Raw genomic sequence first — 60,948 nt, forward strand, 5'->3', positions numbered from 1 at the left:
AGGAACAAGTATCTCATGTCACACCCAAACACTTCTATGGAGTGGGCATTACTACCCTCCTTTCCTGAGGTGGAGTGATGAACCCCCCGTCTGATGGCGAGACTTCTGCTCTCCGCTCCCTCCGGGTTGCCCCATCTCCCCAAGTGTCAGCCCAAAGTGTGGTCGGGCCCACAAGGCCCCCGATGCCTCATTGCCCTTCCCACCCCCGAGGTGCCCTTGCCAAAGTCAAGATGCCCGGCAGATCCAAGAGACTGTGAACAGGCCCAGGGGCTGGCGGGAATGGCAGGGAACGTTCCTGTAGTGTCCCTGGCCGCCTGGCTGCCGCTGGGACAGAATGTCACTTGCTAGGGCAGTGACTGTTACAGCACTGGTGTGTGCTGGAGGAAACCGGCTGAGAGGGCCTGGGACATGCCCCTGGGAGTTTCCTCAGAACTGCCCCAGGGGCCAGGGGCAGGGGCAGAAGCCAGGTCCCAGAGACGCCCTGCTCTTCAGAGAGAGGTTCAACTTCCAGAGCCAGCGTCACTCAGCTCTGGCTTCCCCTCCTTGCTCCTGGGCAGGCCATCTGGCCGGCCGGCCCCTGCCCACTGCAATGCCCCCAAAACTCATCTGCAGCGGGCGCTCCTGCGCACCTGAACGTGGGGTTGGTAAAATGTGCTTCTTCCTGAAGTGGTTTCCTCTTTTATTTGCAGTTGAAAACCATGATCACGAAAGTGACTTCCACAGGCCACTGTAATAGGCACTTGCATAACGGCGTTGGGGACAGTGTTTTGGGGAGCAGGAGGGAGTGGCCGCGCCTCTCCACCAGTTGAGGGATGCACTTCGGTGGAAGTCGGACCATCTCTCCGGGTCCTCTCAGGCTCGAAGAGAAGACAGGATCTCCTGGGCGGGAGCCTGCCTCTTTATGAACCTGCCCTTGCTCGTTCACCCTGTGCTGCGGACCACGCGTCTCTTTCCCTCTGCCCAAGGGAGGGTTTTGACATCTTCAGATTCCTCTTCCTTTGCTTTGCAAGATGTCCTGTATTTGGCCAACTCACTGTCAAGGTGAAGCACGTGGACGCTGGCGTCAGACAGAGCGTTTGAATCCCAGTGGCAGCACGCTCTTTGACCTGCCTCGGTTTCCCCCCTTGAAAAACAGGGTTGCCATGAGGATTGGAACGGGTTAAGACACAGAAAGCTTTTGAAACCATGCCCAGCCCACCTCTCGGAAAGCCACGACTTTACGGGCAGGGGTGGGCTGTCCTTTTGAGAACCTCCAAACCTGCATGTGTGTTTGGCCAGCGCCGGAGAACACTGGGGAGCACCAGTGATTTGAATGATGTTAGGCAGCCAAAGCAATGGAAATATGTCAAAAGCACCTCGGTCCACGCAGCGAGCTAGTGTTAAATGAGAGAATAGGGGGCCAGGTTCTGTGCCCTGAGCATTTCACGCAAGTGAAGTAGCTGGAAAGGAGGGAACACCCCTGGTGCATGTCCCTGGGGTGCCCGTGGTGGCAGTGGCCAGCTGTGCCATCTGTCTACACCCGTGGGCCTGAGGACCTGGGACCCGGCGCCCCAGTCGCGGTGTGCCCCCTCCCAGGCCTGCACCGAGCTCCCTGCATACAGCACTTCACGTAGCCAGTGTCTGTACCCCCTGGACTCTGGCAATCGTATGAGCAGCATGACCCGTAAATGACCTCTGCAGTAGGAAGGTCATCCTGACAGGGGTGTGCAAAGCAGCAGAGTCGTGGCGACCCCTGTCCAGGCCCTGCAGACCTCCAGCAACTGTGCTGTCAAGCTCCTCCCAGCACAACTGTCACCCCAGGCCCCCGGTGCTGCAGGATCCCCGTGTCTCTTCCCTTGGGAGCTCAGGCACCTGAGGCTCGGCTAAGGAACTTGTCCGAGGGAAGACGAGAGGAAGTGGCCGAGCTGTAATTCAGACCCCAGCCCGTCTGAGGTCAGCGCTCATGCCTTTCTCCACCGTGACAGGAGTCTGCCTTGTCTTCTCTCACGGTGTGCAAAGTTCTGATGAGAACCGCACAGATTTCTCGGTGAACCTCGAGAAGGTGGCCGTTCTGGTTACATACTGGGAGGGTTGGCTCTACCACGGGAACGGGCATCTTATGCCTCAGGAGTCAGAACTCAGGGTTTCCTACAGCTCGACGCTGGGGTGCTTCTCTACGCCTGCGTGCTCCCCTCCCCGGAGAAGAAACATCCTTCATCCCCCAGAGCTACTGCTTTTCAACACCAGTTTTAATGTGAGGCACCCTCTCTCCGGGAGATTGCAAAAATTAAATCGTTTTTAAGCAACCAAACAACACTTCTGGGGTTTGTAATAAACTTGTGAAATTTGCGGAACTTGGCGGTTGAGGTTCCCTCACTCCTGCTTCCCTGGGGCCCCTAGGAGCTTCGAGTTGGCTCTCCACTGTCTCGGGTTTATGGTTGATCCTGTCAACTGGGGCCGGGCCATTGCATCTTGGACCAAGGAGGCAATGAGTCCTAAAACAATCAAGGGGCTCTAGGAGGCAACCTCTGGTCTGGGTTTCTGGCTCTGCCTTCCCTCTGTTGTTGTGGGAAGGTCATGCAGACAGAGGTGGGTGGGGGGTCCCCTCCGCAGAGGTCAGCCCTGCTCTCTCCGCCGGGCTCCACTGTTGAGGGGCACACAGATGAGCAGTCAGCTTCCCCTCGTGAGACTTCACGCTCTCCCCATCAACCAAACAAGCGCAGGATCCCTGGAGAGTGGCCCACACTTCATTTTAGGACATTGTGTTTCCTCTCCCATGCGGAGGCCCTCTCCATTCGTGGAAACCAGCAGCAAAGCGATTTCCATGCATCGGGTGTCCCTGGGTGTGTGTTATCATGGTGGAAGCAGAGTGCACAAGGCTGGGTGTGTTTCTCACTCCTCCGAACTCAGCTGGAAACGCAGTTCCGTGTGGTCAGGACTTGGACAGTGTCAAGGCCAGTAAGATGAACATGACTTGATAACATACTGTTCCTGGCTACGTAAGGGCCTTTGGCATAACAGAGGGAGCCCTCTCTCTCTGCCGGAGGATTTCCAGGGAGCAAGGAGCCAGGAAGGCAAAGCCCCTATATTTATCTATTCAGAGTAGAGAACTTGGACTCTGGGCCAGAGGGCTGGGTGCTGGCCCTATCTGAACCCTTTACCAGCCATGGACATTGTCTGTACTTTTTCGTCATTAGTATTGTGGGGAGAGTAACGGTACCTGCCTCATAGAACTGTCACGGAGATTAAAAACACATGATGTACTTTAAACAGTGTCTGGCACACAGTAAATGTGTGTTATTTGTATTATTACAAACGAGAAACGATCTCATGCTCCGTAAGAATCACAGATAAAGGATACCCTGGCTTCCCACAGAATAATGGCCCCGAGAGATGTCTGCATCCTTCCCTAGGACCTGGGAGTGGGTTCCGTTACATGGCAAAGGGGAAAGAAGGTTGCAGAAGGAATTCAGGCTGTGAATCAGCTGACTTTCAGAGCAGGAAATTATCTGGGATTCTCCACATGGACCCAATGTAATCACAAGGGTCCTTCCAAGGGGAGGAGCAGCAGGAGAGAAGAGTCAGAGGAGAAATAATAGAAGAAAGGTACAGAGGCATGAGGAGGCCACGAGCCACGGAATGTAGGTGGCCTCTAAACACTGGGAGGGGAGGACACTAGTTCTCCCTAGAGCTTTCAGGAGGAACCCAGCCCTGCCGTCCCTCATTTCTAGCCCGGTGAGCCCCGTGTCAGACCTCTATCCTACAGAACTTGCAAGGTGATAGGGTGCGTGTTGTTGAAGCCGCCAAATCTATGGTGACTTGTTTCAGCGGCAGGAGGGAGAAGATCCTTGTGTGGCCCACGTGCTGCCTCAGTGACTGAGCCCAGATGCTCAGAATGGCCCACGCTATGTGGGGACACCCCACGGTCGCGCACCCCACTGCTAGCCCGAGGAGTGTGCATTTGGCCATCAGCCCCTCCAGGAATACGTGATGCCCCCGGCTATCTCCTCCCTTCTGAAGCTGCTGATTAAGACTCCAGGAGTTTCTTCCATCAACAAAGGCTTGAGGTTCTCTTAAGATTGCACAGCTCCCAGGCCGTTCAGGGCACATCCCGCATTGCTGGACCACAAATGCTCCAGGCTGGCCTTCCGTTTCCCACACGATTCCTCCTTTTTCGGGAAACTGTCAATAACAATAAAAACATAAGCGCAAAATGGATTGTCCCACGAGTCCGCCGCCCTCCACGTCACCCGCCGGTGATATCAGAGGCCGGTGTTCTGGAAAGACTCCCCTCCACATGGGGGATGCTGAGGTCTCCCTCTGGGGGCTCGCCCTCTTCAGCAGCTCCTCCCTCCCTGGGCCTCCTTCCTTTCCCAAACAAGGTTAGGATTTATAACTTCGTTCATGGCAACATCTGGCATATTTCCATCCAGTTCTTGTTTCTTTCTTTCTTTCTTTCTTTCTTTCTTTCTTTCTTTCTTTCTTTCTTTCTTTCTTTCTTTCTTTCTTTCTTTCTTTCTTTCTTTCTTTCTTCTTTCTTTCTTTCTTTCTTTCTTTCTTTCTTTCTTTCTTTCTTTCTTTCTTTCTTTCTTTCTTTCTTTCTTCTTTCTTTCTTTCTTTCTTTCTTTCTTTCTTTCTTTCTTTCTTTTTTTTTTTTTAAAATCTCTCATCTAAAGTCGTTTCAGTTCGGTTCAGTTGTGTCTCCTTCCCCCTCCCTCTCCTCTCCCCTTTCTTGTTCTTCTGGCCTTTGGAGATAGTGAACAGAGGCGCGAGGACTCATTACCCACAGCTGACGAGTCGGGTTAGAAGCGAAAGCACCGCTTGGGACCCGACTTCTTTATTTCTTTTTGGCCACAGAGCCACAAGGCTGGGTCCCCAGCGAGCCGCCTGAGGACATCTTGTTGCACCATCTGCCCGCCCCCACCCGCCCCTACCAACCGCCAGGCTCTGATTGTTGTCATTGCTGATTTTTTTTTTTTTAAGTTTTTGTTGGTTTTAGAAATTCGCTAGCTCTGTACTTTTCAGAGCCGGCTTTCTAGCATAAAAGCAAAACCAGGGCAAGGAGAACAAAGGAAGAAAGGCTGGCAGAAGGCTGGGCCACGCTTAGCAAGGCCACTGCGTGCGCGCGCGGGAGGGGTGCCGGCCAAGCCTTAAGACGCATCTGAAAACTTCTCATGGCCTGAGGGTTTCAAATACCCACACTTCCTGCTCCTTGGAGAGGGTATGCACAGAATGTGAGTGACTCACCAGCGGTGGTTTTCAAATGTGTCTGTCATAAGGAGGTAGCATCAAAAGCTCATCCTGTTTCAGATGTTATTTTTTCCACCCTCGACTATGCAGACTATAAAAACCCAGTGCTGAAAACCAGTGTTTGTTTTGAGCGCAGAAAGCGAAGGGCAAATTAATTGTACTGCAGCAAGTAAAAACCCAACTCTTAAGCAAAAAAAAAAAAAAAAAAAAAAAGAAAGAAAGAAAAAAAAAAAAAGACCTGTAAACATTGCGGAGATGGAGTTTCAAAGCCCTTGTCTTCAAAAAGTTAATTATATTTCAACTAAAGTCAAACTGTCAAAACATGGGAGGGTGATCTGCCTGCTTTGAAAACGCATCAGCCTTCTTATGTAAAAGCCTATAATTGATATCCACGCTGAAACTAGAGATGAGCCCAGAGAGGGGATGGCCTCTTAGAACTGCCCAAACGGCACTTCCCTATCGACCACGTGCGACTCTTCAGAGCTCCGTTGGAGAAGTGGGAAATTGGAGAGGAGAACAAAGCCAAGCACTAAATGCTCCGTGAACAGAGAGGGTTTAAAATGTCAGGCCTGGTTTACACAATGTGTGGGCCCAGGGCATTGTTGCTTATCATTTACATAAGAGGAAACCCCCGGGGCGGGGGGTTGCCTGGGTGGTTCAGTGGGTTAAGCGTCTGACTCTTGATTTCGGCTCAGGTTATGATCTCAGGGTCGTGAGCTCAAGCCCCGCGTTGGGCTCTGTGCTGGGTGTGGAGGCTGCTCAAGGTTTTCTCTCCCTCTCTCTAAAAAAACCCCAAAGGAAATAACAACAAAACACACAGAGGAAACAAAGGAGAGCTCCTCACAGTCCAGATGGCAATGTCCTAGGTCAGAGCAGGCTGCACCTTCTTCCTCCTGAGAAGCAGGGCTGGCTCTGCGCTGCCAGGGCCGAGGGCTGGCCTGGGGCCTCTCCTCTCCATGCAGACCACTCCTGGGCCTGGCCGGGGCTGGTTTTCAGGACACTTCTCCTCTTCCAGACTCCACCTGGCCACTGTCCCTGGAAGGAGACCCTGGGTGGTTGAGGTTTTGCCCTCCTCATCTCAGCTCCCATTCCTGTCTCTCCTTTGGTGATCTTCTAGAACTTTCTGGTTGCCATGGCAGACATTCTTCTTCTTCTTCTTTTTTTTTGGCAGAAAATCTCAGCATTTTTTTTTTATTATTATTTAAACTTTTTTTTTTTTTTTTTTTTTTAAAGAACACAAACTTTAGGGGCAGCTCAGTCGGTCGAGCATCAAACTTCCAGTTTCAGCTCAGGTCATGATCTCAGGGTCGTGAGATTGGGCCCCACGTCGGGCTCTGCACTCAGCAGACATTCTTGATCTTACTCTTTTGATGTCTGAGAGTTGTCTATATTCAGAAACCATGCTCAAACAGAATCAAACTTGAGCTAAGGGAAAATTAACAATGTTAGCCATATGACACATATTTGGGGTTGGACTAGAGTAGGCATCAAAACAGACCATGACAGGAACAGCAGTAGGAGAAGGGCTGGGAATTACTGGACTCAGGCTTGGATTCTCATCGGTGGTCGCCATCTTCCTCCTCCTCCTCCTGGCAAGCAGACAAGGCCCACCCAGCAGGCTCCGCCTGGGACCATCTCTGTCATTTTCCCCTTGGATGCCGATAGTTTAAAACAAGCCTAGGTACCTATCATGTGGGTGCTTCTGTGATTAGAACCCTGTCTTCTTCCATCCTGGCGATACTCTCCTCTTTCTTCCTCCTGGTTTTGCTGATCTTCCCCAAGTATGATGCATCCCACGTAACCCACTGTTGGGTAGAGTGGACTTTTTGGTTTATGGTCCGGGACTCTCTGTTGGCCTCAGAGAAGAGTTGCCAGGTAAAATACAGGATGCCCAGTTAAATGTGAATTTCAGATCAACAATGAATCATTTTCAGTGCAAATATGTCCTAAATACTATGTTAAGAAAAGTATGTCCCATGAAATGTTTAGGACATATTTACGCTAAAAAATTATGTGTTGTTTGTCTGAATTTCACATTTAACTTGGGCACCCTGTATTTTTGTTTGCTGAATCTGGTAGCTCTCCCAGAACCCCTTGCATTCTGAGTGAATGTGGGCTCCATCAGCTGTGTGAGGCGGCAGGTTCTAATCCAGGTCAGAGCCTGGTGGGGCTGTGCTTTCCCCGCAAGGCCCTAGTGAAGACAACCCACTGGGCCCGATGTTCCCTTGGTGCTTCCTCCCTGGCCCTGCTCTGTGTCCAGGGGGACACTGTCTACATGTCTGTCATGGCACTAGTGTTATTAGTCAAGGTTCTAGACCGAAGAGCTTCTTCTCCTGGCTGAGGCCATGTTGGTTCATCTGCGGGCCTGGCACATAGCAGGTGCTCAATACAGGCAAACAGAGCTGGTGCTGGGAAGGAGAAGGTGGTACCAGGCTCCGTAGGCCATGCCTGGACAGTAGAGTCATCCTTTTGACCACCTCTGAATGACTGGGGAAGCCAACAGAAGCCACCATGCAGCACACATAATGATAGCTTTCTCCTTTCCTCTTCCAGACAGTTGGGATTCTTTAAAAAATTGCTTTTGGGAAGCAGCAGAGGGTGCGGGAAACTCAGAAAGCAGCCGCCAATGGAAAACAGAAAAGGAGCGCCTCTAATTAAAAGCAGCTCCCAGCTCCATCTGCAGCACTGGGAACCCAGCTGAGAAGGGGAGGCTGCTCCCCCTCCCCGACCAGCACTGGGGCAGGTGGCCTGGACAGACCCTGAGAAGGAGCACTTGGGGCCCCTCAAAGAGGAGAGTCTCCACACGGCGTCTTCACCCCCGGACCTCCCCCAGTTCCTTCCTTCCCCCCGCCCCTACCCAAAGCCGCTGCTGGGCTTCGAGCTGAGGCTCAGACACACAGAGTACACATGGCTTAGAACTGCTCAGAGCCACCCTCCGTTTCTTTCATCTTAGCTAGAAAAGTCCCCTTTCAAGTTCTCCAAGAAATGCTCTCAGCACGAGGCATTTACTGTTGAGCACCGTTGTTGGACTCTGTATTTCCAAGATATTCATGCAATATCATATGTAGTAGAACATGGCCATGCTGTGTGGCAGGTTGGCAGCATCATATTTATTTCATAGATCCAAGAGAAGGCCCAGAGATGGGGAACAGTTGGCCCATGGTCACCCAGCAAGTGGTTCATTCATATAATATATGAGTGGTAGGTACCATTGAAGCATTAGAGGAATAAAAATGAAAAAGATATCATTCCTGGTAAAATGGGCAGGAAGGCAGGCACATCTCGAGCCAACAGGAATACGGTGGGGAAAGGGGCAGGATGGCAGGGTGCCAGGGGGATGAATCACACCAAGAGGACAGAGGGAGCAACTGTGCTGGGCAGAGAGCCGTGAGGGAACGTGGACAGCCGTGGTGCTAAGCTTACGGGCCAGAGTCCGGGTGTCTGGTGCTGAGTTTGAGCCTCTGGGTAATGGGTCTGAGACATGAGGCCCGTCGTGGTGTCAGAGGGCCTGCAGCATGGACCGAGGAGCAGACAGGAGGCCCGAGCCTGGTGTTGCCTCTGACGTTAACGGAAATGGACAGGTCACCTCACCTCTCGGGGCCCTCACCTGGCTTTCTTCTCTGAAACCGATGAGGGGACTGGATTTGACCATTTTCTAAGATCTCTCTCTAAGAGCACTGCTGCTCCAGAATTCGCCGTGAAGCCCCAGACCACAGCCTTGACCCAACAGCTCCAGGCCCATGGAGATGATCGTGCAATGGCTCTGGTGATATTTACTGAGCACCGACTATGTGCCGGGCTGCAGTGGGGTCGGTCCATTGGCAGAGGCTGTGGAAAACCAGCGGCAGAATAGTGCTCCTTGGGGCTAAGTTCTTGCTGCCCCCTGCACACGCGTTCACCATCCCTTCTGCTCACCGGGGGCGGGGGGGGGAGGCACAAAGGGATTTCTGGGTAGTTGCAGACACAAAGCCTCAGCAAGTTCTAACTTTGATCTTAGCAAAGTTGCATTCAGCTGCTCTGGTGTGCTCGGCTCCTCCTCAGGGCGTGGGAACCAATTTTTAAACAGATCCGTGTAAGCAGTACCCTGCTGAAGAGATTTTTCCAAAGCCCATGGCCAAGGACTTAGGGCAACACCAGAAGGACAGGCTCCCCCACCAGACGGTCAATGAGTTGCTAGGGACTAGTGAGTGCTCGGAGCACCCAGAAGAGGCCCTTATGAAGGGAAGCGCCCAGGAAAACTAGTGGTGATGAGGAAAGAGTGGAGCAAACAGGCTTTCTTATGCTGACATGTGATGCAGGAGACCCAGGGGAGAACTTAGGCCTTTAGGGAAAAGGGCCGGATTAGACCCAGGCGCATAGGGCAGGAACAGGGGAGGCCGGGAGGCCAGTGACAATGGTGAGGCTGAACCCCGTAGGAGGGGCTGGGGACTCTCACTTCCTTATTTGGTGCATTAAAATGCTAGATCATGACTCAATTCTTCATGGTTAGAAGAAGACCTGTCTAGGGGACTGGCATCCCCTTGGCCTGGACAGCCCCCCCCCCCCACCATTATTCCAGCATAACTGTGAATAGCCCGCCTTCTCCTGGCAAAAGGGCCCTTGTTGGAACAATGCATCCTATGGTCACTGTTGTAGAGCTGAACCAAATGACCCGTTTGAAAACTCATGTGACCAGAATAGGGGAGATGAGTTTCTGGAAGAATTCCACCCCGGTTCCAGGACATGACCAAGAAGTGGGCCCCTTCAATGCAATCACTTCTTCCAAGACGCTCCAAGTGCTTCTCAGTGAGGACTGTTTGTCATCGGGCCATAGTGCTTCCCAATGCCAGGTTTACCCCAAAGTTCTGACCCTCAGAACAAAGATTTTTCAAACCCCAAACAGCCAGGTAGCACTTTGGAGGCTCTTTTTGATTCTGTCTCTCCAGACACCAACCCTCCGCCCCATCTTAAGCATCCATCCCCTCCATTCCATATCTTGAAAACTTAGCGCTGTGAATACATTGTATTAGGAGAGAGCTGTGAAGAGTTGTTCCAGAATAATCACACTCAAGGGGAGGTCCGGGGGCTCTTGGGAGGTGGCTGACCTGGCAGAGAAGACATGGACCCCAGCTGGATGACTGAATGCCTGCGTTTCTCATGAGTCAAATGGCTATAAGGTTTGTGAGAGAACTAAGCAAAGAAAAGAATTACTAATGGTGAAACTTAAGATAAGACAGTAGGTTAGTGAGTGATGAAGCTGTTTGTGGGCCTGAGGCCTTCCTAAAGCACTTAAAGTCACCCCCGCATGCACTCCCCACTCTGCCGAGAGGGCTGGCTCTGATCTCACAAGTTAAGAGTCCCTAGGCACAGAGCCCCGGAATCCTAAAAGCACTGACTGAATCTGCCCATGTGTCTCAGCAGTGGATTTCAGCACTTTCTCCTTTCCCTGTGTCCATGGATCTGAGCTGACCTGGAGGCAAACATGTGCCAGTGCACCTCACGATGGGAGGGCTTTGGTCCCACTGAGTTCCATGCCCAGCACTATTCCGTGTCCTGGGGCGACAGCAGCCATAAAAGCCCTCTCCGCCTTCATGGAGCTTACACTCTAGAAGGAGAGACAGACAACCAGGCAGTAAAGAGTCAGATACTGTGAGGTCACGTAGTACTGAGTGGGTGAGCAGAAGGGAAGATGAATCAGCGGACTGGGGCTGGGGCTGGAGCTTCTGTCAGACGGGGTTGTTGGGTAAGTCCTCTCAACAGGGTGGCATTTGGTGCGATGATTTGCGAGAAGCGCCTTGCCGGGTAAAGGTCCCAAGATAGGAGCCATGGATGTTTGAGGAAGAATCAAGGCCAGTGGGGCCAGATGTGCGGGTATGAGCTAGAGGAATAGAATGGGAGGCCACGGGATGGGTCGTCTCGTCATGGTCATGACTTTGTGGGGCTTTTTCTCTAATTATGATGAGAAGCCATTGGAAGTTTTGACTGGAGGAATGAAATCATCTGGCTGACATTTTGAATGAACGCCTTTAGCAACCGGGTGAAAACTACATGGTAGAAGGACCAAAAATGGAGACATTTTAGGAGGCTGTTGCAACAGTCAGGGTAATGGTGCACGGGGCGAGTGATTAGCAGTGGGGGTGGTGAGAAAGGATTTGATTCTGGCTATATTTCGAGGGTAGAGCTCATAGGATTTGCTGGTGTGTTCGAAGTGGGTAGTGAGAAAAAGTGGGAACCATTGGTGGTGCCAAAGGTTTTAGCCTTGGCCCTGTGGTGGGTCCGTCCAATGGAAGTGGAGAACATTGGGGGAAATCAAGACTTTGGTTTTGGGTATCTTGACTTTGAGAAGCTAACCAGACACCCAAGTGGAGATGCCGAGCAGCTGTTGTAATTATTTTATAACAGGTGTGGTATTAAAAATATTCAACTGTTCCTCAAAAAGTTAAACATAGAATTACCAAATGATCCAGCAACTCTACTTCTGGGCATGTACCCCAAAGGATTGGAAGCAAGGACTCAAACAGACGTTTGTACAGCCATGTTCATACAGATACTATTCACAACAGCCAAGGGGGTAGAAATAACCCAAGCGTCTGTCAATAGCTGACTGGACCAACAAAATGTAGTAAATATATATAATGGGATATTATTCCGTCTTAGGAAGGAAGGAAATTCTGACCCATGCTAAAACACGGCAGCATCTTGAAGACATGATGCTAAGTGAAATAAGCCAGTCACAAAAGGACAAATATTGTATGATTCCTCTTCCATGAGGGACCTAGAATAGGCAAATTCATAGAGACAGGAAGTAGGATCGTGGTTGCCAGGGGCCAGGGGAGGCGGGGTGGGGAGGTCGTGTTTCATGGATCCAGTTTCAGTTTGGGAAGATGAGAACATCCTAGAGAAACATGGTGGTGAGGGTCGAAGAGCAACGTGAGTATGCTTAATGGCACCAAAATGTACTGTTAAAAATGGCTAAAATGGTAAATTTTACGTTATGTTGTCATTTTCTACAATAAACAAGAATTCACCATGGACAGGGGTACCAGCCAGTCGGAATGGGCGTTGGCCATAAAGAATAGGTGCCCCCCTTGCCAACCCTGGTTAATGAGTATAGGGTTGAATGCAGAGCCCCAGGCCCCTGTGTAAACCTGGTGTTAAAACCAGGGCACTTGCCGGATCACCTGGGAAGAGAGTGTAGGTGGGGGTGGGGAAGGTAAAGGAGACCCTCCAACCTCTCCATTACCAAAGCTCAAGAATGCGACACTCTAAAACCGAGCTGCTGGGTGGCAAATCGGAGATGCCACCCTCCTCCGAAAGAACATGTCCACGATAAAGTGCATTGATTTCCACACCATGTGCTGTTCCTTCAGCTAAATGCACGTTCTTCCTCCCACGCACTTTGTTTCCCTCCACTTGGTTCCCTCCACGCTCTTCCCAAGGCCACTGCCCTCCATAGGCTCTTTACTTCTTGCCTGAAAGAAATTACAGCCTCCTCTTGCCTCCTGGCCTCAGAAGGCTGGCAGAAATGGCCCCACAGGCAAAGCTGGGGTGAGGACAGATCCCAGCAGCCAGGATTCAGACAGAAGAGCTAACGTCACATCTAATGGCGAACGAGGTCTGGGCAGGAAGGGCAGTCAGCACTGCCTCCGGGCTGGTGAGTCAGCGAGTGTGTGTTTCTGTCCAGCACCCTGCGGTTCCTGTCCTAAAGAATTCTAACATGCAGCCCAGAGCAGCCGCTGCTTCTGACCTGGCCTCCCTGCCTCCTGTCCACCCATCCCAAAGCTAGGCTCTGAGAGGGACAGCCCCTGCCTTGGGCCTTGGGCCTTGGGCCTTGGGCTTGCAAGTCTTCAAAACCTCTTGCTGTAGAGTTGACGAGAAGATGTCTTACACCCACATTTGCCACCTCTCTGCTTTGCACTTGGCCTGCCTTTCAGATCTACCTCCTCTGCCTCATAGTTTGACCACAAGACTTCTGCCCAACGAGCTTTTCCCTGCTCGACACACAGTCCCGAGCTTGCCACGTCTTTGCTCCAGCTCTGCCTTGCAGTGGGAATACTTGATTTCCTTCCTCCCTTGTATCAACATGGGCCCAGTCCTATTCACTGAGGTGGGTTTACCGTGAGGTTCATAAATTTGAAGCGTCAGGACCCCTAACGGGCACCATCCCTTCCGAGGGCTTGGAGATGCTCTAGCAATCAGGTCGCATGGGCGTGTGCTTTGCAAAATTGGCAAAAGCAAGGTAAGTAGGTTAAGCTGTTTGACTTTTTCCACCCTAACTTTGCCTCCACGTGCTTCACGAGTTTCTTACGGTGTTGAAGTGGCTTTGAGCATGTTGGGGCTCTGGCTAAGGGAAAACTGAGCTGGGGAGACGCGTAATTTGGCTTTAGTAAGATATGTATGCAGTTTGCCATCTCCTCAGCTACATTAAGGTATTACTCAGTGTCCTGGTATAGAAGTGGCCGCCGCGGATATCCCTCTGGCCCCTACGCTGGCTCATGGGGCATCGCCATGTGGAGGTGTAGGGCCTGGGTGCGTATCACAGCATATGCAGATCCCGTGGCATCCGTGTCCAGAACCAGATTGATAGGAAAGCAGAAGCGGAATTTGCAATGTGTGGAGAATGTGGAGTGCGGAGGGTTCTTTCCGTGATCAGATGTGTAAAACCATGCAGAGAAGATTCTGTTTTCACTGACACCTAGTCAAAAGGAAAGTTCTCTCCTGTCAAGAATATACCCAGGATTGCAGCAAATAACAAATACGAATGCACAGAGCTGACTTATGGAGGCAAGGAGGGCCTCAGGGAGTCTGTGGCTGATTGACACATGGGGGGCTGTGGAGCCCTTAGGGGATGGTGGTTGTGTGGGTGAGTGGGGGTCTCTGTTGGGTCCAATATATATATATATATCATATATATATATATAAAATAGATTTGGGTCCTATATATATATAATATCTAATATATATTATAGATTTTGTATATAGATACTGTGTATTTGTATGTGTGTGAGCTATATAATACATATACCTATATTTTCTATACGTATAGACAAGGAGACATATATGTATATATGTGTTACAAATTTTTTAAAAGATTTTATTTATTTATTTGACACAGAGAGAGAGGGAGCAGAGAAGGAGACTCCCCCCCAAGCAGGGAGCCCGATGCAGGACTTGATCCCAGGACCCTGGGATCATGACCCGAGCCGAAGGCAGACACTTCACTGACTGAGCCACCCAGGCCTCCGTGTGTTACAAATTTTCCTCCACAACAATGAAGAAGTCAGGGGAAACCCCACGGTTTGGTTGTCACAGGGGTTGCAGAATTGGGGATTCTCAGGTCAATCCATTGACAAGCAGGGCTTCCCATGTCCCTAATCCCCAGGCAGTTTCCAGGGACAGTTTGGTCTTTCCTAGGTGTCAGGAAGGGGCTTACAAGTGAGGGTAAGAGGGAGTCCCTGCCGTTGACTCTGCCCCAGGAAGGTCTGGTGAGCAGTGGGGGTGGAAGAACAGAATGGACTTTGCCTAGAGCTCTGTGAGTGGGGTCATGGGACCCCAGGCACGCTGAAAGGAGCAAGGAGCAGTGCCGACTCAAGCATACACAGTGACTCAAAGTCTGACCTGCTGACACATTCGGGGGCCCACCTGATGGCCTCCCATCCACCTGATGACATCCTACCCACCCGATGGCATCTCGCCCACCTGATGGCTGGCTGTGAGGGAGGAAGCCACGGGACACGATGGGGGGAGCACTCATGTGGGGACACAATTAGGCCAGAGCTTCAGAATCCCAAACCTCTCCAAGTAGGGAGAAGACCGGAATGATTTTAGCTTTTGAAAACTGTACATCTGCCCAAGTGTTGTCTGGCCAAAAGGTGGGAAAATTCTGTTAAAATTCAAATAAGAAGAAGAGCATTGGAGTCACAAGTCTAGTTTTTATTTAAATGATGCTCCCAGATCTCTGTGAGTCAATCCAAAACATAACTAATACTGTTTTGCTTTTCTTTGTTTTTACTACAGAGGATAAGTTTTGATTGTAAGGGTACAAGCACACATACGCGCATGCGCACGCACCTGTGATTGCGCACATAGTACAATATGTCCACATATATTTGCCATCCAGAAGTAATGGGAAAGATGAGAAATATCCCCAAGTGGGTGCTAACTGTCAGGTGAAGGCAGTGGGTGACTGCGTTCCAGCCTTGACACAGCGGTGCCCTGGCCTGGGGAATGTGCAGGGACCCCAGCCCGCCTCTCCTCTGCCTTACAAACCTGGCACGCCTCCTCTCTCCCATTAGAGTGTGCAGCCCTACAAAGCTCCAGCCCTACAATGTCATCCCGTCTCTCTCTCTCTCTCTCTCTCCTCCTCTCTCTCTCACCAGTCTGTCCAGACCCGTATCCCACCTTCCTGTTAGTTTTGACAAATGGGTACCCAGCATTTACATCTGCTTCTCGTTTGGAAGGATGCAGGGGAGAGAAGCCTATAGGAGGAGGGGTCATGGAATAGGAGCAGAGCTTTAGAAGAGTGACATGGATGAGGCAGAAAGAGAGAGGGCGTGTTGGGGGTCCCAGCGGCTGGGGTGTCATAATCCCTGGGAATCCTGGAGAGCTGTAGGGTCCGGGGAGTAGGAGGGAGTTTGCTTGTAGGGTGGTTGCCTTTCATGAACTTCTTAAGGGCAGTGATCTATCTATGCTGCTCTGTCCAGCCCTGGGCAAAGAGCGGGCCGTGACTGTGTTTCTGATTATGCTGATGCATGCAGCTCTGGACTGCACTTCGCGGAATCTCAGGAAGGGGGACCCTGGGACCTAATGACCCTGGAATACCATCTGGGGCTGTAGTGTCCTGGAGTTGTCTCTCCCTGGGTCTGGGATTCCTAATCTGAGCCTGGACAACCTTCTTCTCTTGGCTCTGGCTTTGTCCTGGGTGATATTTCTATGCCTCACCCCTGGGAAATCAGAACCAAAGGTGGGTCACCCCTGCTCCCACCACAGTCTGACTCCTCAGCCACCCAAGCAAGAGCCCAAGAGTGGCGATGGGGGAGCATCCTTGCAGGAGAGTGGGCACACTCTTAGAACACTGACTTGTGGTTAGATGTGCAGGGTTTTCCTCATGTCCCCCCAAGATCCATTTTCAGGGCTCATGAGGAGACCATCTGCAGCTAACATAGCAGGTCCTCAGCAGAGGTTCCTGTATGTTTGGCCCTTGCGCATTTTTTCTTAAGCTTTTAAAAATGAAAATCACAGCTTTCAGCTCTGATGGGCTGGGAAGGCAGCCTGTCTGAGTTGCATCAGCCCGGGGCGCTTCTCTGGGGCTGACTGTGAAGAGTCAGGAGAGCAAGGGTGCACCAGGTCACCTTCAAATTGAGGTCAGAGACCTTGGATATCATCCAGGCAAAAGCTTTCAAGCTTTTCCTGGTGGTAGAGCTCTTCCTAACATGAAATCCAATGGGGAATCCCAATACCTAAAGCAAATGAAAGAGGACCAGCAGTCCTTGGAGACCGGGGCGGGGGGCGGGGCGGTTCTCAGAGGTAGCTCTGCAGAACCCCAGGGCTCTGTGGAATGTGGTTTGCAGAAATGCTTGTACCCCTGCTGTTGGAGTGTCCCCAGAGCAGTTGTAATGCCAGAAAGCTCAGTGTATCACCAGAAAGAATCAACCTACGAGTCCAGAGGATGGTCTGAAAAAACATACAAAACCACCACCACCCCATATTCAGAGCTCTTCTCCCCAAGTCACCTTCCAGGAATCCTCCCAACCTGGGTGCCCGGAAGTCCCCACCTGGTCTACCTCCCAGAGTCTCAGCCTCCACTGGGCTTCTCACGGTTGACATGGCAAGTCCCCTTCTCCTGGGTCCACTCAGTCAAAAGCAGCCAAGCCCCAGGGTCACCATCTTTGTGATATAGAACATCCTACCACCCATGAGGAGGCTGCAAACTGTCAGGGGAAGAGGGGTTGAGAGCCCACCCATCTCCCAAGGATGTGGCGGGGATGAGAGAGGCGCTGTACCATGCAGCCCAGATGAGACCTTCCAGAAATGGAGACTGCTACACTTTTTTTTTTTTTTTTTTTTTTTTTAAGGAGCAGGGCAGAGGAAGAGAGAGAATCCCAAGCAGTCTCCACACTCAGCACAGAGCCCGACACGGGGCTCAATCCCACGACCCTGAGATCAGATCCCCTGACCTGAGCCGAAATCAAGAGTCGGACACTCAACCGACTGAGCCACCCAGATGCCCAGGAGACTGCTCCTTTTGAGGTAGCTCCTTGCACTGCTGATTTGCTTCACCCTCCTTCCCAGCAGCATCTGGGAAGTTGTGTTCTTGGAGGTTAACTTCCAATTCAAAATCTGAAATTATTTTGGAAGATAGTTTCAAAGTTTTACCTGTTTACAGCATGTGTGCTCCGTTGGCACTGAAACTGAGGTTAGCACCCAGAGAACAACATTCATTACTTACCAAAGGAAGGTGCCAGATGGTGGTCATGGTTAGTCCCCACTGACCGTGACTCACAACATCACAGAAGTGATTGGAAAATCTAGGGGGTCGAAAACTGCCATTGTGGTCCACTGCCCAGAGAAGGAGAGGAAAATAGAAAGTGGAGAAGAGAGGGACGCCTGGGTGGCTCAGTCGGTGAAGCGTCTGCCTTCGGCTCAGGTCATGATCTCAGGGTCCTAGGATCAAGTCCCGCATCAGGCCCCCCTGCCTCTCCGTCTCCCTCTGCAGCAACCCCTGCTCATGCTCTCTCTCTCTCTCTCTCTCTCTGTCAAATAAATAAAATTTTAAGAAAAGAAGGAGAGGGAGGACACCAACATTTTCCGATCACCTGCTCCGTGCCAGGCGCATTGCACTTATTTTTTTATATCGTATTTAATTCACACAACCGCTCTGAGGGGTAGGGATTACTCTGCTCATTTTACAAACCAAATGAAGGAGACGCAGAATGGTATGGTTTGCCAAGGTCACACAGCAGAGCCATGTCCTTCAGGTGTAGCCAAGGGGAGGGGCACAAAGAGGCCGACAGGAAGAATGGAAGAGAGAGAAGGTGACTATAGAAGCATTTGCTGGAAACATTTCGGAGGGGCCGTCGTGCTCAGCTCTGAGGGGAGTCCTCAAATCCACAGCCCTTCTAGAGGGAAAGGCGGCTGGGACACGTCTCCTCATGGTCGGGTTGCGTGTGAGCGGCAGAGTGTGAGGGGTTTTGAGATTTTTGACCCTTCACGGAGGCCACCTATCTCTGTTACCTGTGTGTTTTCCTGCCACTGTGTCTTCCAGGCTCTTCTGCTACTGGTATCTAGGACTGAATGCAGGAAGGGGGTGGAACCTTCCAGAAAATGATATTGTTGTGTACAGTGGAGAAGGTACAAGCAGAAGCTCTCGGACAGATTCAGTTAAGTCTCAGCTCTGCTACGGACTGTGTAACTTTTGGGCAATTTACTGAACCCCTAGCTTCGATGTTCTCCAACCATGAAATGAGGATAATAATAGTATCTCACTCATAGGGCTGTTTTAAGGACAAAATGAGGTAATGTATGTAAAACACTTAGCACCAAATCTGGCACATATTAAATGCTCAGTGTCCACTGGCTTTCATTATTTTTAGTATGTCCCAGTTAAACAGCCATCATCTAAGATGCATCACATCGATAGAAGTTTCTAGAAAAGCAGCTCCGGTTTGGGATTTTTTTGGTCAAATGTGTGCCCTGTCCTTGGCCAGTCTCCACGTAAAGCTTATGGGGGTGGTGGTAGAGGAAGAGCTGGTTTGGGGGAGCCAGCAGGGCCAGCTCCAAAAAGAAACAGTACTTCAGTGACACCCTCTAAAATGCTGGGGCTACAGATAGATTTTAGGCAACCTCTCCTGGAACTCAGCTCTCCTCTTCCTACAAGAATGTTTTACCTCCCGGCCCAAGATGGTGCCTCAGAGTCCAGCAAGATCCATTTGTTTGGAGTCTTAAAGCCTTTTGGGGCTTCACAAAGGTCTGGAAAGAGTAATGCCTTAAGCCATTGTCACCTGCCTCAGAGAGCTGACACGTAGCTGCCTCCCCCACCATCCTATGGCATTTATAAACAGTGAGCACATGCTTATAAATGGGAACTCATGGTTTTAGTGAAGGAAGCCTCCGGCCCTTGCCCTTTGCTCTGATGGTTGCACACGTGTGTGCTCACACATCCTGTTCTCTCTCTCTTACACACACACACACACACACACACACACACACACACACCTGCATCGAGCGCCTAGCAGAGAACCGATGACCAGACTCACCTGCTGGTCCCCACGTAGCTACCTCTCAGGAAGACCCATCTACCTGGATTGCACGCTTGAAAAGGAAGCTGATGGATCAGCCAACGTTTGGGCAGAAAATGCCATGGGAAGCATTGGGGAAGGAGGGTTTCCAGCAGAAACTGGTGTGTGGGTCACTAGGCTGGGCTCCAGGCAGCCCCTCCCCAGTGCAGTGGCCCTTCTCCATCCCTGGATTTTGGTTCCCTGAGGGGAGAGCAGGTTCTGGGCTCCTCTCACAACATTGAACTGGGGGAAGTGAAGTGGGCTGCAAGTTGCCTCTGAGGACTTTTTGTTTCTCCTCTCCTGCACTGAGCAGTTGTCATCTCCCAACACCCTTAGCTTCCCTTCCTTTCCTTTGTCTTTGTGGGAGGGCCAGGAGGGGACTCGCCAGGGACATCCACGAACACCCTCTTCCCACCTGAGCTCTGCCCCATCCTGTTTCTTCCTCGTGTGTTTAAGTGATATTTTCTTATGTAACCGCCCTGATCCGCAAACGCCCTCAGTATCCTGGATGCACACGTGGCTATATTAAGGCTTCATGTTTCCTGGCTAGTTTGAGACGTCAGCTTTGCAGGAGTGTCTTTAGACCCACCCCGATCCCCCTCGTTTTTGACCCTCAGCCCCAAATATTATCCCTCCAGTAACTGGGATTTGTATCCCTTTTCTGACTAGGCATCTCCAAGCCTAGAGGCCCCTGAGGATCTGGGAAGTGGCTTTGAGTGGTGTCCACGACTGTCCGGCTGTCAGATTTGCGGAAGAGAAAACAGAAAAGGAAAGCGACTCCTCCCTTATATTAAAAATAAATAAGATTTTAAGTTTCTATTTCAGAGAGCTTTCCTCTCTTCTCTGAAAATAAATGCACAATTGTCTTGAAAACCCTCCAAGCCGAAAATACATGGTACTGATGTTCCCACTCCATTAGGCTCCTTCCCAGAACAAGGATCGCTAACCCGGAAGGAACCATCCCTGTGACATGACATCAGCGTTTGTGAGTTGGCCAAGTGCATTTTCTAGGGGAGGGGTCCACGGCTCTCATGGGAATGTCAGTGGAGTTTGGGACTCAGTGAAGATTAAGAGCCACTGCCCTGGGTCAACGTTGACCCATGTCTTCTACCCCCATGGACAATCCGTCCCCAAAATTCTTTCTCTGCAGTGCCCCCCAGACCCAGCCTCGCTCCCCGCTTGTCCACATGATGCCAGCTCGCAGACTCATGCCGCTTCCCTGCTCCCAGTCTCTCTCTCACCTGCGGTCCATTCTGCATGGTGCCGCTGGAATGCTGGTCCTCACATGCCCGGGTTTGTGGCAGTTTCTCCACCTCCGACCCTGACCATGATGTTTACAGCGAGGCCCTCTGGGGCCAGCAGCCCCAGCCTACTATCAGCTCCCCTCCCAAACTTCTTACCGGACTGGGAGGGCCAGACTGCCCCGGATATTCATCCTGGTTCTGCCTTTCCATAGCTGGGTGGCCTTTGGCAGATTATTTAACCTCTCTGAGCCTTGATTTCCTCTTGTGAAAGTGCGGATAACATGTCTCTATCATCCGGTTTTTGATGAGGATCGAACGGGAGGGTACATGTAACGTACCGGGCTTGTTGCGGACTCAAGGTTTCCCCCTTTTCCTCCTTCCCCTCCTGTGCTTGTGCACAGTGTGAGGATCTGGGGTAGAGATTGTCAGGGTTGTGTCTTCAGAAGGCAGTGGGAAGTGAGGGGAGGGGAGTATTTAAAAGGCATGGTGGGGCCCGGGGTTCATTTAGGAGAGGCACTCTGGGGTGGCCTTCCAGCTTCACCTTGTTCCCAGCGTCTGCTGAGACGATCCGACGGGCTTTACCTGGACCCCAGAGAGGAGTCCGAGGATGGCCTAGAGAGCAGGCAGTTGTCCTTTCATATTAATGTCCACACCCTTGAACAGCCCTTTGTCACGGGATCACTCGGGGTCAAAATTGTCCCAGACTGTGTCTAGACTGTGTTCGGGTAAGTGACTGGGTGGAGGAGCCCCTCTTGACTTCCTTGCTCTCCCCAAGTCCCTCTGCCTCCTTCTCTTTGGCATTTTCATTCTTGGTCTGGACCAGAAATAGAGATTGTGCTTGCCAGTTGATTTGTAAAAATCACAGAATCATTATCTTCCACAGAGTAACTTCTTAAAACACGAGTCAATTTTTTCCCTATGAATTGTCTGTCGACAACTCTTCCTGTGTCTGTAAAGTGCTGTGGGCTCCTCAGGATGTGTTATCTAAACACAAGGTTTTATTATTTTTGTCATTATATTATTTATTAACACAGGACTCTTAAAACGGCAGTAAGTGTGGAAAGCAATTTTTTTTTTTTTTTTTTTTTTTTTTTTGCTTTGGTTACATCTGGGTCTTATGATGGCAAGGTGTGATGTCTCAAAGACCAAGTCACAGGAGGAAAATGATGTCTGTGTACCTCCTGTCGTCTGAAGGGTTTGCAGCCTTCACAGACATTAATTCATTAATTCTCCGGAGTTATAGAGAGATGAGCATGACTGTTGCCAATTTTAGAGACCAGGAGATGTTGGCCAACCTTGGAGTTCCCAGGAGAAAGATCCCTACACTGCGGGACTACTTGAGACCTTTGGGAGGTGCTGACAATGTCCTTTCTGGTCACACAACAGGACCCCCAAAAGCTGACACACTTTGCTGGCCAACAGCTGTTGGAAAGGGCAGGGATGATTGTGTCCCTTTCGACCCCTTCTGTGAGGAGGCCCTCCTTTCTCACCCTGCTCCAGACACACTGACCACCCATGGTGCCACTGGACGCTTTGTTGGTTCCACGTGCCCGGGTTGATGACATCACGTGGAAACGTGCCAGAACTAAACAAGGTACCAACTGCCCCAAAGAACCCAACAGATGCCCGTCCTGTTGGCTGTAAGAAAGCTCCTGTCTCGGGACGGCTGGGTGGCTCAGTCGTGAAGCGTCTGCCTTCGGCTCAGGTCATGATCCCAGGGTCCTGGGATCGAGCCCCGCATCAGGCTCCCTGCTCGGCGGGAAGCCTGCTTCTCCCTCTCCCTCTGCTCTTCCTGCTCATGCTCTCTCTTTCTCTCTCTGACAAATAAATAAAATCTTAAAAAAAAAAAAAAAAAGAAAGGAAGGAAGAAAAGAAAAAGCTCCTGTCTCTCAAGGTTGGGTTTGGAGTTCTTGGGCAATCTTGGATCTTTGTGCGGACGCACCCCTGCCTCCCCAGTCCTGCCAGAATTTGTGACGTGGGGCCCCCGCATCCCTCCGTTCATACACAGCGGTGTGACAAGGAAATGCGGTGAGCTGCACAGACTGTGGGTTGGAAGTCATGCCGACTTTGGTTTCAACCCTAGCTCACCTCTTCCTTGCTATGTGATTTGGGGCAAAGTATTTTCCAAGCCTATTTCCTCATTGGCAGGATGGGAACAGCAATATCTTCCTTGTGGAGTTGTTGTGAAAATTGTTCTCAATGCACAGGTAGCACCAGCCACAGTGGGAGAGGGGGCTGGAGAGGCGCCGCCTGCCTCCTGTCTGTTCTGGGATGTCACGTTGGTCACTCGAAACCGGCAAGAAAGCAGGGCTTATTTTTTTTTTCTCCCCAAGAGCCTGTTCATCAGCACACTCCAGCATAGTAGGCACTCAGTAAATATAGCTACTTAGTAAACTCAGGTAAAACCCATGTTGACTCGAAATGTAGAAATAGAATACATCCATTATATGGAACACAAAATCACTGCTTGTTTTACAAGGAAAGTGGTATCACATCTACCCAAAATTGATCACCCAGAAAGATGAATGTGTGGCCTCCTTTGGTACATGGAGCTTGTCATTTAGATCTATTGCTTTTGCTTATTGAACTCGGGAGCATATTTTGTGTTGCTTCTAGTAACTCTAGTAATTGTTTGGCTTATAAGAATGTGCTGGCTAATACCCAAACTGACGGGAAAAAACAAACAAACAAACAAAAAGAGAGTTTGGGAAGTAGCTCTTTCCCTGAATAAATAGCTTGTCAATCAACAAACATCCAACACTGTGCTTCATTCTACAACTGAGGCAAGAAATTTGCAGAATGATTCTCAGCTTCATGGAGTTCATGGTCTGTGAGGGGTAGCAGGGAAGAAGGCACAGATATTTGAAATAACGTACAAAACAAATGTCTTGGGGCACCCGGGTGGCTCAGTCAATTAAACGTCTGACTTCAGCTCAGTTCATGATCCCGGGGTCCTGGGATCGAGTCTCGCATTGGGCTCCCTGCTCAGCGGGGAGTCTGCTTTTTCCTCTTCCCTGCTTGTGCTCTCTCTCTCTCTAATAAATGGATACAAATCTTTAAAAAAATGGCTTTTGCAAATACATTATATGCTACAATTTCCTTCCACATCTAGGAAGCGCAGGCACAGAGAAGTGAAGTAAGCTTTTTCAGGTTACACATCTAGTAAGAAGCACAGCTGCACTTTGAACTCAAGACGATAGATCCTAGAGTCTTCTCGGTAATAATTATTATGTGCTGAAATACAAACGGGCTAAATTTTGTACATGGATAATTCGAGAATGGACAAATCAGAGGCTAATTATGTGATCCCAGACAACACATACAGGGAGAATGGGGCAGGAATCACCATGGGGATCACACCTGCTGTGGGGGAAGCCCTGCAGAAAAAGTATTTTTCCTGCATCTCAACGGACAGTTACACATTTTTGTGACATTTTGCTCAACCACGAACACAACTGGGTCTGCCTATCTTTGGCCAAGATGCAGCCAGCCATCTGATCTGACTGGGGGGACCAATAAGGAAGAGCTGAGTATGCAGCATGGTGGTGGAGAAGGCCTCTCCTCTGCTTGGACCATTCTATAACATCAGTAGAAAAGCCAGTCAACCCAGTCTTTTGATATGAGAGGCCTGGTCTATTTTTCTTATTATAAAAATCTCTCTTGGCTTTTCTCCTTCTTCCTCACTTTCCTTCCTGGCCTAATTTTTTTTTTTTTTTTAAATCGATGGGCTTTTCTGACCATAGCCAATGCGAACACAACTCCAAATAATAAATATGGGAACAAGGATGGCAACACCATTGCTTTGCTGGGGGCAGACAATACTTCATTTCATACATCATTTACTACCGTGCTAGGGAGCAATTCTACAAAGCCGGAAAAGATTTAGAAAGTTAAGAAAGGAGGGGAAAACGCACCAACCACATCATTACTCTATCTCCATTATCTTGTAAAGTTTATTGATGTGCAACAAGAGGCAATTTATAATGGAGCCCACGACTGTGCTGATTTACACAAGTAAGGGCAAAATGGTGCTAAACAATGTTTCGGTAGCATTTTGTATTTGTCACAGGCTTTATTGGAAATGTAGTGATTTCTCTCTGTGACCCAAATCTGGGTTTTCCAGAGCCTGATTTTGAAGGGAAAGCAAGTATCAGAGCCATGTACTATGGATGTCCAAGGTGGCCCCAGAGACGGTTTCGGGGTCTCTGGGGCCAAGAAGTAATAGGAACTTGCCAGCTCGCTCCGGCAGCCACTCTCCATCCTTGGGCTATGACCAGCCCAGAAGGAAGATCCGGGACCCTGTCTGCAGTGGGTGGAAGGAGATGGAGGAGACAGAGGTGGGTGAGGCAACCCCTCCTCCTCAGCTAGTCAGCAGTGCTGAAGAAGCCCCAGACATCTGCTCTATCCCTCCTCCTTCCTGCAGAACACACAGGTCCTCTCAACGTCCCTTACTCCCCAGACACGTGTGACAAGTCTGCACGGGTGACCCAGAAGTCACACCCAGAAGAAGGCTCTTGACCATCTGTGGTACACTTTCCAGACCACCTGCCTGTCCCCAGCCCCGCCCCGGCCAGTCACAAAGCTCTGACATTTGCAAACCAGAGGAATGGCCAGGGCACCTCGAGTGTTGTCAGAATGGAGTCTCTGTTTCTTGTCCCAAAGAGGAAACGAAAAAAGCCAGAGGTTGAGGAGCCAGGCCAGAGTTAGTTCTCTGCCCACCCCCCCCCGCCCCAGCACAGCCTCTCGGGGGCCCTTCAGAGCAGGTCCTGGGGGTCTGCTCACCAGGAATCCGGGGGGCTTCCTGCCCTGCCCCACCTCCCACTCTCTCCCTTGTCTCAGGAAGGTCTCATTTGTCTCTGTCCCCAGTAGCTCCTGGGGCAGCCAGGAAGTCTCTGAGCAAAATCCCATTGTGTGAGTCCTGCACACCTTGTGGCAGGTGACCTATCCGACAGAATCACTCCCCTCATTCTTCCTAAGAATGTAGCTGCAGACATTCCTTTTCCCCTCCTCTCCAGCCTCCCTAGCCTCTCCCAACTGTTCTCCTAGGAACAAAACACACACTGCAGGAGTTGCCAGCCGACGGCTTGGTCTTCAGATGACTTGAAATTGAAATTGGTGGGACCCTTCCAGTAAGTTACTTAAGACCTCAATTTCTCATCTGCAAAGTGGGGATATTCTTGTATCTGTCCAGTGGTGTGGTTGTAAATGTTGAACCACTAGTTGAAAGAAAAAGAAAGAAAGAAGAAAGAAAGAAAGAAAGAAAGAAAGAAAGAAAGAAAGAAAGAAAGAAAGAAAGAAAGAAAGAAAGAAAGAAAGAAAGAAAGAAAGAGAAAGAAAGAAAGAAAGAAAGAAAGAGAAAGAAAAAGAAAGAAAGAAAGAAAGAAAGAAAGAAAGAAAGAAAGAAAGAAAGAAAGAAAGAAAGAAAGAAAGAAAGAAAGGATTTCCGATTGGATAGCATTCACCAATGTCTGTGGTGTAAATAGTTGCATCATGGCTAATTGTAAGCCAGCACACCCTGATGTCACTGGATGTGCAGCTGGGAAGAGGGGGCCTCTGGGGGGTGGCTCCAGCCCACCCCTGAACCTGTCCAGTGAAGTTATGGGACGTTTTAACCAGGGATTGCATAGGCAGCACTGAACACAGCACCCAGCACACAGTAGGTATACTTATAGTGGTCATGGCTCACACCAGCCAAGGCTCCCAGCTTGGGGCTTCTCTTCTTGCCCTTCCAAATGCAGCTAATGGATCTTCCTGTGGAGGAAGCCAATTGCAAATGATTTTTAAATAGTATGAGGCTCTCTTTGCTGGCTTCTGATAAATCCGTTCTGAGCAAGCTTCTTGGAAATAACCCAGGGCCAGTGCCTGTGCCTCGGGGTGGCATTGAAAAGGGAGTCATCCAGGCCTCTTCCTCCCTGCCACCAGGAGAGGGAATCTCTGTCTCGAGAGCCACACTAGGCGGCCTTGGCCGGCCCCCATGCACTTGTGCCAACCTACCGCATATAAAACATTGTCTTACTTCTAGCAAGTTCTGTGTTTGTTTCTTTCCTATGCAACAGCTTCGCTGCTGGCCACATCCAAAAAAGGAACAAAGTCACATTGTTCAAAGCAAACAACTCCAGTATCAGTTGGAACAAATAGACAATCACACTCCCAGACCTCAATCTTCAAACCCAGCCGGACAAAGCAGAGTGAAAAGGCTCAAGGCCACAAGGCAGCAAAACACACCTTTATCTGCTTTCAAAGGGCATCTATCAAGTGCAGTTCTTATGTGGGGCCCCCTCCCCCACCCCCTGACTGTTACCAATATCCTTTTAGAAACCTGAAAATAGCATGTCTTTCCTTATGGATGGGTCCTGTTCCAGGTGACTGTGATGGATTTATTTTTTTCCCTCCCCACCCCCTGGGTTTAAAGGAGGACAAAAAGGTTTCTTTCGTGTCTGTTCATTTTTTAAGGTCCCCATAGTAAGACTATTGTTTTACTTTTTTAAACTGGGTCTACCCATTTGTTGGCCCAGACAATCCTTTTAGATTCTTCTACCGTTTTAGACATCCTATGAGTCTGTGAGCCATAGCCCCTTTTCTGGTCTCCTGCCCCGAGGCTGCCAGGGGCTGATTGGCAGGAGGATGGACCGAGTGGAAATTTACCACGCTCGGTTTACTACTTGCAAACTTGCATGCCAACACGTGGTTCCCAGCCCTCCGAATTCATGACCCTGGGCGCTCAAAGAACCTTCTAGAGAACCGCTCTTGCAGGACATGGGGCCGGCAGAGGGGCAGGAAAGCACAGGATGCAGCCACCCCGCAGAAGTGGGTAGTTGGAGGGGCTGAGTATCACACCAAGTAACAGAGGTTGGAATGAAAATGAAACCAGACTGGCCCTTAGCCAGCCCGGGCTACGTGGCGTTGCATCTTGCACATATTTAAAAAAAAAAAAAAAAAATGACTCTGCTTACTTGTCAAGCACCTAGTTAGGAATTGCTCCAGACCCACTTGGGGACTGTTAACTGTGGTTCCAAGGGAGAGGATCGGGAAGGCGAGAGAATCAGTTGCCGTGAAGGCCTGGCCTGGGGAGAGATAACCCTGCCTGGAGGGCAGCAGGGATGGCCCCTTAAAGACTCCAAGGAAGCAGAGATGAGTCTTGAGAAATGCACAGGATTTCTCCAGACATAGGAGTGGGAGGGAGGGAGCTCCAGGCAGAGGGATTGGCTTGGGCCAAGGGGCAGAGACACGAAGTGCCCACAAAACCGTGTGTGTACATGGCCTTCGCTTGGCATATGAATACTACACTTGCTGAACAGAAGGGGAAAGAAGGCATGCTTTTGAGCGCACATACTTATTTAAAAAAATTATTTCAGTGCTTTCTGGGGTTCTAGGTCTGTGATGAGCGCTGTGGTCGATACAAGAGAAGCATAAGATGCCCCCCCCACCCCCGGACACACACTCCTCCTTCCCTTACTCTCCAGATTCTTCTCTGGTCCCTGCTTTAAGGACTGCCGTGGCCTGCACGTATGGTGCTGTCCTCACAACCCTCAACACCATTATGAACTTCACCATTGGTCAGGACTTGCTATAAACCTTCCATGTCTTGAACTATTATTTACTATTTATTCGTTTGTTTGTTTGTTTATTCAATTATTAGAGAGAGAGAGAGCACGTGGGAGCAGAGAGGGGTGGGCAGAGGGAGAGGGAGAGAGAGAGAATCTCAAGGAGACTCCCTGTAGAGCATGGTGCTCGATCTCGCAACCCTGAGATCATGACCTGAGCCGAAACCAAGAGTCTGAGGCTCAACTGACTGAGCCACCCAGGAGCCCTGTTATTTACATTTTAAAGTACTATTTAGTTCTCTAGCCTTTTTTAAATCAACTTAATTAGGGTATAATTTACATACAATAAAATGCCCAGAATTGAAATGTATACAGTTTGATGACACATGTGCGTACCACACAAACATAATCACCACCCCAACACCAGAAAACATCCCCATCACTTCAGAGAGCTCCTGCGTGCCCTTTTCCTTCATGGCCAACCCCTCCGCCACCCACCCAGACAGCCCAGGCCACCACTGGTCCGACTTCTACGATCATAGCTCCGTTTTTCCTCTTTCAGAATGTCATACAAATAGAATCAGATGGTAGACGGTATTTTGTGCCTGGATTCTTTTGCTCAACGTAGCTTTGGTTGTTTCGTTCATTTGTTTGTTTGAGATTTATCAATGATGAATGTATCAGAGCTTGTTAATTTCCGTTGCTGAGGAGTAGTATATTAGGTAAATACAGAAATGCATTTTTCTGGTCTTGCCTTTCCAACCAGATTGTGAGCCTAAGGGTGGGGATGTGTCTCCCATACTCTGTTCTCACCCCGAGGCACCTTATCCAAGGCCATGTTGGATTGGATTCTGAAATGTGTTGCTTCATTGAATTACATTTGTGGGTAAGATGTGGTCCCTGCCTGTTAAAGCCTTATAATCTAATTATGGAGGCAGCTACAAACATAAATCAATTATTCCAAGGCAATACATTCATCTATTCATTCAGCAAGTATTTATTTTAAGGATGAGAGAGGGCATGTCGATGAATATCTAAAACACAGCACAGAAAGGAACATGTGGCTTGAAGGATATTCAGAAGAGGATCCGCAGAAACGAAGAGCAAAGTGATGCCTTTTGCTGAGCCGCTCAGGGAGATCTTGGAGGAGGAGCCAAGGCACAGAAGGCGGGCGGACTATGGACGGACCATATAGGGTTCATGAGAGACAGAGCTGGAAATGCAGGGGTGGGAAGGGGAAGGCATTCCCAGCAGCAGAGGGAAGGGGTCCAAAGTCACAGAAGCAGCACTGGACACGAGCAGAAGCAGCTGGTTGGTAGGTGTGCGCAGGGTGTGAGACGTGGAAGGAGCGGCTGGGGGCCACAGATGGCCTTGAATGCCGAACTAGGAAACCCAAGTGCAAGTCAAACACACATGACAAGCCCATCAAACACGCACTCGGTGCTACTCCCTACAAGGCAAAACAAGCCCACCATCTCTGAATTACTACATCAGTGATACAAGAGAAGGACCGAAGCTAAGAGGGGTAAGTAATTTAACAAGGTCACTCCGAAGGTGAATGTTAGAGTCAGGACTCAGCCCTGATTTCTGATAACCGTGGTCTTCATGCACAGCAGGTGGTAAAAGTATATGAGGTGCAAACATCCCAGAGTGTAAAGGTCAGAGAGAGCCTTTTTTTTTTTTTTTTTTTGTGCAAGTCATAGAAATAGGGTTTGGTTGTTTGTTTCTACAGGATTGAAATGCAGTGAAATTCTTACTTTCAATAATACTACATGATACTTTGAGGACTTTATATTTTTGGAGGGATTTCATATTCATTATGTCACTAGACCCTCATAATATTCCTGACAGCTCAGCAGCTCAGGTATTGTTCCTGTTGTTAGTAGTATTGTTTGTTACCATTATTATTCCAGAATTTTCAGAGAAAAAACTCAAGACTCCAAAGAGTTAAGAACCTTTCCGAAGGAACTTTAGTTAACTGGCCAGGACTCAAATCAGCATCTCTTGAATGGATCTCTACAACCTGCTGTTGGGGAATAAGGAGGAAGGATTCTATTGGATAGAAATGACTAGAAGACCAGGGTCACCAAACCAAACCAGCTGGTCTCAAGCCGTCCCCAACCCCTTCCCAGCATGCTGTTGGCCTGTGTGGGTGATCTGAGAGGGGTTTAGAACAAATCTGATGCAGAGCTTTATTATAAACACGTGTGAATCAGCTGTCTCTTCTGTAACAACAGAGAGTTGAAGATGTGGGTCACCACACTTTCTGCCAGTGTAGCCATTTGCCCTTCTCCAATCCTCAGGGCCACAGTCAGAACCAGGAGGGACCCCTAAGTCATTTTGCAAGGGTGCAGGACCTGCAGCCCTGGGACTCCATGGGACCATGGACCGCCCCTGCACACTGGCCTCACCTCTGCCCACTCACTCCCCGCAGCTTGAAGCTTCTTCCTGCTCCTGCGGTGGTGAGCTCTCAGCCCAGGCAGGGTCCCAGACAGACAGTCCGGGCAGGTGTGCACTGTGAACCAGGGCCTCGCTGGGAACAAAGAAGGCTTCCAGAAGGGATGGCCCCGAGGAGCTCACCTATGTCATCATTTTGCCTCAGGTAAATCCCGAATAACCAGGAATGAAAGAGAAAAAGTCCATGACCAACCATGAGGAAACGATGCCATCAAACAGAGCTTCTGAAGAACATCTGGAGGGGGCCAAGCCTCCCACAATGGGGGGGGTCCCTTTCGAAGAACCTGCTGCCTGGTTTGGAATATCCCAAAAAGTTTATTTGCTTTTGTGTGCGCGTGATCTCTGAGGCAGTTTACTAAACACTTTGAATGAATCATCTATTGCTACCTCCATTTATTTACCACCTGCTTCCTCCGTAATCCAGGACAACCTGGCTTCCATCAGACAAATCAAGCCCACTCCCCAACACGCAATGCTCCCAATAGAAATGTTGGTCTTCCTCACCTTGCATAGTCGCTCTCCTTTTGAAATATACACACGCTGTGAAGGGATTCTAGAAATAAATCTTGATTAAAAAAAAAAATTCTCTTCACACGTATTAGTTTCTATACTCCTAAATAGCAGCCAGGCAGTTGGCAAATAACAACTACCCTTGGTCATTGCTGGGAAGATAAAGGACTATCAAAACAGGGGCCAGCTACTTGCCAGTTGAGGCTGGTCTGTCATTGCCCTGTGCCTCATGGGAAGACACTAACAGCAATCTTTGGCCATGAAAAAGCTGTCTGGTCCATTTGCTCCTGGACCAAGTTTGCATAAGTTCTAGGCCTAAAAGTCAAAGCGAAATGAAATCTTACATATAAACACCGACCTTTCAGTCACTTGAGAAAGACACCCTCTCTCTCTCTCTCTCTCATAAACACGGCAGCTTGCTTAGAGCAATCTTGAGCTGGGAGCTGTGAAGAATTGCTCTAGGTAGGAAGAAACATTAGCTCTGGAATTCAATTAACTGTCAGCACGGCGGTTGGTGTCAGGATAAGTCACTCCCCTTCAGCAAATGGGCATGGGGCTGCGAGCCTCCAAGATGAATGGTGATTGATAAACTGCTGCAGGACTAGGAGTTCGGCTTCCCAGGGTCCTTCCCTCACCCACCCAGGTTTTCCATGAACATGCAGTAAAGAGATAGTGGGAGAGACTGTGTGAGTACATGGGAGATGCTGTCAAGAATTTGCTTGTAGGGGCACCTGGGTGGCTCAGTTGGATAAGCATCTGCCTTTGGGATAAGCATCATGATCCTGGGGTCCTGGGATGGAGCCTCACATTGGGCTCCCTGCTTAGTGGGGAATCTATTCTCTCTCCATCTGCCCCTCCCCTGCTTGTGCTCTCTCTCTCTCTCTCAAATAAATAAATACAATTTTTTTTTAAAAAGAATTTGCTTGTAACCTCTTCTTTCATTTGTAAATTTCATGGGCTTCAAAGCTACCCAAGAGTAGGGACCCTGCTTTATATTTCTTCTCTCTCAGTTCATGTCCAGATTCATGCTCAAGGGGGGGAGAAATGCTACCTGGTGTCCCATGTGGCAGGCACTATTAGCCCCATCTGATAGATGAGGAAGAAACTTGCCGGGAGGAGCTAGGGCTCGTTCCAGAAAGAAAGCTGAGCGCACCTGCTCTCACCACTGGCTGTGTTGCCCCTATATGATAGCGTGCGTACAATCTACCTACAATCTACAGGAGTTTGTACAACACATGATAGGGAAAACATGACTTTGTTCTCTTCCTTGGTCTTTCAATGAGTCAGGCTGCAGCGGATTGGTCTTCGTTTTGGTGTTAGTTTAGCTAGTTTTGCTCTTAGTTTCCCCCAGTCATCTTCCAGAATCCTTTGGCCCCTGTTTCGCTTTTGTATTTGCAGATCCAATCTGTGACACAATTGAAAGGGAAAAGAAATATTTTCGTGAAGAAGGATAGAAAATTTCACCCCCCAAAAAGGTTGCACATAAAATTCCCCAAGAACTGAAGATGAACGTTTAAACATAAGAATAAAAATTAAGTATGAATTTGTCCTCAATGCTTAGAAGGAACATGTTGGAAACACCACGTGTGTGTGTGTGTGTGTGTGTGTGTGTGTGTGTGTGTGTGTGTGTGTACCAAGCCAGTGGGGCCAACGGGCAGATGAGCAACATTCAAGGGGCAAAAAGGATGAAATCAGATGCCCTGACCACATGGGAAAAAGCAGCTGCAAAAGCTTTGGCCCTCTTATTCATAGATTTTATAAACTTCAGGTAGAGGAGAAACAACAGTAAGAAGAATGACCTCCGCGTGGCATCCTAACGCAAATCCGAATTTGGATATCACTGCTTGAAGCTGCAGAAGTTTGAGGTTGGGTCCACCTCATGCTTGAGCTTCTCCGTCCATCATAGCATCGCTTGTTTTTGCTTTCTTTGCCTTTGTCTTTGCTCTCTGTCCCTGTTTCCCTACAAAACCAAACATACTTGCTCTCCCAGCTTCACAAAGAGAAACCGATTCCAAGAGGAAATCACTTCACAGCAAGTGAACCCTGGGAAGAATTCAAGACTGAGGAGCCCTTGTAATGAGATTAAGGGAAAAATGCTTTTGTGCAACCAACTCGGACCCGTCCTCAGTCCTTGAAAGGAGCCAAAACAAACATAGGCATTGTTTTGGGAAGGAAAAGGTTAACAAGCTATGAAAACAAAATTAAAGATATTTTCAAAGCCTGACCCTCAGCAGAATGAGTAGAATGCGGTCTGCCAATGCAGCAGCATTTCCCTGCCCATGACATTTATCCTGCAGCCTCCACTGTGATGTTCCCAGCAGATGACGCGGGAGCAGCACTCTGCATGACAGCCACGCAGCCTCCATTGGTCGGAGGCACAAAAGCCTGAGTCCAGGCGAGAAAGACGCCTCGCTCCTTGACCCCCTTCTTAGAAATGAGCTTAGAAGACATTCTTTGTGGATCATGTGGAGCTCAGAGGACATGCTCTCATCCGCCCTCTGGTCGGCAAATGGAAAAATTCTGAGCTTGTTTCCAGACTTTGTGGGCTCATAATGACCCTCAGGACAAGACCAGTGCCTCAGTTTCCCCATGCAACCAGTTGATGTTTATTGCGTGCCCACCATGCACCAGGCTGAGGGCTGCCTGCTGTGGATGTAAAGTTGAAGGGCCCCATCCTTGTCTTTACGGGGCTCACAGACTGGTGAGGACAGGGATATGCAAACAAATAGTTGTCATTGTAGTATGGAAAGGCTGTATGCATAATGTTTCTCAAATGGAAGAGTTTTCATTGGCTTCCAAATCTAGCAGTAATGGGGGTAATGTCAGTGGACGTTCGATACTCAGGGGGAATGTGTGTGTGTGTGTGTGTGTGTGTGTGTGTGTGTGTGTGTGTGTGGTCTGACACCCATCACCCTCTGTCAGTAGTGTCCCCTGATTCTTGGGAGCCTGCAAACCTCCTTTCACGTTCTAAGCTGGCTCACAGTGACAGAAATTGTCACCTTTAAGTACAGAGGGACCAACGCAGGGAGGTGTATGGGAGAGACAAGATGAACTACTAGGGGTGTTTCCTTGTCCCTCTTCATCCAAAAAACATTGCCAGTGCCCACCAAGGCTCAGGCTGTCTTTGTTTAACTCAACGCACGCAGACCCCCCCTTAGTCATACACCCTGCTGGTGATGATGAGAGGTTTTGTAAACAGAATCAAGAGCCCAAGAGAAAAACAGATTCAAATGTCAAGATGTCTACAGTGGGTTCCATGACAAGGCGCCCAGTTTTCTCCAACAAGACTTAAAATCTTGTTTGTCACACTGAGGTCTCAGCTCTGCCTTGGTGAGCAGTATTTTATATGAGCTCTTGGAACTTTGTGCAGACTGAGATGGTGCTGCCAATTCTCAAAGTCTCCATGGTTATTTTATACCTGAGAATTCACAGCCTTGGCTGGTGATGTCCCAGGATTTGAACTGATGATATTCTTTCCCACACACCAAAAAGTAGAGATATCAAAAGGTGCACAGAACAGCGCAGGCTCAGAATGGAAAGGTGCTGGGGGCGGTAACTTACGTAAAGCAGGAGCTCCAACCCTTGGGAGACAACTCTGTCCTTTCTCTGAGACTTGTAGCAATGAGTCGAGAAATTTGGAAACACTTTAACGTAAATTTGGTGTGGAGCGGGTAGAACAATGATGCTTCCCATTCCTTCTTAATTCAGAGAAAGAACAACCAATAATTCCCTGTGGGCCCTCTGGTTAACTTCTGGTCAACGACTAGGTCCCAGGAGTTTTGTTAACCTAATGTGAAGTTAATCAGGCCTTTTATTTCCAGATCTATATGTAAAATTTTAATTCTCCGTTCAGATGAAGTACTTATTTCAAATGCATTTTATTCCTCGGACATAAGGTTTCTTTGAACGTTATTCAGCCAGCTCTTGATTATCTGGAACAAAAATGACTAATCCTACCCGGCTTCCTCTTCTGCTTGTGGGTGATTTTCCTTCTTTTTTCCTGCCCAGCCACAGCAGGAATTTCTATTGTACTGAATACTATGGTACTTAATCCATGAGGCATTTTATGCAAAATAAGAAGTTTGATACCGTTTTTTTTGTTCCCCTGGTGAATGAAGCTTACACCTGAAATCTTAAAAGTCATACTTATTTATAGATGTTCTGAAATATTTCCCACATTCAAAATATACCCAAAGGCCTTCTTGACATCTCTGTGGAGTGAACAGACATCTTAAACTCAATGTGTCTAAAACGGAGTTCCTCACCACTCCCTGGGCCCCCTCCCCCACCACACCTGCTGCACCCACAGCATTCTCATCTCAGCTGGTGGGAACATCTTCTTTCAAGCTGTTCAAGCCCCAAACCTTGAAGGCATACTGACTTCTCTCATTCCCTTAGCCCCTACATCTAAACTGTCAGGAAATCCCCCTTCCTCAAAATATATCCAGAATCTGACCACTGCTCATCAGTTCCTCGAACTGTCACCCTCACCCACCACCACGTCGCCCTGGATGGTAGCAGTGACCTCCGATAGGCGTTCTTGCTTCTATCCTTTACGCCAACACTGTACTCTCAACACACCAGCCATGATCCTTTGAAAATGTAAAGGAGGTAGCTTTACACCTGCTCAGAACCCCACAAGGACTCTGGCTCCCCCAGGGATGGCCGAAATCATCATGGGCACTGTGGAGCCTTTGTCCCTCCTGTTCTTTCTGTCTGCAACTCTCTTGCCCTGACAGTGCGAAGTGTGGCTAAGTCCCTCCCCTGACCACTAGTTCCGATCTCACCTGCTTGGTGGGCCCACCCCAAACTTTATTGAACTTGCCTGCATCACCGGCCTCACCTGCCTCCTGGGCCCTCTTCTCCCACTCCAGTTTTGGGGATTTTCTTCTCTCTCTCTTTTTTTTTCCATACCGCTCCCCCTCACCTCCCGTGGGGTCCAGAATCTTTATTTACTGATATATTCCTAGCATCCGGAGCAGCATCTGCCATAGTAGGTATTCAACAAATACTTGTCGAACAAACTGATGACTCAGGGAGTCGGTGCTCGGTGTTGAAAAGAGCACGGGTTTGCAGCTCCATGGACCAGGTTGAAGTCCTGCCATTTACTAGCTGTGGGACCTTGGGCAGATCACTTTAACTTTTCGAGCCAGTTATATAAAATCATGACTATAAAGTGTCTAAGATAGTGCCTGATGTCTATAAACACTCAATAAATGGCACTTGGTGGTATTGCTATTACTGCCGTATATGCCAATACCTGCCATAACACGGCAATGGCCTCAAAGGATATTCTACGGAAGCCCACCTTCCCAAGTCGGACCATCAACTAAGGACTCGGTGAATGGTCTCCGGCACCTGCCATGCTTCCCTCTCGCCCATCCCTGTTGTTCCTCTGTTTAGTGAGAGGGAGGTGGTGAGAAGGTATGTTAATTGCCATGCCAGTAATTGGCTCAGCAACATTAAGCTACAACCCCCACAACTTAAACTGCAGCTCTGAGAGTAGGTCATGGGTTGGCAGACAGAGTCTGACTCCTTCTTCCTCTCCTCCCCCCTCCAGCTGGTTCCAACCGGCTTCTTCATCATCAGTACACTCCGGTGTACTAACACAGACACAATGGGGGTCCAATCTCAGCTCTGTGGCTTGCTCACTTTTCCCATCTGTAAAATGGGCATGATAAGACTCTCTTCAATGGAATTTATAGGAGAATTAAATGGAATGCCAGGTGCCTTATACCTGCCCACCAGGTGCTCAATATATCGTAGAAAGACCTGGTGACTTGAGAGGAAAATCCCACCGATAAGATAGCCGGCACTTTTTGCGTTCTTGAGAAGGAAGTGGCTAAGTAATTGAAACAGCTTCTCCTGAAGAAGGTAGAGGTGTTCCAGAAGAAACGGAACCAGCACTGTTGGATGACCAGCTCTCCCTTCGGCCTCCTCATGTCTGAGATCTGTGACTGCAGTGACGTTGCCCTCCTTTCGTTGCCACCTGCCGACCCCCCGCCCCAACACTCACCTGATTGGGCTCTTGGCATCACAGAAACACAGCCTCCTCATGACTGGTCACACTCTGGAGTTGTCACCATAAGAGGGCACAGAACAAAGGAGCGCTCAGAGAACTCATACCAAGTATAAATGTGATAGGCCCAGGATATTTAGTAAATCCGTATTATAGATGCAAGGTTGACTACAGCAATATTGAATATGCAAGTCTAATAGAGCATGTCTGGAGGAAACATCCCACAGCCTCCTGCTTTATTTAGGGAAGAAGGGCTTGGAGAGACACTCTGAAGGATGGAAAGGTGTAAGTATGGAAAAGAAGATGGGGAAGGTTTGAGAACTCTGGGCATGCTCCATGATGGCTCATCATGCAGGGCTAGGGCCAGGGGCAGGGGTTAAAAAAAAAAAAAGCATCTGTACAAAAAAAAATGCTTCCAGAAATACAGAAAGCCTAGGCCCAGACTCACACTGCTGTTTTCGTGATGGTTCCCTGTGATTCTTTGCACCGCCCCCCCCCTCCAAAGTGGTCCAGGAACCAGAGTGTGTTGCCATGGCAACGGGCTCAGTAGGGGAGCCACTCAGCATTACCCAGTAATTCACATCTGTGCTTGCTTCTCTCCCTCCCCTCTCTTTTTTATCTGTAAGTGGAAAGCAGCTCTCGGGAGCGATGCCACTCTGAAGCTGATGGTTCTGGAAGGAGGGAAGAGGAGACTTTCTTTTGAGGGGATATCGCCCACCCCCAAAGTTCCTTTTCCCTCTGCACAGGTTGCACTCCCTCGTTGGGGGTGGAAGGAGCTGCCTCAGAGGGGCCCGCAGCCGGGGGCAGGTGGAGCCTCCAGCCACAGCCTCTGACCTTTGCTGCAGGAGAGCCTTCTTTAAAGGCTACGGAATTAGGAATTAGCCTGCCTGCGGGCTTTTACAAGCTCCCTTGACTTCCGGTGGGTGGGGCTGGGCAGGTGGATGGGGGCCAGGGGAGGAAGATGCATTTCCAACCCCGACTGCTGAGCGTCCACAACCTTCCCTTTATGCTCTTCCCTTCCTTTTCTCTCTTGTCTGGTTCTCTTTCTTCCTTTCCTTGTTTCCAAATTCTCTTCCTGCCTTCCATACCCAGGCCCAAAGCGATGGATGACTCGAAACAGGCTGGGTCAAGGATGGGGCTCATTCAAAGTTGATTTAGGGGGAGGCCAATTGGAGAAGCAATCATTCTGCCCCTTTGCTCCCACCTCCCGCTCTGTTTTTGCTGAGTTCCGTGAAGTTACAAACATGGTTCAGGGTCACCCCACTCACCTCCTCTCCACCACTTTTCCTTCCCCTAAGATTAACCCCCCCTGCCTTCTGGTCTGCCTGACGGAGCATGAGGAAGGCACCCAGCAGCTCGAAAGAGTTGGTCCCTACAGAAAAAGTTATTCGTAAATGCCACCAAAATCTGAATATGATGAAGTTATTATTGTAATGGCATGTTTTTTAGGAGAATCCTTTGCTGGTGTCGCCTAGAGCTTGGATTATTTCATCTCCGTGTAGCTTTGCTTTCCCTGTTCTTGCTTTCTAAAAAAGTCTGTCTCTTTATTTCTTAAATAAGCCGTCTATTCATATGATCACGATTTAAAAATATTTCAAAGAATTTATGGTGAAAAGTCTCCCTCCCACTCCTCTGCCTCAGACACCCATTCCCCTCCTGAGAGCCAACGCCTATCATCAGTTTGTATCGGAGTCTCGTAAAGGGTTCACAAGCAAACACACGTGTGCATTTTCTTTTCTTTTCCCTTTGAATATTAAGTCCTAAAAAGTAGGGTTTCAGGATTGAGAAGGTCCTACCCAGGGAACATACCCTGACTTGTTTTGAGTCCAATTTACGTTATTAATGAAGTCTATACTTTATTCAGCTCTCTGTATATGGGCTAAAGAAGTGAAGTTCTTGGGTGATCACAGACTTCTTCTTCTTCTTTTTTTTTAATTTTAAGAATCACCTTCCTCCCCTGTCATTTCCCAGAATGACAGAGAAGGGACGCAGAGAGTCGGGTTGTGTGTCTTCCTCTCCGCCTGGCAAGGAGCAGCTAGGTGTCCACTCATCGTTGCCAAGTGAAGGTGGCCGGTGTGGTGGAAGGCGGCCATGGCGAGCTGAGAGCCAGCTCGCTTCGGAGAATCAGGATCCGTCTGATGAGCTCCAATGGTGGAGAGAGCACTGGCAACATTTGTCAGAGGAGCGGGGCCGCTCTGCCACCTCTTGGCCTCCTTCCCCAAGGAGAGAACCCCCAGCCTGTAGGCAGCCTCGGGAGCAGGGGTGGGGAGGAAGGACAGAATCAACCAGACTGCTTATTTGCCTTGAACGGCCTCCCTCTGTCTTTCAGTCAAAGCTGCTCAAAATGGCTCTTGTGGGCAGACAGGGCCTGAGTCAGCCAGTCAATAACACTCATCGAGTGCTCCCTGGGTCCAGAGCACCAAGCCATCGAGGTCAGTCCTTCCCCGAGCTGTTGAGAAGCGGAGGGAAGCAGAAAGGACAGCCACGCCTGAGAAAGACTCACGAGCCCATTAACACGACCACAGAAACCCGCCCGGATGAGCCTGCAGGACCGACACTGATGGAGGCCCAGGCCTGGGATGGGATGTCCCTCTGCACCACTAGATGTGCTATCTTGGCGTGCTTCTGAGGCTGTCCAAACCTCACTTTCCTTATTTGTGATGTGGGCACAATCCCCACGCCTTACAACTGCGGTGAGATCAGAAAATGCAAAATGCCTTCCGGGAGCAGGGGCAAGGCACGTGCTCAACCAGTGGCAGTATTTAGTACTCTTCTGACAAACATCCTAGAACCCCCCCCCCCCCCCGCCCTGGAAATCTGTAGGAAAGCGTTTCACGCTTCTATTGCCCCCCCTCTTCGGCAGGTGTGTCTCTTCCCTTTTTCCTATCTCACCTCTGAGCCTCGTTTGCTGGTCTTCAGTCAGCAGGGCTGCCCACCGGCGAGGCTGGGCCCGGGTGAGATCCGCCCACAGGTACGGTCACCGGTGTCGGCACCACTGGGCCAAGTCAAACAGGAGGGTCTTTGCTGCATGTTCTGTCCCTGGAACCAGTGGGCTGAGGGGGAGAGCTGGGATGAGAAGCCAGGAGACGGAGCCAAAGGTCAGATGCCAAGAAGCCGCCAGGCTCTGTGTGGGGAGCTGGACAGGCGGTGGCAGGTGGGGCCGGGAAGCCAAGAGACGACCACGTGGTGCATGCCGGGTTAAGTAAGAGAAGCTTCTGGCAAGATGTTTATTTTCTGTGAGGCCACCGAAAGCCAGAAATGATGTAGGGGTCTCCTTTAGTTGGCTTTAATCAAGCTCTGTGGTGGGGGAGCTTGGGAGGATGGCATGTGGGAGAAGGCGCTGCCTGCGCCATATACCCAACCGAGTGGGGCATTGCCACGGGTCGTGCTAGAGCCCCTGCGGCAGCAACAGCCTTGTGGAGGCCACTGTCAGAGTTCTCTGCCTCGCTGGGACCCAGAACATGCCTCCTAGCCAGTCTTCCTGCCTCCCTTTGGTCTCCCCATACACATCTTCTTCATACAACCACCAAAGTGATGGCCAAACATTGTAGACTAAACCCATCCCGGCCCTGAAGGCCCTCCAACCAACAGTTGGTTTCCATGCTGCCCAGAATATATATTGGAAGTCCTGCAGGCTCCCTACCTTCCTCCTGAGTCACCTTTGCTCTGATTTGTGTACAGCAGACTCATTCCTGCCCTGAGGCCCTGACCCAGCAGGTCCCTCCTCCAGGAATGCTGCTCCCCAGACCTTGTAGAGCTGGCTCCCTCCCCCATCCAGGATTGAAGGTCACCTCTCCAGAGAGGCCTTCCCTGCCTGCCCAGGTGCTGTCCCATCCTGCTTTGGTTCTCCGCAGAGTGGTTATCACTGGGTGCTATTTCCCAGTTCGTGTATGCAGTTGTTTATTTATTCCTGGTCTCCGCCCGCTAGACTGGACGCTCTCCTGGGAATGAGCACTGGACCCAGGGGCACAGCTGGGTTCCCAGAGAGGTTCACCTTGGTGGGCGCAGGGTGGGGACAGCATCGTGCCCACCACGTCCAATGAAAGACCCGAAGGCACATTTGAAAAACCTGATTTCCGTAAGGAGGCGTAGAAATGGGAGAAGGAGCCTGGGAGATTAGGAACGAAAAAGATGCTGAACCTAGCCTCACAGGGACGAGCAAGGATGGAGAGGATAGCGTTGTGACAGAACCGCCCCCTACAAGGCCCCCTGCACCTTGCGGCGGGGGGGGGGTGGGGGGGTGGGGGGGTGGGGGGGTGGGGGGCTGGTGGCTTAGAATCCAGGCCAAGCTCCCTCCTTGTCCCCACACCCTCTGCCTATCTCAAGAGACCTGTCGAGAATGCTTTCCCATTGAAAATTTGAAATTACTGTTGACAATACTCAAACTTGGCGATTGTTGATTCTAATGGCCAGTTAGGTATCTAAATATTTTTTGTGAGTTCTAACACATCGTGTCAGATGCGAATACATACAAATGGGCCGGTTCTTGCGCTTGCTTACAAGTGATGATGTCAGAAAGAATTGTGTGTGGATTGTCGTGATTCGTCCCCAGTTAGGTCTGCAGGCCCGGGTCACTCTAAAACCATGACTCAGCGCAGGAAACATGGTACTGGTCTTTCCCTAGTCACTCTTGTTCTTTTCCTTTTTCCCTTTCCCCTGCCCCTGCTGGTTTTACCGCATTCCTTTTTGATGGTGGAAGACTCAGACCGGTGAAGGCAGCAGAGGATTTGCCTGGCAGGGTCTTTTTTGTCTTCATCACGATCATAGTTAGAGCTGGGTCTCCTGAAATGCTGGATACCTAGCTTGTTGCTGGTGGTTCCTTTTGTTTTCTCTGCGTGTTTCTGGTGGTTCGGTTTTGAAATAAGGAACAGTGCTCAGGGAGAATGTGCCCTGCCTTCAGCGGAGGTCTGAGCTTTGACAGCGTTTTGGAAATTGTAAAGTGCACACGTGGTAAGGAATTTTGTTGGTGTTTCCTTCCTCCCAGTGGTTGACTGGTCCTGTGCTGGTCTGTTCCTTCTCTCATGATAAAGGTGCCAGGCTTTCCTGACTGCCCACTCCAGGGACGGGATGTCTTTAGGAGAGGCAAGCCTGGGGCTTCCTCTGCCCTTGCTGGGAAGGAAGGCAGACAAAGAACGCTGCCCTAGGGGGAGCAAACATGCCTAAGTGTCTCTCTGAGCAATGAGTCCTCAGCTCAGAAGCCCACATTCTCTGGGGTGCAGGCGGCCACAGTGCCAGATGGACCCAGTTCCCAGATTTCACTTAGCTCTTCCACTAATTTCCATCAGTAGCTCCCAGTATGGCCTAAAATATAACTATAGCTTCTTCCCTGGGGGTCAGGCCGAATATCTCTGGGTTTGGGTGTGCCATGGAGATCCTCTCTTCACCCCCACTGCAGCCTTGGAGAAGCTGAGCCTCAGGAAGGCAGAGTCTGTCCTTGTTGCCGAGCAGAGCGGGGTTGCCATGGACTGTTGCAGGGCGGGCATGCAATAAATATCTCTGGGGGCACTCGACAAGGACCACGTTCCTGCTCAACTCTAGCTGGTGGGTCTGGGCAGAAGTCCCCACCCGGAGACAAGGCACCATCCTCCTTAATCACGGGTCATACTTACAAATTAGAATTTCTCCCAAAGAATCAAGGCATGCTGTCTCCATCGCATTTCTTGACCCCTAAAGGTCACATTTCCCGGCGGCCGGCTTTGCACATAGGCAAAGCGCAATAAACGTGCACGAGGTGGGCAAAATCCTTGCAGCCAAAGCCAGACTGTGACTTTTGCTGGAAGCACTTCACGGGCCTAACCTAAACTCCAACAGATACAGCATAGATGGTAAGGTGATTTGTGCCTCGGGAAATAGGAGCCCTGCCCAGTATTGCCTGTCCTAATCTGCAGAAGGGTGTCCTTAGAGCAGGCAGGGGAGGGAGGGCATGCCAGGGGTGGGACAGACTGCTTCTATTCATTTTGCTTGGTATTTCCTGCACTTTTCTGTTATCTCGTGCAGTTATGGGGAAATGTAGGTAATATACACGTTTGCTTTTTCCCGATTATATACATTATCACTTGGCTAAAAACCCACAAGGGCCACAAGGATACATTCTGGTTGAACATTAGAGCCTTTTCTTCTTATGTTTAAAAACAAAAAACAAAGACCAGCCCCTCCCCTGCCATTTGATAAAACCCCCAGTTAGCCGAATTAAATGTTCCAGATTTGTGCCAGGACTAAACAGCACGACCGGATGGGTCACTTTCTGGTCTGTTAGCAGAGGCGTCCCCTCTGTGGGATGGTGCACGGCCGGCTGGGTGAGCCGCTGGATTGCCATTGCCCCAGGGTGTGTGTGGGGGGGGTGGGGGGGGGTCCACACGGCCCTGAGACTACCTGGTTTTCAGCTGTCTTTAAGGCCAAGCTCGATTGTCTGAGGAGCCTTCTTGCCCTTCCTGAGTCCAGACGGCACGGCGAAGCCCACGTGCCTCTCGGGGGCTCACCCCTTCTCTTAGTGTTCAGTCTGCCAAGAAGAGATGTTTAGGACTTCCAACAAGGCACTGTGTCCTGCCGGTTTCTACAGGGACACAGCGGAAAGCTGAAATGCAGCCTCGGCCCTCAAAGAGGGCACACCTTGGCAGAAAAAGCGAGATGCGCCCAGAGGCTGCAGAGCACCAGCCCTTAGGGAGCCCGTCCCAGGGACTTGTGCAGCTGGATTGGCTCCAGGACACATGTAGGACGGAGCCCTCGGTCCAGCCGTGCAGACGCTGAGAATCCAGCTCATTCACTGGCGGAGTTAATAAGTGTTTTCCTCCCCCTGCAACTCCCCAAACGGTGATGGCCTCTGTGATCCGCGCTACCCATCTGGCACCCCATCCATTGCCATGGGCCATTGTTAAGCTTCTGTCCCGTAGCTCTCCTTTGCTGGTGGAATCATCAAATGCTTTAGAGACGTCATCTACCAAAGTGGGGAAATCGAGACAACCAGAGAAGTCCGAGATTTGCCCAGGGTCACCAGGCTCCCCATTCATGCAGGGCCTTGAGAAGCCAGCCCTAGGCTGGAGAGAAGAGCAGACAGGCCCCAGAGCTAAGCCTGCGGGCCTGACCCTCCGGGGAGGTTCACTCAGCGACCCCTTCACCTCTAGAGCCCAGCAGCCCCTGTCTGCAGACAAGTGAGAGAAACATCCCTTGTCCCCTTCCGGTCCTGTCCCACATTTGTCACAGACAGGCGGATGGAAGCACTGTGTGACATCAGCCCAGATTTATGCACCAAGACTCACTCTGTGGCCAGAAAGAACATTCCTAGTTTTAACAGATGCCTTCTTGTGTAAATACAAAAGGGCCAGGAAGCCACCTAAGAATCTGCTCCCAGCCTGTGGTCGCATGAGGTATTTCTCCAGACATTCTGGCTTGGGCTTCCTTGGGGAAGGAGCCAGGTAGGGTCCTCTGTGGGTCTTCATTTGCACCCACTTCAGGAGTGGCCTGTAGAGAACTTGGGCCCTAGGCCCACTCCTGCTACTCATTCTCATCTGAGAGTGGAGAACGACAGCCGCCATCCCTGCGGCCTTCTGGGAGGTGGGGAGGGTCATAGGCACAGGGTAGGTGTGCATGAGGCCTTACGTACAAAGATGGCGGAGCTCTTCTCTCCATCTTGCAGTGGGAGGTCTGGTGGCACTCGTAAAACCAGCTATAGAGATAAGAAAGATGAACCTGTTGACTAATCTTAGAGGTGTTTGGACGGCACAATTTTAAATAAGACTACCCAAAGATTCATGTATGTGTGCGTCAGCTGATCCACTTTGTGACGGCCTGCACCAGGAAGATACACGATTTAGGACAGCGTACTAGGAACATTCAAATGTTCGGGCAAACCCTCGAGTCTCTTCTCAAAATCCTCAAAACCAGTTTGGTAAATGGCAGTTTTTTTAATTCTGTCCTGCTAGAAACAGTCGGGGCACGCTTCTTAGGGCGCAGCTAATTCTGCAAGCTCCAAAACATTAATTTGGAGATGGCTATTGCAAGCACCTCCCCGGACCTGGATCAGTCTTCAAACTCACCAAACCCATCTGGGTGGAGCCCTAAAGACACAGATCCAAAGGGCCACAGTCTTTCCCTCCCCAGGCAAACGACCAATCCTAAGCCCCTGGAGCTTAGGATGCTCAGATTCCAGGGAGAGCTGTTTGCAGGAGACTGAGGTGAGACAAAGGGGGTGCACATGGGGGTGTGGAGTGCTGGGGCTGGCAAGGCCTTACCAGCGGTCCCTTTATGCCCCTCTCTGGTTCAGGCTGAGCTCAAGGTAATGAGGAAGAGTCCTGTACTCATTACTAAGTGGCCGTGCTACTTTGGAGACCCACCTCTGAAGTTAGACTGTTTTGTTACATGATCATCCTGGAATCCCTCACTTGGTCAACAGTCAGGCCCCTGACTCCATGAAATCCACGTTAGAGCCTTATCTGAATTTCTGATCCTTGACTTTCACTAACACGCAAAGGCTTCTCTCAGCAGCGGGGCTAGTGACGAGTCTCACGTATCTTGTCTGCGAGGAGGAGTATTTTAAATGCTTTCCATCTATGGCCGTGACGTGCTGGGATGACCAAAGGCAAAGGTGGAATCTCTCTGTATGCTGATTTTTAGTGCAGGCTTCATGTCTGCATGTCATTATTTTTTACCATGCGGGTGAGGCAAGAATTCAGTTGGGCTTCTTAATGAGGGAGAATAACCAGCCCCAGAAACACAAGATCACAGGAGAATCTGAGCAGCTAACCTGTTTGCAAATACTGTTCTTGCTTTAGGCCTCTGTTGCTGGGTATTCCCCTGCCACACACACACACACACACACACACACACACACACACACACAGACACGCGCGCGCACGCGCACACACAGACACACGTACAGATAGATCTGTTTTTGCTTTCCTTTGGTTTCTCAGGAAAGAAAAATCCCCTAGGATCTTCCTTTTCTGTCTGCCTGACAAACCTAATAGGAAACTTACATTAATCTGCATGCAAAGGTAATGGTTTTTCTGCTGTTTCATACGTGCCCCATCAAATTCATGGATCCTGAGGAAGGAGGAGCCCCTGGGGGAACCAGATTCACCTCTGTGGGGCCAGGTGACCTGCCCCGAGGTGGTGCTGGGTGAGGTGGCCAAGGGTCGCCACTTCCCTGCCGTGCCCACCACCACCACTCGGCCTTCTCTTAGACTGAGACAGAACACTGCCTCTCTGAATGCAAGGCGGGGAATCGGATTTCCACCCTCCTCGAGGTGGGAAGGGCAGGTTTAGACATCTCGGCCCCAGGCTGAACCAGGCACCACCTGGGGAGGCAGGCAGAGCAAACGGGGTTGGGGACCTGCAGACTTTCATGTGCCCAGACATCCTGGGACGCTAGGTCTCAGATGTGCCGAATGGACTCGAAGACATCCCGACTCTGTGTTGCTTCTCGAAAGTCACCAGGGAACGTTTCCTCCACTGCAGTCAGCTCCGAGGCCTGGGCCAGGCCCTCCTCATGTCAGGGTGGCTACTCCGCAGACCCCAGGAGCTTGCCCCTGCTTCGGAGTCACCTGCGGAGGACAAGGGAAGACAACATTGTGGTTCTACTTCAAGACTGAGACCCCCCTTCCATCTCCTAAGTCTGAAGAAACTGAAGTTTGTCTTTGGATCAGTTCAGCCCGGCAACAACTGTTTATTTGCTCTGTTTTCTCTGCCTGCCACAGAAGTGTGTCCCTCCCTAGCCTCCAGCTTCCACCCTCTGGGGCTCTGCTACCCTCTCGGACCACGGGGCAGTGGGTGCTGTTGGGAGGAACCCACCTCCTCACGCCACCTCTCCGTGGCCACGTCCTCGGCTCTGGTCAGTGAGGGTAGTGGGCAGGCACAGGGGAGGCAGAGACAGGCCAGGATTCTGCCTGACAGGGATGGGTGAGGGTAACTGCCCTCTGAGGGGCACTGTTCTGCCTGGGGAACATCCCCCAAAGAGGTCATGGCTTCCCCCGCCCCACCTGCCCCAGCGAGCCCCGTGCTTCTCAAGAAAGGCAGTCAGGTCTGAGATAGAAGCAGAGAGGAGCAGGAACAGGGACTCGGGGATCTGTCTCCTACTTGCCAACTTTTTCTTCCATGACCTTGAGCTGTTTCCTGCCTGGCACCTCGCTGCCCACACGGGAGGTGGGCGCGCATACTCTTGCAAGGCAGAGGAGGTCCCTTGCAGAGGGCCAACTGTGGCCCTTCTGCTTAAGAGGGAGGCCCCGGCAGGCCTCGTGACAGCAGCCCCTGCCTTGGCCTTCCGGACTTCCAACTGAAGACGCCAGGAAACGGCCAAGTCAGCCCCTGCCGCGACACCTTCTAGAACCAGAAGCCTTTCCGAGAATCTTGCCGAACCCTGAGGCTGAGGAGTGTCAGATTCTGCAGTGGGGAACGCGGGCAACCCAGGCTCCACTTCTAAGTAACCTTTACCTCGGAAGCCTGCCAGCCCTCTGCCTAGAGACTTGCCTTTGATCACGACTTGTCACCTCCCAGGAGATGTTCCACTTTCCAAGCAGGTGAAAAATGAACCCGATTAAAAATAGTTGCCTGGACTCTTTACAGAGTCCCCTCGTAAAACGAAACAACCTGTGCTCTGCCAAGTGGCAGAAAGGCCCTACCCCTCGGTTCCAGGACCCGGCGGCCGGTCGGGTTCCCACTGTGCCAAAGGCCCCGGTGCCCTCCTGTGGGGGCACCCCGCACCGCCCCCACCCCCCACGGCCTGGAGCCCCGGGTCACCGCCTGGCTCGGCTCCATCCGCCCACACGGCCCTCCCGGCCTCGGCCGCCGGCTCCTGGGTTCACTTTGGTGGCGAGGGGCCACCGTGACCGTCCACACCCCTCCCCCCTCCTTCCTGCTCTTTTTAGTGCTCCATGGATCCGGGTTTCTGGAGCTTTCTCAAAACCGTGGACGCATTCCCAGTGGAAATCATGACATTTTCCGTTTCACATTACGTACTCCACAATGCCTCAGGAAAGGAGAGAGAGAGAGAGGGAGGGAAGGCAAACAAGGCCTGGGAGCCAGCCCCCTCGCTCTGTAAACAGCCGGGGCCCGGGCCTCTGTTTATCCTGGAGTCACCTCCCCGCGCTCCACCACGAGCCCCAGCGTTTCCGTCTTCAGTCGAAGGCCTGATGAATAGGTTAACTGCCTTTCCTATCTGCTCATGTGGCACATCTGGATCAAGGCGTGCCTCTCTACTTGGTTCTGTGTGTGTGTGTGTGTGTTTTTTTAAACTTTACTTTCCACTGCCATGGTAACTGCTCCATGTTTGGCAAAGGGAAAGAGGGGGAAAAAAAAAAAAAAGGCTCAGAGAGAAGAAAAGGAGCTCTGAGCGCGGGGCTGGCGGCCCGCCAGGGTAATCATGCCGCGGAGCTGAAATGAGGCCTCTGGCGGGCAGCCAAGTGACAAAGAACAAAGCTGTCAGTTCCTAATGTTGGCGGCAAAGCTTGTTTGGCACCCTTATATGGTTTCCCAGAACTCCCTGCCTTGGCCGCCTTCCATTCCCTTCAGGGCAGCAAACAGGATTAGCACAGCTCCCAAGTTGTTTTTCTCTGCTCTCCTCCAACTGTTCCAGTGACATCATCCCGGCTGCATCCATTTGCCAGCAGGGTGGTTTTTCTCCCTCTCTCTCTCCCCGCCTCCCCCCTGCCCGCCCGCCCTCCCTCCTGCCCTCCTCCCTCTCTCCTTCCATCTCTCTCTCTCTCTCTCTCTCTCTCTCTCTCACACACACACACACACACACACACACCCCTCCACTCCCACTTCCTTCCTGTAACCGCCCCCTCTCCCCTGACTTTCTTGAAACGCAATGTTTTAGGTCATTCTTCGTGTCCAGCTTCCCTGTTAAATTAAAAACGCCCTGGTGCGCGTACATTTAGCTGAATCAAGCCAGACGTTGTATTTTATTTTTATAACTGAATTCCTGTGAGATAAAAATCTCATTTTCCTGAGCAGGCTGTAATCAGCCCTCACAGGCTTGTGGTTTCAAACTGCCCCATCTCCTGCTTCCTTATGAGGCTCCACTGAGAAATCAGCTTGGCTCCCGGTCAGGTTTAAAGGGCCCGCGGCCGGTCCTACATTGCTTGTTCTCCTTCCCTCTCTCTCTCTCTCTCTCTCTCTCTCTCTCACACACACACACACACACACACACACACACGATGTGCATCCAAAGACCATTATGCACACACACACGCACATGCACACACATGCACACACATCCTCAGCTACACAGACAAAGGGCGCGAAGCTACCCACCAAGACAGAGGAACACACAATCAGTACACAGTGTCATTTCTTCCCGTTTGGAGAAGCAAAATAGGTGAATAGATGGAAGCCAAAAGCTGCTTCCGAAAAGACTGGTTTCAACTAGCAGGCAGGCAAGCGTTATGCAACTCACGGCTGGGTTCACGAAAGAAACTGAGGTTCCTGACGGCACAAAGGTGCCCCCACCCCCACCCCAGCAACCCCCCCCACCACCTTCCCACCTCACTCTGATTCATGAACTAGTTTTCAGATTCATGAATCACTCCGGAGCCAGCAAGAGAAAAATGAGTAGTATTGATCTCATTTCAATTGAAATTGGCTCATTATGGCCATTCTGGCTGTGGACAGCTTTCCATGACCAGACACTGGCCGGCGTCCGAGGTCTGCAGGCAGGCGCCCCCACCTGTGGGCGGGGCAGGAATCCTGGGGCGAAGCCTTCTACAGAGGGTTCCCCTTCTCGTTATCATCAAATGGACATAATAAGATATTATCAGTCGGTGAAGGGACTGTGACTGGACGCCACTGTTTTCCTCGGGCAGATCTGCTGCATGCTTTAATGTCCTCCCTCTTTCTTTGTTTTGCTTTTAATAAATCTTTTAAGAGGCATCTCGGGGCAAATTCTTTTCTGGATTTCTGGTAACTTCTCAAGGTCTACCTAAAATAGAAATGCACCTTCTACTGAGTGACTTCAACTTCCAATCCAACTAGGAGGTCCTGGGGTTCCTTTGTTTTAAGGCAAACTGCCACTTTTACCTTCTGCACTCTCTTCAGCAGAGAAGGACTGGCAGGTATGGATCTTCTAGATTTGGGGTGATCTGATTTATGTAAGGAAAGGCTACCTACCCACTGGGATGTCTGCCTTCACAGGGACACGGGGCTCTGGGATTTTATGAAATTGGTGTTTTCCTTCCCAAATGAAATAATTAATGCTCCTCTCACAAATTGTCTGGGGAGTGGGCAACACAGAGACTTTAGGGCCCCAGGCAGGTTTATCAAGGGCTGCCCATCGAGGAACCTGCTTCCTCCAACCGCCTTTCCTCTTTCCGCTTGAGTTCCAACTCAACCATCTTCCCTCTTGACAGGTGCCCCCCGCTGCCGCCGCCACCCAGCCCAACACGTCAGACCCATCCTCATGGCCGAGAAATCTTCTCTTCCTCTCTGTAACACTGCTCATGTGTGAGCAGATCCTAATAGGCTATTGGCCTGGCTTTGCAGTTCAAACGGTATTTTGTGTGGTTTCTGCCCCCACGTCCTTCCACCCCTACCCTCCTACCCCGGAGAGATTTACAACAATCGACTGGACGTATGCTTTTCAGAAACCCCACAAAAGTTGGCAACCACCTCCAGAAAGGGATTCGATCCTAATCTGCATAATTTTGGATCCAAGAGTTTAGAAATGAGATTCTTATCCATTTACTTCAGACACACAGTCGCGCCATTAGATGCATTTTCCTTGGCAGGGACTCGATGATGTGACCTTACTCCCTTTTATTCCTGCGGTGCCCAGAGAAAATGAGAGTGGCCCAAGAAGGGGAAAGAAGATGTGTTTGTGTGAATTTCAATCAGCAATTGGTTCAGAGGCAAAAAAAAAAAAAAAAAAAAAAAAAAGAGCTGCTTTGCGTTTCCGTGAATTCTGCGTGAAGGTGCCTTTCGGCTCTGAGCCGTCCAGGCATTTTGGGGCTGAACCTGCAGCCAACCAGAGTCCCGGGCCTGTGGGGCCCCGGGGGTTAAAATCACTCCCACAAATTTGCTGGCAGGCCTCAGAGCAAATGGGGATAGTGGGTTGGCTCATGTTTTGCATTAACTCGTTTGCTTTTTTTCCACTGCAGCCTCACATTCTGTGATAAACCTGAGTTGCTAGGAAAGCTTTATGTAACACCCACTGGCCTCAACTCCTCAGAGCAGTAAGTGTTCTGTTTCCAGAGTTCCCCATAAACCTGGCAGCACATCAAAACCTCTGTTTCATAACAGACCAGAAATAGGATTTTCTAATAACATTCCAAGGACTGGACTTATCGTGCAGAGGTCTGGATTTTTATGAATTGTTAATGGTTAACTAAACAGAGACCCCCATGATGCCCACCCTGCTATCCTTGGGGGTCAAGGAGGGGAGGGACCTCGGAAGAATGTGGTTTCTACATCCACGATCTGTTCCTTGGTGACCTGAGGCCCCTTTCAGAGAATTTGCTAAATAATCTCAAACATATTGAGGATCTTACTCATGTTTTAAAAAAAGAAAAAGGAAAAAAAAAAAAACAACTACCTTCCTCCTGCTTCTTCCTTCATTCATGGAGAATGTGGTTTCCTTTTATTTGGTTGCCAGACACACTGTCAGTTGCAGATTTAACCCCGAGCTTTCCTTTGGGAGAGGGCAGCTCCCTTCGATGGACACACCTGGCTCCGGGGGACCCAAATGTCCTCGTGCAACCAACAAACTGCCCATTTAAAACTCCGCTGCACGAATCATGGGCTGATGGGAGGTTGGCAGAGAGAAAGACAGGAGCATGCGGTGGCCTCCCCGTCCTCCCTCACACCCGTGCGCTGCCCCTCGGCCATCCACCCTGCCTGGTCCGGTCCTGGTTTAGATTATGACAGGGCGGTCCCTGCAAAAGGCCATTTGCAGCCTATTTCGATGTCACTGGGGAAACTTCTTCCCGGGGTTCCAACCACATGTGTCTTTGTTCCATTTTCATCGGCTGTGCTTTCCTTCCGGCTCTGCCTGGAACAGCGTTATCCTGCCCTCCTGGTGCCGTTAGCACGTGGGCATCGCCTCAAAACAAAAGAAACCCCAGGTACGGCGTGGCTGGGGACGGAAGGGCCCGTCATCGGCCAGGCTCACCTTTGGGCAGAACCCCCTGCGACTCCAGCAACAGACAGCTGCCTCCACAGGACCCCGAGGGGATGCTCTGGTCCCTGCCTGCATCCCGGGCACCGCCCTGCTCCTTTTCCCTGGGTCAGCTCTCTGGACTCACACCCAACAACCGGAGGGGAGCTCATTCTCCTGACTGGGATCTCGGCTTCAGCCCAACCAGAGCCTCAGGCCCTTTGCTCTGCGCTCCTGTGTGGTTTTCCTGTTCTAAGCTTCACCGTCATCTTTCTCCCCCACCCCCCCCCCACCCCTGCTTGGATTTCCTCAATTCCTGAAGTCTCATACACCTTCTCATTTTGGAATATTGGCCCCTGGACGTGCCCACTCAGGCCTTTCCAGGACAATTCTCGCTTGGTTATTTCTCCCATGGCCATTGAGATCATCTCTCCAGTCTCTCTGGTGTTTGCAACACGTCCCCATTTAGTTCCATGCCAGTGGAGTTTACCTGCTGTTTACTCTTTCTTCTGGATCATTAGGAAAAACGATAAAGAGAAGGCTCCTCTCCCCTCACCCCGTCCCCACGTGGAGCTGGGCCTTGGGGGAGCACGTCCCCACGCCTCCTGAGCCCTGCCCACAGCCTGCAGCCCTCCACCAGAAAGGGCCCTAGGGAAACAGCCGTCAGAGTGGGCTTCCAGCACCAGGCTCGGGTTTAATATCCTTGAGATCCATTTAGTGTCTGGACACCTGGTTGCTATGGAGACGGTTGTCATAAAAACACACCGATCCGTAGAGAGATATAAAACCGATCCCTGTGGTACACGGTTGGACACATTAGCTCAGAGAAATGGCGAGCAGCTTATCACTTGGCTTTGTTGACACAGTGCCTCTTTCCAAATCCCACCTGAGCGACCTTAAAACCAGGCCCATGCAAATCCATTTTCAGCGAATATTTCGTAAGGGGCAATCAAGGGCTTCACCGAATGCCAGGTGCCCCTGCCTTCCTGTCCCAAGCTGAGTCAGCCCAGAAGAGGACATTCTTCTTTGGCCAGGGTTGTTCTCTGCTGACTGTCATTGATCCGCCAACAAGCCTGAAGAGGCGGGTCGTGCCTGACCCCGCCGGTGCTCCAGATCAGGGGCCTGGGGATGGGTAACAGGTGTGTGCAGGAGGCCTGGGGTGCCCTGCCCGTTTGGAGGGTCAGAAGCTGAAGGGGGGCCCAGAGACCCATCCAGGATGGGGTACAGGACTGGATCTGTTGTCTGCCAGCTCTGCACTGGGTGGTTCAGCAAGAGACCTTCTAGGGTGTAGTGAGGGGCGCCCACTGACCACCTTCCCCTCCTTGCCACCTAAATCCTCAAAGCCTGCATTCGGTTACCACTGGCTGAGGCTAATGTCTCCCTTGGTTTCATCTATGTGCCGAAACCGGTATAACGCCTCACTCCCCTCCCCCGACCGTGCAGTTGTGAAGGGGCAGGCTCAGATTCATTCTGCAACTCACAAAGCAGAGTGAGGGGCCTTCTGAAATGTGTTTGGGGTAGGGGGTGAAAGAATGATTCGGCGCCCGTAGTTGTAGCTCTGCTGTTGGCCGAGTGTGCCTTGGAGTAGGAAAATGGCTGGAGAGAACCAGCTAAGGTGGTGGACAAGGTTTGCTCGGGATGCTAGCAGCTCCAGCTAGAACGTGAGCTCCCCTGCCCCCCACCAGCATGCCTGCCTTAACACCTGAGACTCAGGTCACCTTCTGTGCTCTTCCTTCTTCTGGAAGGTGTCTGACCTCCAGACTATGGGTCCTAACTTCGTCTTTGACCTTCAGCAATTCCTTTGGTTCTCCAATGCCTCAATTTCCTTCTTTTTTATTGGGAGACCTGTTTCTGTTTCTATTTAAAGCCAAAGGGCATTTTAAGTATCTTTTGCTTCAGTCAATCCTATCACATTGCTACGGAGAGAGGAGCGAAAGATGAGACCCAGGCTAACATGTCTGATTCGGAGAACAAGTAATGCATTTATCACGCGTGATATTAGCATGAAACGCGATCTTAATGTTAAGACACCCGTTTTCAGTGTCCCTGCGTACTGGATGGCATTCAAAAGTAACTGCCTCCACGCTCTTGTAAATTCTTTAGCTAGTTCCATTAAACACCCTGGGATGCGTGTTACTTCGACCTCTCATTTGCCTATCTTCAATTTCTCCAAATACCCCCTTAACATATCCTTATCAATAGTTTATCGACAGAAGGGCACCTGACTGGCTCAGTCGGTGGAGCGGGCGACTCTTGATCTCGGTGTCATGAATTTAAGTCCCATGTTGGATGCAGAGATTACTTAAAAATAAAGTCTTAAAAAAAGAGATCATTAAAAGAAAAAAGAAGCAGTTTAAAAGCTCAGCTAATACGGAGTCCTTTACCTTTCGACTTCCTCTTCACTCATGAAATCAGCCTACTTTTTTTTTTTTTCCACACTCTTTCCCCCGAACCAAAAGGAAAAGAAAAGGGGAAAAAAGCAAACACGTTTTTTAAAAACACACCCACCCCATTCCCCCTCAGCTCCTTTGGCTGGTATTACATTATTCTGCCTTTTTTTTTTTTTTTTTTTCTTTTTCTTTTGCTGCCCTCATGTTTTTCCTGAAAACTTTAACTTAGTCCTGATGTTCTTTCTGGTTTTCTTCCCCCGGTGCTTCCATTTCTCAAACAAGTTCAGGATGGAGCTGCTCTCCGGATTTTTTTCTCTCCTGGCCCGGCTGAAAGCCCATGGAGCACACTTCTTCTTTCTTGCTATTTTTTGTCTTGTTTTCATGGGACCTGGAGTCCTGGCCCTGCAATTATGGCATCTTGTTATCTTTCTCCCAAGGCAACAGCTCACATCCTGACAAAGCAGACAATGGCAGTGTGTGTCTTTACTTAGCTTTTATACCTTTTGTTTCCAAATGCGGGATTTCCTTATGGTTTGTTTGGGCTTTTCAAAAAGCTTATTTACTGATCCAGAGAGGTGCCAGCCTCACGCCCTGAAGAATGCAGGCCAAGTTTATATGTGCCTGAAAATACACCATCATGTCCAGGCCTATTTGATGTGTTGGGCCAATTTCGAGGCTGATTTGATTGCTGTGTGTTCTGTTTGCCAAAAAAGTGGCTGCTAATATAGGCCAAAACCTCAGCTCCCTGGGCCTCTTGTTCAGCGAGAACAGGGCTAGAAAATCAGACCAGGATGATGGCTTAAATGGAAAGAATGAGGGTCACATTTTTTAATTATGGTCTTGTTTACACACTGGTAGTCAACTCTAATCATTTATTTGTTTCAATTAAGCGCCCTTGTCTTAATTAAAAGGTGGGTTATGATTTTTAAAAATTACCCAACTCTGTTTAAACCCCACATTCCTATATTTTTGTACCAAGGCCCTATCTTTATGCAGTATTTTCAACACAGCGTTTTCAAAAATGAACACTTACCGCAAGACGTGAGGTCTTTTTAAGAGAGAGGATGTGCGATCATGACAGAACCGCAAACAAGACCTGAACGCATGAGTTTATTGCGTTCCTCAATTATCTCTAACCACTGCGGACCAATGTGTTTGTTTTATTTTCCTTGATGCCAATGTGATATTGCCCCAGGAGCACCGGGGAGAGGTCACAAGTATTAATACAGACAGATGGGTGGAGGAGGCGCACACAGACGTGCACGGACAGAAACAAAGGGCAGTCTTGTGTCCCTGCCCTCACTGGGGAGCCCCGGGGACGGGGCCCCAGCAAGACGAAATGTTAGCATCGACTCTTCCGTGTGGAGCCAGCTCTCTGTCCAAGGGCTGTTCTGGAGCTTGGATCTGGGTGATTCGATGGGATGTGACCGGGCCAAGATCTAAGTAACTTTTCCAAGAAGTATGACTCTGTGCTGTAAGGATTGATTTATTTATTATTTTAGAGAGAGAGCACTCGGGCACGAGCAGGGCAGGAGCAGAGGGAGAGAGAGAGAGAATCTCCAGCAGACTCCCCGCTGAGCTCAGAGCCCGACACGGGGCTCAAGCTCACCACCCTGAGATCACGACCTGAGCCAAAACCGAGAGAGTCGGACCCTTAACCGACTGAGCCGCCAGGCGCCCCTAACCCTGTGCTCTGGGTACATACTGTATGCTTAGTCCTTTACGTTAAGACAGTGTCTCCAGAGGTTTCTCCAGAAAACTTCTCGAAATATTACATCCTCTGCCTGAAAGGATCATCTCTGCCATCCCATTAACCTTACAGCCCATTGTCCAAGGTTTGACACCAATGCTGCCTTCTCTTGGAGATCTTCCTCAATCCCCGCTTAAAAGTGATTTCACTTTTATTTTTTTCTGCATGCCCAGAGTACAGGGCCCCTCTAGGGAGCCTCATCCCTTCTTCTATATTACAGCTGTCTGTGAATGTATTCTTTTGCATTTTGATGCCTGTGACCAGGCATCTTTCTGGAACCATAGATGGAAAGCTCTCTGGGCACATGGGCTTTGTTTTGTTTATGTTTGTGTCCCCAGTGCTGAACAGATTGTCACATGGAAAGTGCGCTAATGCCTATTGCATAACTGGAGTTGCACGAGGTATAGACAGGAGCTAAGTGTCCACCCGGCCTTTTCAACACCTCCTAGTACAGATGGTCCCCCACCTCTGAGGGTTCGACTTACGATTTTTTGTCTTTACGATGGTGTGGAAACGATACGTATTCAGTAGAAACCATACTTTGAATTTGGATCTTTTCCTGGCCTAGGAGTACAGTCATCTCTCCTGAGCTGGGCAGTGGCCTCAGCTCTAGGAGGCTATGTGATCGTGAGGGTCAACAACGGACACGCTTCCCACCGTTGGGCACCCCCGCAAGCCATTCTGTTTCTCACTTTCAGTACAGTATTCACACAATTGCACAGATATTCAATGCTTCATCATCAAAGAGGCTTTGTGTTAGAGATGCTCTTGGCCAACTCTAGGCTTATGGGAGTGTCCTGAGCATGTTTAAGGTCGGCTGGCCTGAGCTATGATGTTTGTTATGTTGGCTGTATTCAATGCATTTTTCCATTCAGGGTGTTTTCAACTTACGATAGGTTTATCAGGAAGTAACCCCATGGTGAGTCTAGGAAGATCTATATATGTATCTTTCTTGCTGTCTCCACTCATTCCCTTCCTGTTCCTGTTTGGTCCAACGAAAACTGGCTTCTTCCCTTACCCGTGACTTGTCACTGTTCTTGCTCACATTACCGCAAACCTCCTAGATGCCTAAATTCCAAAGGGGGTTTTTCAGCATGTCCCTTATTCTGTCCTTCCCAAATATTTGACACCAGCCGCAGTTACCTCACACTGGAACTCTCTCCCTCACTTGGTATCCATGCTACGACGCTTTTCTTCTGCTTTTCTTCCTTTCATAGAACCCTGTGTGTCCAGCCGACATTGGGGCCCCCAGCCTCCTGGGTCCTCTCCTCTCCTGCAGCTGTCTGTGCTCCCTCAGTACCCCTACCCCAATTGTGGCTCCCACATGATTCCCCCAAGCATACTAGACATCTCCATGTGGATAACCTGCAGCCCCGTTACGGTGGGTAATGTCACCCTTCCCACCAAAACCTGTACCCACTCTTAACTCCTTATTATCCTTATTGTATTCTGGGAGTGTCTGGGGCTATTTTGCTCATGACTCTGCCTCCCGATCGCCTCTGCATTGCCATTGGTCGAATCTTTCAAAAATACACAACCTACACACTGCCATCATGTCCCCGTCATCCGAGACCCACATGCGCACAAGCTGAGCCCGGCACCAAACACATAAGCCTCTGAGCTCGGGCTCTGGGCTCCCAGCCTTACCCAGCTGCTTACACTTCCCGCGGGCCTCTGGCCTTTGCACCTGCCCGCCCCTCCTGATCACCTGCTAGTTTCTCCTGATTTTCTAAGGTGCACCTCAACTGCCTCATTCCAGGGAGTCTTTCCTGCCTCATTCCAGATGACCTGATAACCCCTTCTTTTCTGCTTCCCATCCCGTCTGGACATTGTTCTTTTTTTTTTTTTTTTAAGAGTTTATTTATTTATTCGAGAGAGCGAGTACAAGTGGGGGGAGGGGTAGAAGGAGAGGGAAAGCAGGCTCCTCGCTGAGCAGGGACCCTGACGCGGGACCCCGAGATCATGACCTGAGCTGAAGGCAGACATTTAACCAACTGATCCACCCAGGTGCCCCCCACCATGTAGCGCTTCTTATATTATTTGGTAGACCTTGGGTTTCCTGTCATTCTTGTCAACTGGGCTATGGACCCCTCAAAGGTACAGTCACCTGCAGATCCCCTTTTAGGAGCCACCTTCTGTCCCTCATCTTTCTTTAATAATCAGGAGCATTTTGAAGCATGTGGCCAAAGGAAAGATGGGAGTTTAGAGCCCTGGGATTCTGTTCCTCTGGATGCCCTTTGCTGTTACCTGGCTGATCCACTGGAGTAAGAAATGCTATTCAGCTGAAGCCGTCATTGGGTCTCTTGCTGTTAGTTTTAGAGTTGTGTAAAGAGAAAAATGTAGTTTTCTATGTTGATCTGTTTTTTAAAAGTCTTTGCCGTTATTTGACTGGAAGCTCTTTCATCCTTCCTTCTTGCTGAATGAGAGGCAAGAGATGAGGAACCCAGAGAATCCGCTCTTCGCAAAGCTTTCGGCATATTTATTCACACCCACAGAGCCCTAAGTCCAAACCTTTAAAGGCCCACCCATAAGCTCACCCAAATCCACCTTGTCTCCCCTGTGCTCTTGCTATGTTGTTCAGCCACTAAGGCGGCTGACGCTGTGAATTTGCCCAGGTTCCTTGTCTGAGGATTTCTGATACTCCGTTCGTATTTCCCTTGTTATTCTTATTGCACGTGCGACTATCCCCATTTGACACGAAATGACCAGCCTAACGCAGGACAGAGACCTCGCACCAGGAGAACAAAGATGGAAATCTAACAGGTCACAGGGCATCCCAAAACCTGAGTTTTCCATCATATGGTAGGACTGTCCCAGGTGAGAATGCTAAGTAGTGACCTGCTACAAGGGAGAGGTGTGTGGTATGTGTGCGGGGCACTCCCCATCCCTTGGCAGCAGCCCCACGTGGCTTAACTTTCCAGGAGTGCTGCTCCTATTCCAGTTAATGGTGAGCATTTAGGCCAGACGAGGAGTCGAATGCAGGCCTGGGAACCATGGCCTCTCAGATGTGCTTCCTGCAACCGGCAGCCCCCAGGCCTTACTCTTAGGCATGGCCTGCCCTTTGTTGGTATTATAAAAGAAATGTCTAATATATTCCCTCTGGTTTTCAAGGATTCCCGGTGCATTTTCCTAGTACAGTAGTTATTCCCATTATGTTTTATTCTAGATTCATCTTTTCTCAATGCAGCCTTGTGGACTTACGAGCCAATGAGGAAGAAATGGGGCTGGGGTGGGCAGCTGGGCGGGAGGAATATTCCAGATGAGAGGGGCTGCTGTAAATCGTGAAGTAGAGTTATCTCTGTGAGCTAAATGGCACCTGAATTTTATTCAAGTGAGAAGCCGGCCCGTGACTATGATTTTAGAGGAACACTGTCTATACTTCCAATGCAGTGACATGAGGGGGGGTTTTTTTGTTGTTGTTGTTGTTTGTGTGTGTTTTTTTCTTGTTTTTCTTTTGTTTGTTTGTTTGTTTTTGCAATAACCTAGGGAAGGTGTGCAGATTGAAGTGACGCTCTTTAGTCTGGAATGAAGGTTGACTACAAATGCATAACGTGTTCTGTTGAGGTTACAGACAATTGTTTACCGCTAAACAGTACACAACAGGGAAACGGACCTCAGGTGTTTGGGAAATATGTAGGTTACATCATACAAGAGCAAAAATCCTAAAAACAGCGAATGCTTTACTAGATTTTCAAAGGGGTTTTTTGGAGGTAGGGAGGAGATATTAGGAAAAGTGGATTACAACCTTCCTGGTGGTTGTTCATGGGTAGTGTAGGGTCTATACTGCAGAGCAGAGTTTCTCAGAGTGTGGGCTTGGGAACCTTTCCTGTTATTTGCTTCTTTTAAGATGTCCTACTGCTCTGTCCCCTGGCTGTGGGGTCTGACATAGGTCCTTGGTCTGCTCAGAAGGCCCAATATCTAATTTCCTCGTCTGCACCCTGCAGAAACCCACAGAAACCCAAAGAAATTAAACAGTGATGGATTATCCCACCCACATCACATCTTTCCTAGGGAAGATGTGTTGAGAACACACACTTTTCTTCTTTTAACACCTTTGCTTCAGAGGACCTGACTCATTCCCTCTAAAGGGGGAAATCACAACAGAGACATGTTCTGTAGCCAAACTGCAGCTATGGGGGGGGGAGAAGCAGGACAGCTGTGGGGGGATTGTCATCTCACACAAGTCACCCCACAGGATTCTGAGGTAAAGTTCTTGGGGCCCTCTGCTCTGAGATGAAGCAACTGTCTGCAACACATCTTGGAAGGTTCTAGAAGTACCTACCGAGATGGCAAATGTGGGGGACAACCTCCCTGGCGCTCCTTGCATCAAGAAGAGCAATGTGGACTCACTCAGCACTGCTAACCACGAATCCCTACCTCTTGGAATGGAGAAGCCTCTCTACTCCCAAACCCCTTGGCGCCATTGTCCTTACTTTGGCCCCTGCTAACCTAGACACAAGCAGAAGACAGG

The 60,948-nt window shown here is 50.1% G+C and overlaps 1 long non-coding RNA gene across 2 annotated transcripts; it reads right to left on the bottom strand.

The window, feature by feature from the left end:
* Nucleotides 1–38,874: 38,874 nt before the first annotated feature.
* Nucleotides 38,875–46,793, bottom strand: LOC118356311. Of its 2 annotated transcripts, none has more exons than XR_004819631.1 (4): nt 45,589–46,793; nt 44,859–44,921; nt 40,151–40,311; nt 38,875–39,707 (listed from the first exon to the last, which is right to left on the bottom strand). It is a non-coding gene; the product is annotated as an uncharacterized LOC118356311 (long non-coding RNA). The 2 variants fall into 2 exon arrangements; XR_004819632.1 differs by having other exon boundaries at nt 40,151–40,324.
* Between the last annotated feature and the right edge of the window lie 14,155 nt (nt 46,794–60,948).

Source organism: Zalophus californianus, chromosome 15, assembly GCF_009762305.2.
Source record: "Zalophus californianus isolate mZalCal1 chromosome 15, mZalCal1.pri.v2, whole genome shotgun sequence".
Taxonomy (NCBI): domain Eukaryota; kingdom Metazoa; phylum Chordata; class Mammalia; order Carnivora; family Otariidae; genus Zalophus; species Zalophus californianus.